The sequence below is a fragment of the Puntigrus tetrazona genome, chromosome 18, assembly GCF_018831695.1.
Source record: "Puntigrus tetrazona isolate hp1 chromosome 18, ASM1883169v1, whole genome shotgun sequence".
NCBI lineage: Eukaryota > Metazoa > Chordata > Actinopteri > Cypriniformes > Cyprinidae > Puntigrus > Puntigrus tetrazona.
In genome coordinates this window covers 1,418,882-1,490,970 of record NC_056716.1, presented here as the reverse complement: position 1 = coordinate 1,490,970, position 72,089 = coordinate 1,418,882, and the positions used below count along the sequence as shown (strand labels likewise).

The window sequence follows — 72,089 nt, the reverse complement described above, 5'->3', positions numbered from 1 at the left end:
TGGACGGAAAAAGGAGAACGGTGTCGAACTGAAACTAGCAGACACACTTGCACTGCCCCTAGCGTCGGGTGTAGGATGGTGCCCACTAGGTCAAAACTTTGCGATAAAAACTCTAAACCATAGCATTCAGTCACAATCATAACATAAGTCACAATTTAGTTAGAATTACGAGACTTCTCTCATAATTTCAACTTTATTAAAAAAAAAATTTAAAGTGAATTTCGACAAAAGTCTGAATTATGAGATGATAAAACATTAATGATGATGAAATATAGGAAATGTTAATCTTATGACTTTATATTTCTTAATTTCAACTTTTTGTCGTGATTTTTTATAAAAACATATACAAAAGTCGTAATTATAAGATGAAAAAAGTTTACATTCTTACATTCATACATGTTCCTGTCAAAAAAAATAATTATGAATAAAAAGAGATAAACAAATCATGTTATTAAAATGTTATTATTATTATTATTATTATTATTATTGATGTCATAATTTCGAGTTATGTCGAACTTTATCATTTTGACATCTCGTAATTGTGTTTTTTATGTTCAAAAGAACGATTTTCTAAATCATAATTTGAGATGCTTTTTTAAAACATCGAACTTACGGCAAATAGTGGCTCAGTTATCAATAGTAGTAAAAAATGACCTCAGAGGGCTTTAGTATTAATATTAATACTTATGCATTGTTTGTCTTCTTGTAAATGTTTTTTTTGTTGTTTTTTCTTAGTGGAAGCTTTGAGGTAACAAGATGAGATTGAGCTAAGATATAAATAAAAACAAAAACAAAACTTAAAATGAATGTGCCCTTGTATATATTTTGTTACAATGCATTCTTGTTCTTCTGTGTTTTGCTTCTGTGTATGTGAGTCTGTAACCTGTGCAGGGATTGGCTCTAAACTTTACGATTTTGTTAGGGGAGTTTTGTATAGCCACGTATTATTATAAAATATGAAGTGTTAGTAAAAGAAAAACTGAAAAAAGAAAGAAAAAGACTAGTACCATGAAATAATTGATTCTGATAATTATTGTTGTAAATGTGCCAAGGTCCCTGACTGTTTCTGAGGTCTCTGAGTGTACGTGTGTCACAGATGAGTGACAGCTAAACCCCAGCCAAATTTGGTTAGACGGACTTCTTATGCAGCGCTGTTGCCAAGCCAACAGCTTTTGTGGGTCAGGCTTAATTGGTGACCTAGACGAGAAAGACTGGATGAGTTGAGTGATGCCTCTCTGTGCGCGAGAGAGTTTTTAATCCTTGCCCTGATTCTTACTGAACTCCAGCACTATACGCATCTCTCAGCAAGCGTGTGTCTGTTTGCACACGTGTGTGTGTGTGTGTGTGTGTGTGTGTGTGTCTTTGCAGTTTTCCCAGCAAGCACGAACAGCCTTGCCCGGATGCTCCGCTCCTGCTGCTGTCTGGAAGGGGGTTCTGCGTGAGAAATGCGTTTTAACAGTTTTTCCACTTCTCTCTGTGCTGGAGGTGTCATGTTTAATAATGAATCGATTTCAGGTCTTCGTTAAGATCCCGTATCGCTCTCTGAGCCCTCTTTTTTTGTTTCTTACTATATGGATAGTTCTGCTCCTGTTTTTTTTCTCTCCGTATGGCCTGTGCTTTTTACACTTTTACAAGTTTATTCAAAAGTAATGCATCAAACGGAAATCTGACTTTTTGTGTTTAACTGCTGTAATCGGTCCCCGGTGCATGTGCCAACTCAGAAAAAGGTGGTTTCACGCCGCCATTGTGTTCCTGCAAACAACAGCAGTTTACCAGATCTAACACCATGGCCGAAGTTTAAACAAAGCGTGCTAACTGTTCTGTTTTTGGCACAGAACACCAGAGTCCCGGTCACGGAGGAGACAAGAGACAGAGGGGTTACTGATTTATTTACTGTATACAGTACTACACTGCTTCCACGCAGACCTGATATAAACATGCAATTACTTTCCCAGCTGTTTACCTTAACAGACATAACCGAATGTTTTTTAGCGTGTGTGTTTTTAACATAAACTAGACAGTTTAAGTGCAATGAGACATGAGTTTAGTGCTGCGCACATTGCGTTTGGTGTCTGCTCTCAGAAAGCTGTATATCAGGCGGTTAAACCAATACGGGTTAAAGCACATGATTTCAGAATGATAGAAATGATACTCAAAACCAAACACGTGTTTTTTTAGAAAGAGTATCTGAGGTATGAGCTACAGTATGAAGGTACAGCCTCATTCTGAAAAAATCGTTGCATTTTATAATACATGATAATTGATTTAAATATTTTTACAGCTTGATTTGAAGCAACGACTGTATCTCAGAGTCATAATATAAAATAATTATTGTACCATGATGTCACAAATGACAGCAAGATTTTTGTTTTATTGCATTTTTTTAAGAGCTAGTAGGGTAGAAGACGTTGCATGAGTAGCGAAAAATAAACAAATACATGAAAAATAAGAATAAAGAAATGTAAGCTTTTGCAATAACGTTTATTGTGGCCTTCAGATAAAACTGATAGCTTTCTTCCACTGGGTCATAAAAATACACAGAAGCTGTTACTCTTCATTCTTAACTAATATTTATCACTAATTGTCTTATTTCTCCTTACTTCTCTTACAGGTTGACATCCCTTCCTATTTAATTAAGTATGAATGAAGCTGTTTAAGCCTCACTGAGTGTGAATGTGCGTAAAAACAGCAAGATTTCAGCTTTTAAATCCTCTCATTATTGTGCTCTCAGTGCCTGGTGCTGATTTCCTCTTTGCTGTCACTCAAAAAGGAGGTGCGTGAAAGAGGCGGAAAAACCTTTTAATTAGCGGAGAGTCATGTGCAGGAAAGGGAGAGCTGGCCTGGAAGTCTTCATTTAGTAGAAAATAAGCAAATACGTCGCTTTGATGAAGATTGTGAGCGTGGAAAAAATGAAATAATCGAGTCTTTTTAATTGGTCTCCTCTGTCTTTTCTTGCATGAAAGTGGTTATCCTCTTCCTGCAGTCTGCCGTGGTGTTTGAGAAATGGATTTCTATCAGAGCGGGCTTTCGTAATTGTCACTGTCTAGAGTAACTCAGCTGACTTCTCCTGAACGGAGCTATGCTGTGCTACCAGTCATTAATAATACTCAACGCTTGTCCTCGGGCATCTTGTCTTCCCCCACTCTCTCTCTCTCTCTCTCTCTCTCTCTCTCTCTCTCTTCCCTTTGCTCTTTTTCTTTTTCCTTCTTGCTTTTACCATCTCCCCTTGGGAAATGTCAAAAGCAAAGAGAAATCATGTTTCTGCTCAAAAATGTCAGTACTGGCAGCCTTATCTCAGCATGCAATCACTCTGTGTGGATATGTGTGTGTGTGTGTGTGTGTTTACATGCCTGCTTGTCAAAATCTTTTCATCTCTACATGTTTGACAAAAGTAAATATGCCACATATAGTTTTTAAAAATCCAGCAACAACCAAATATGTTTTACCTTTTGCCTTTTGATGCAGTAATATATACTATCTCTCTCTCCATACATATATATATATATATATGTGTGTGTGTGTGTGTTTGTGTGTGTGTGTGTGTGTGGCGTGTGCATGTGTGCTCGCGTGTATGTGTGTCAAACACTTAATTACATCCAAAATAAAATAAGTTTTGGTGTTATTTTGGATTGGGTATATTTATACACACACACACAATATACAGTTTTATATTATTATTATTATTACATAATATACATGGCCACTTAAGTGTACCTTTATGACACTCTGGTGTGTTATTAGATGCTACATTTAAAGTTAAAAAAAATTGAAATGGCATTATTTTTTCAGTTTGACAGTACACTTTCAAAGTGTTCGAAAACATTCTAAAATTACATGTAATTGTAGAAAAGATAATATGTTAAAAATGCACCTTTAATTTCATTAAATTATTGTATTTAGTTATTATAGTAATATGTACTATTACATACTAATATATATATATATATTAGTATATAGCAAGACACTTCATGCTACATGGTACTCCTGACTGATCTCCTAATAAAGCTCACATTGCATGTGTTCTGTGTCAGTTTTTGTATATTTTATCATTAATATGCATGCCTTGTGCATGTTTGGTCAGATACACATTGATGGTATGGAATTTTTGCTTCCTTTGTTAGCAGAAAGCTCTGCGTCAGGAGCCATATAGCCCTGCTCTGGCTCTCAACTCTCTGTTGTCATGGCGACAAAGACAAAGTATCATGTATACCTCTTTAACACGAGCTCACAGTATCTTTATGAGTACAGGAAGCGTGACTATAAATATTAATATGGTTTTCAAAGCTGATATCATTTTGTTTTTATCTGCACTTAAAGTATTTCTACACGTATGGATGCATAAATGAAGCATGTCTGCATATTTTGAAGAGATTGTAAACCCCTTTTATATTTCTCAAGTCTTCCAGAAACACCCACTCTAGTGGATAAACCATTGTCACTTTGAATGCACTGATGATTTTCTGCGTATTGAATCGCTAGTCTGCAATCCAGAACACATGATTAGACTGAAACCTCTTTAGCCTTTTCTGTTTTCTGGGTTCAGTCTTTATCTGCTCACCGCAGAGCGGTAAACAAAAGTCGTGATATTTCAATTCAACAATCCTGACCTAATATCAAGCGTTTCCAGACATACTTATATCCGGCATGTAAAAACACTTGTACATTTAGTCTTTTTCCTCTACAGGCCTGTCTCAGAAATCTGTATTTTCTTTTCATTTTTGTTTGCTGTCCTTCTTCATTTATTCCTCCCTCAATGCTTAAAAGTGTGTCGCAATATTTAAGGCTTTTCCTCAGATCCAAATAGACTCTTATTAATTTAAATAGGAGAAAATAATGTTTTTAGAAGAGTGCGTTAAGCGGTGTGTCTTTCCATTTTAAGTAATTGCTATTTTAAGTGGACTTGATCTTCTATAACTTGTGAAATACATTAGTTACATTGTCATGAGCTCACAAGATGTTCACAGCAGATAGCAGAATATGTCATTCCTGGGCTAAAATGATGTTAAAATGGTAAAAATGTTTGATTCAGTTATTAATTTCGTATGAAATGTTTGATTATGAATGTCATGGGATAACAATGCGAGTGAAATATTAGTGTAAAAACAAACAAACAAAAAAAAAAGTTTTTAATTGATCCATTAAATCAAAATAGGCAGTATAACATTTATCATGGTTTTCAGAATAAATGAATGAATTAATTAAGCAACACCTGAACTGTTTTCAACTAGTGTTTGAGCGGCGAATAATCATATTAAAATGATTTCTAAACGATCATATTACACTGAAGACTGAAGTAATTTCTGCTGAATATTCAGCTTTGCCATCACAGAAAAGAGTTACAACTAAAAAGCTATTAAAACCGAAAGGTTGTTTTAAATTGTGTTAATATTCATACGTACAGTTGGTTTCGCTCCCACAAGAACAAGTATGTATCAAACCTTGTGATCATATTCTCCAGCGTGATTTAAGATGATCCGAAGAGCATCAGGCTTCACTGGAAGAAGAACATCTAAATGCTCTTACAAATGAGCCAAACACACGTCAAACGGCTCTCATTATTTTCTTCTGCTTCCTCCCTGTTGCTCACTACCTGCTGTCACTTATGTATCAGAGCTAAGAAGAAATATACCACGATCGGTTCGTGTTTTAAACCTTGCGTGTTGTCACATAATCACCAAGAGAGCGGGGTATGCGCCTCAATTATTAAGCAGGGCCCTGTGGCAGTATAGCGACCGTTAGTGCTGGCATTAATTAACGGTGGGTTTTCTTCGGTGTAAACAGCTTAATAAGAGGAAGGAAGCCTCAACGGGAGCGTCACGTTAGAGGTGTGAGGTACGAGCTCATTTACAGATGCCCTCTTCACAAATCAGTTGAAATGAGTTCAGTCTTTTAGGGACCTGCCGCCTGCAGTTCTCTCCTTCTCTTTCTACTTTCATAAGTGACTCTTTTGCATTGCTTTATCAGACTGAGCTCAGCGTGGAAACAACCGATCTCAGTAGAGTTTAATTTTGAGCTAAAAACATTTGGTCACGCTTTATTTTAAGGTCATATTAACAAACCATTTACTACGATTAGGGATGTAGAATATGGTAATGCAGAATACGTTCTTTGTAAGTACTATAATAGGCATGCCAATAAGCAACTAGTTAATCATGGGAATTGATTTTACTTTAATAAGCGTAGGATACAGAAATGATTAATTGACCCACAAATTGCGGTGTAATACATTTGCATAACACATTTTTGCAGTATTAAATATTTGGTCCCACTTTATATTCTTATATAAACTGTACTTACACTTAAATGAATAATTTGGTACAATGCACTTATTATGTACATGCATGTTTTTATGTTACATCTGTAATTAATTTATGCAATTACGTTTCTGATTGCACTGTTAACCCGTTCCTTACACCTTAAACCTACCCATACCACCAAACCTGTCCCAAACCTTACAAGTATCCTCAATAGCAGCTAAACTGTTTTGCATTTTTTAAATTTAATTACATTTTATTGTGCAAAAAACACTTCTGACTCCACATGTTTAAACAGTACAGTTTTTTACTGTTGTTGAATGGTAAAAAAAACAAAGGCAGCTTTCAAGCGCAAGCGTTCGGTGACCCACCCACTCATTTCAAAAGTCAATATATCTGTTGTCTCGAAAAATATTATTTGTTAGACACGGGCTCCAAACTATTGATCGTTGTCTTTGCAATTTACCGTAAGTCTGAGTCGTCTATGTAGATAAGCGGGAGTCTAGAGACCTGAAATGTCTGTCTCTTTCTCTCACTAACACACTCACACATTCATCCCCCACACACAGGAGCTGCCATAATGAATCATATTACAGAAATTTCGCAATTTTATTTTGGCTCGGTGCATGACAAATGTTGTTGGGCATTTCCCTTAGAGGCTGTTATTATTATAATGACTCGTATCAGTTTCAGCCTGCCAAAGAAGGGTTGAGCTAAAACTCAGTCCAACAATGCTGGAGCTGTGTCTGAACAGGAAAGAAGAAACATGTCCAAGTGCTCGTCTGGCTCAATAAGGCAAGCGTTATCTCCAAAAGAAGAACGTGTGTTCATGTACTTTTGTGGATCGTTTTTTTCTGTCACTATTGTGTGTAGTTGATGTTAAATGCTGCTATTGTCCTGTGTTTTCCAGGTTGCTTGTACTAATATCTTTAGAGATGTTCCTAATAGCCTTCCCAGAGAAAAAAGCGACGTACCAAAATATGAACCTATTATGTATTATGAAAGATTAATATTTTGGTTTTGGGAGTATTGTTTTTTGGGTTTTGAGAACCGTTTACTGACAGATTTTTGAGGGAACCCAAAATGGCATTGCTGTGAAAACCTTCTTTTGGGACCTTACAAATGTATATGGCCAAAAGGCCACTATAAAAAAGATTTTGAAAAAGAAGTTTATTTTGAAAATTCTGTCATTAATTACACACCATTACTCGTGTTGTTTCAGACACGTTAGACCTCTGTTTATCTTTGGAACAAAATATTAAGATATTTTTGATGAAATCCGAGAGCTTTCTGACCCCTCAGAGACCACTTTGAAGGCACGTAAAGGCAGTAAGGACATTGTTAAAATAGTTAATGTGGCATCAGTGGATCAACCATAATTTTGGATGATGCAATACTTTTTGTCTGCAAAAAAATAATACACACAAAAAACTAAATAACAACTTTATTTAAAAAAAAAAATAAGAAAATAACTTTATTCAACAAATCTGATACGCTCATGACACTGCTGCTCTGCAGTTTTGGCCAATTTTACACAATTTTTTAAATGATTATTTCAGTTTATATGTGCTTGTTGCACATTTAATGTTAATAAAATGAGCATTAATGCAGAGTTGGTTCTCTGCAGTAACAGCTTTTACCCTGTGAAGGTTTTCAAATAGATATTTGAAAATGGTTGTAGGAATTTGTTTCCATTCAACCGCAAAATCATTAAAAGTCCGATGCTGGCTTTCTAATTCTGGCCAAGATTTTGAGTGGGATTCAGGACACTTTTTGGTATTACTTTCTCTACTGAAAAAGTTATACTAATGAGATTGTACGGCAGTAGGCTTAATTTCCTCTAAAACTTACCTGCTCAATTAAAATGCAAATATTTTCGGCCATATGGCAGGATGTTTTCTCTCTGTGCTTGATTGACTGATGGCACAGACAGGTAGTTCATTCCAGATGAGCTCAGGAGTGCAGAGTTGAATTGACTGCTAGCAGTAATGAAAAGTCAGATAGCGCTCATCCGCTGACAGCTGTAGCCAACTGTGCACACCTCTGCCAGATGTAGCCGTTGGCGATGTTGTTGCTAAGGTAGTGCTAGTATCCAAGCATTAAATATTTTGCTCCTGAAAATAAAGACATATCCAGGTGTTCTGCTTAAGTATTCATAGTCAAAATTGATGAGATGGTGCATTTAAAAAAATACTTTGAATATATATATATATATATATATATATATATATATATATATATATATATATATATATATATATATATATATATATATATATATATATATATATATACTAAAAGTACAAAAAAAGTTGTCATTCAGTTTTGTTATTTTGTGTTAAACAACATGTTTGACTTGAATAAAGCCAGTTAACTGTTACCATAGGGAACATATATTTTATTTATCTGGCAAAAACAGATACAGAAGACGAGAATGAAAAAAATGTCTTCTTGCTACTTAAAAAGTGATATTATAAAAATGCTTTATAAGGTCAGAAAACTAGTGCTTTTTATTGGAGTAGCCCTAGATGCAAACTTCAGGGTGCAAATCAGAGTTAAAGAAGGAATTGCTCCTATTCTCATTACATCTGGCAACACTGAGCAGTAAACCACACATAAAAGTCTGGAAAGTTCATTTAATTGAACTTCAAATCTATGACGAATGGATTAAAAATAGAAATGCAATGCAAGCATAGAAACGAAGCAAGCAAAATGAATTCGCTCTGACAGAAATAATTGATAGTTGCCTTGGAGTGAATCAGCGGACTTGCCCTTAAGAAGGGGATGTGCCATGCTAGTCGTGCCCTACTTTTCTCCTATCACCATCCAGACAGCCCTTGTGAACTGAACACTGGAGGTATATAGAGGCTTTCTGGCATGCTTGAACTGTCACAGACGGTGAAGCACAATACAGACATCCGAAAAGGGGGGAGGGGAGGTAACGTTGTTAAATGAGATGCTTTTCTTATTCAGTTCCCCTTCACACTGTCCCTCACTGTCCTGCGCCCATCATGGCTCTGTAACTGTCATCATTGTCTGTCACAAGTTGTCACTTGTCTATCTAAAAGTGCCTTTGTCAGCAACCGACTGCGAAGTGTGAGAATTCGGATGATGAGCTAAAGGCAAGTTCCCGAAAGTGCTGAGATGAGGTATTTTCTCACAGAGGTGTACTGTAGCCAGTGTAAGAGCACGCATTGTAGTAAGGCGGATTTAAGTGTTTGTCAAGAATTTGTTGCTTTGAATCGTGATTTGCCCTCCCTATGAAACTTTTCCTGTCTCGCGAGCTGCTCATATATCCTAAAGTTAACAAAGAAAGTGTTTTCATAAATGTCTCAATGTGTTTTTCTCAATACAGTTGTCATTGGTGCTGTTTTGGACCCCACTTACGTTTATTATGGACATACGGACCTATATTATGTTTTTATGGATTTTTGAGTTGTGGGATGTACTGTTTATTCTATGATGTTCCTTCTTGAAATTTTTAGAGTCACGAACATGTCTGCAAAGTGTTGATTATGGAGCTGTTGCTCATTTTTGATGTGTTTCATTACGAAACTTTCTCAGCAATCCTCTGAGGTATTTCCATTTAGTATGTATTTGGCAAATGCTGATCCAAAGGAACTTGTTACGAAGGTGCATGTCTCATGAAAATGTGTATAGATCGTATGCCAAATAAAAACAAAAACTTGTTGTGTTGATACACAGGAATGGCGTATACATGACACGCGCGTGTTTGGTGTGCATACAATATACACAGTTTTCACATGCATATGATATGAAATTTGATGGGTGCATACACTCTGGTAAATACGATACACATCTATCCCTCACAACCCTAATCCTGCCTATTGTGTAACATATACATACTAAACTTTTGCACGTGTACAAAAAAAAATGTTTTTACTACAAAAAAAGCAATTCAACACTTATCTCTTCATTCTTCTTGATGCCTAGAAGATGCTGTACACGCTGTGTTGAAGATCTGTTCATCGTGGTGCAAACTGTTAGCAGGCAGTAGTTATAAGTCATAAGTTCCAGTATGCTGAAGTCTATTGTCCTGTGGGTATTCTGCTGTCTGCTCCCTATGGGACTCTCAGATCCCTGCGCAGTCAATTATGATGTGTCCGCAGGCTCTGGTCTGCATCCAACTGATATGCAGCCTGGCTCATTCAATCCCACTTTGTCTCAAACTGCCATTACTCACCCAAATAGTGGGCTGGTAGACAGTGAGAACAGATGAAATTAATAGCATGAGACGTGTTAGAAGCTTTATTGTCAAATCAATCTTATCCATCAGTGCTAATAAGCCGATGAATCATAGGTTAAAAACGCAGGATGAAGCAAAGTTAGCCCAGGAAATGTAGGCATACACTATAGAGATCTGTTTCTATTAAAAACGCATTTAGAATAGATTTCCTGCCATATGGAATCAGACATTTTATACAGAAGGTCAAGTTGCAGGTTACACTAAATGTACTTTTTTTTTTTTGACTGAAAATAATGGCATAGAAAAACTTCTCCTGCAGTGTTATTATCTATCTGTATATATGTATACCAAATAATATCCAATGTGTCATATATAAAGAAAATACTACTGATACCACTACGACTAATAAATATAATTCTTTCCAAAGCCAGGTTTATCCCTCCTACTGTTCTGAACACAGTTGCTAAGTAACAGGTAAACATAAGTACTCAGCTCCAAAAGAAGAGTAGTTATTTGTAGGGCTCTTCAAGCAGCAATCATCAACAGTGGGCACATCCATCTCAACCAGATGAGCAAAACTAGCTCTTCTATTAAACAGAGTGTAGGATACAGACATTTGAGAGCATTAGTGGTATTCTGTAAGAGGTGCAATTTAGATTGCCTCGAAATAATCACATTCAACCAACAGAAATCTGTACGTTTAATGTCTGTTAGCTGTTCCTTGTATATCGATAAAGCCACTCTCTTGCTGCCTTCACAATTTCAGCATACCTCGGTCACCATACGCTCTAAAGACCTGTTCTAGTAATATGCTCCCATGCAGATATGAAATGCTGTTCGCAACCATAATGTGAAGTATTTTCAAGAAGAATATGTAGAGTGGGACTAAACAGAAATATTTATGTAGACCTGTAGGCTATAGTTTTCACTAAGATGTTATTATGCACAAAAAAACCTTGTTTCCTCAAATGCTTTGGAAGCATTCAAGAAAAAGATCTTTACAACTGCAACCTCTCCAACATTCTTTTTTCTTCAAAGTGCAAGAATTCTAAGAAAAAGAAGTGCACGAGGAGCTATTTAAATTTTGATGAAAGAACCTGAATGTCTTTTATTTGAAATAACACGGACCAGTGAAGAGTTCACAGTAAGGCCCAAAAGTTGAATCATACTTTTGTAAAAACACACACAAATGTTATGTATTTCATCGGCAGAACAGCTGAAGAGAGCATGACAGCTCTCTGATAAGAAGAAATTCCTAAACGCTTTGCAAACATTTTGTTGTTGTTTAAAAAAAAATCTTTTTTTTGTACTGTAAATCCATTTTAGGCAGTTTGAGACAACAAAGCATGATGCATGCTCTGTGCTTGTCCTTGTACTCTCTGTGATGGCCCCTGACAGAATGAGGCTGCCTGGAACGAGCAGAGAGTATGGAGTATGGGGGTGTGCTAGCGAGGGGGGTCTAGTTTCCTGTCATGTCACGAGCATGTTGGACATTGTTTTTTGTTAGTGTGCGATGTAATGGGCGGCGACAGATGGGATCTTTTAGCTGTGAATAATAATTTTGCATAAAACGCACTAAACGGCTTCAAGTGGTTAAGTGCATGTGGGTCCGGCTCTTAAATTGTTCACTTTGTCTTCTGTTCCAAAACAAAAGGAGGATTTTTAATTGTGTACTGGTTGGAGCTTTTTAGACCCTTACAATTACAATTATCAGTGTAGACCAATACGATGCGCACAGACTGTTTTATGAACTGGATCGACCGATTCACTGAAAATATAGAACTTGAAGATTCTATTTGTTCTTTCTCATGAACAAATTAAAAAACCACTGCAGATATCAAGGTTTTTTTTATGTATAAAATTTTTTTTTCTCCAGCCCCACTCTTAAAGATTCTTTATTTAATGAAGAACATGTAACCTTTCCATTACACTAAAGGTTCTTCATAAAGAAAGTTCATTTAACTATTGAGTGAAAGGTTCTTTGAAGGACCTAAAAATCTTTTGGTGCGTTTCTGAAAAGAGACCTGTATATTATATAAAATATATATAATACATGTGGTACCTGTTTTGAATACCATGAAGATCTGTTGAGATGAATTATTCCTTTTTATGGACTGTTGGTTTGGTGGAGTGTCTTTTCTTAAGAAAGCGCAAACGACCCTGAAGTACCCTTACTTCCCACCCCCACCAGCCACGCTAGACACCCTCCCTACTCGAGCCGCTCAAATCACCACACCGAGCCACAGAGCTGACATTTCAATAACATATAGACGACACATGCACACACACACCGAGACGTCTCTTAACACTTACAGACGTCTCAGAGATGAACTGTCACATGTCACAAGTCTAATATAGTTAAACAACGCGGTGTGGTTTATTTAAAAAAGGGGTCCAAAAGTTGTTTTTTTGCAGAAGCAGCGGTGTCATTGAAGACCAATTTTGGGTTCCCCGTATAACCTTTCAAAATCTGTTCACACCAAGAATGAACTGTAAAAAGAATTATATTAGCATACACAGGAATGCACACTTCAAAAAAACATGCCTTTTTAAATGCTTCATCTCTTTAAAGTTTGGAGAACACTCACTGGATGTCGATGTTTTTGTTGCTCATCAGCTAGAAAAAAAAAATTCCAACAATAGTTCCTCACATTGTGTGATGTGGATATCCCTAGCTATTCTCACGGAATTAGAGTAGTAATTACAACTTCATTATCGTTATCATTAATTATTATTACTCCGTGTGGCCTTTAAAATCGGCATGAAATGGAAATTCTCTCCATATAGAACCAACTTCTGCCCTACATTTTCCTCCAATAATCCATAACGCTCGGATGTAGCCTTACATCACAATTCAGAAGGAAAAAACTGTTGCTACTTCTGTTACATTTCCATTAGCAAGAACCTTTTGCGGAATGGAAACCTTTATTTTCAGGTGCACTGGGAAAAAATCTGATTATTTAACACATGTTCACCTCATTTGACAACATGATGCTATAGGGTGTCAAATCATCACAGCAGAAAATGCTTTAGCAACTTTTAAACCGTGCAATAATTACCAAAAGCAATTCATTAAATAGAAAAATAAAGGTTTTGGTCAACAAATTCTAACATTTAAAACATCTCCCCCGATAACAATCTGCACCCAAGCATCAAAATGGACTATATATACTACCTCCTTGTGAGCCTTCCCTTAATGCATTTGTGCTGTACTGGGTTAAGTTATGACTGAGGTTGTGGTCTAGATGTGAACCGCGGTGGGATATCATGTATGCCACAGGGAATGTCAGTGTCACGACCTTTGCGGGCATGTAGACAAAGGGATCGTGATACTTTTCTTATCTGACTCGCCATCTGTGGTGGTGTTGAGGGGGGCCAGGGTAGTGAAAACAATTTGACCATTAAATCTCCGCCCACGAGTTGAAAGAGCAAAGAGCTAAATTGGTGCTCAGGGAGGAGTCAGAGAGAGTCCCCGAATGTACCAACACCACTGATATATCATTTCTAATAGCATATCTATTGATTAACAGCGGCAGAACGCGAACAGAGTGAAAGAAGTAAACTGGGCGTTGAAGTTGTAGCAGAGAGTGTCCCTCCCTCCAGGCTGAACTGTAGAAAGCGTCTGGTCCGCGCTTGCAGAGAGAGGGACGCGAGATTAGGGCAGCAGTTTGGGGGTCTCTGGAATTTATTAGCTGACGCTTGAAGCTCGGTGTTTTTTTTTTCTTCTTCTGGATTCGGAGCGGATCTACAGGTCCGCCAGTTTTTCGGTCGGCATTCATCCACGCTGAACTACGACCGTCGTCGCGTCTCACCTCGTTTCATCTCCGGAACTCGGGACAGCGAAGACGGGCGCGCGTTGTTTGGGTTTTGAGGTGAGATTCTCGCTGAACTGAACTCCGCTGGTGTTTACGTGAATGCAAACTTCTGATATCTGCTCGGCTCTCTTTATTTATCCACTTAAGTCAAATCGGCCAGAAAAGCAGCTTGTTTCTTCGCAACTCTGCCATGTGTGGCTATCTCTTAAACAGTGTAGAACTAAACCGATGTGCGCTCAATGTGTGTATTGTTTTGATACATTACAGCGCGATGGTTCGCTCGCATTTAACGCGCAAATTTAAGTTTAGTGTAGCCTAACAACTGTTTTGAGAAGCTTGAAGACAGAAACCGCTCTGAAGTAAAAACGGTCGTTTGTGTATTCGGCTAACATTGCGCTTCTCTCGCTCCCAAACGAACAAATTCCCCACGTTACACTCGCTCGTATTTCACCGACGACGGCGCGTGTCACCATCCGGCGGTTTCTGTTAAATCTAATTAGTTGAGTAAAGCTCGGGGAAAGTCTGGGTGGGATGAGGAGACATCAAGCTGGCGGTTTTCCCACGGGGCGTGACAGCAGGCAGCGTGTGTTGTCCAGGAGGTCCCGTCATAACTGGAGTTTATCCCCTCAGACGCACAGGTCAGCAGATGGAGGAGGCAGCCCTGCCGACGGGCGTGAGTTCAGTGCCAGTTTAAATCAATCAAACCGCCGTCCATGAGTGTGTGAAAGAGTCTATCTATCTATCTATCTATCTATCTATCTATCTATCTATCTATCTATCTATCTATCTATCAGTTTAGCAACTCAGATACGCCTAATCGTTTAACCCTTGGCATTCCCTTTAACAAAGAGCGAAATTCTCCAGGCTTTGAAACAATGGTGCACCATTAGACGTGATTTACGGGGGTTTTCCTTTAAACTAAAACCATGTACCGGTTATCTTTGGCTACATTCCAGAAGCAACAAAAACAGTGCCGGGTTAGGTTAACGTGTCCTGTCCAATATTTCTGAAATCTTCTAATCTTCGTATGCACTTAAACCAGCTGTGTTAATTGTTAGCCTACCGCGCGTTCAGAAGATCGTTTTTCCAGCCTACGTGATGTTCACAGACTGTCAAACTGCATCAAACATGGTGGTAGTGTAACTAGATGTGCCATGCAATCAAATCTCATGTAATCAGGTGTTATTGAGAAAAACCTGCAAACCTTTGAATTATGTTGTTGTTCTTGAAACTGTCTAATTTGTGAAGTCTCTCTTTGAGACAGAGGGCATTATTTCAAACAAAGCCATGCCATATATTCTCAAGTGGTTATTGAAAGATTTGCAAGTACACGGTCTTTAAATCTTACATTCGAGCTGTCTAACTTCATGTGCGCTGTAACTCTATCCATTAGAGGGTTTTGGTAAATTTGTCCACCTATTTCTGGACCTTATTTTTGTAGTCTGACATAAAGGTTTGCTGCACTTGTTCCACAAAGCATAGTCAGACCAGTTTTCAATTAGTCAGGCACTTGTGCGTGAAGATATTGGCTCTGAGGGATCCATTAATGCCGGCCTCTGGTGGCTTTGTAGTTTAGCTAAATGCTGATGTCAGAAGCACTCAAAGACTTCACTCACAAAGCTCAACAAGAGCTCAAAGGTAAGACTAGAGCCTTAACCTTTACATTCCTCCGAGCTATTGCAAAGTATTCGAGAAGAACCGACACAATCCCATGGCGGTTTAAAACTGTACGTTTTGGTGAATTGAGCTAATTTGCATAAATCTCATTTGCATGTTTTCAAACAACCTGCTTATGGAACAGTTATGTTTGAGGGCGGGGTCATGGTGGACCTTCATAGTTACATTTAAAAAAATGGAAAAAGCCAGATCAATGGAACACCTCATTAGCCCAATTTTTTAATGCTATTTGTTGCATTTTTTTCACACGGATAAAGAAATGAATCATGACAATTATTTTTAGATTTAACAGTCGTTATTGTTTGTATTGGTTGGTAATTATCCATTCAAAAATTCTCTTTACAGACATGGAAATGAACCGATTGATTATTTAGAGGTGTATCTAACTAACTTAAGAACTGAAGTGGGGGACTAATGCGTTTTGGAAGAGGGAGTCAGTGTTGTTCTGCTCAAGCAGACACGGAATCGTTCAGTCACTATAGGATTGAGCTACTGGAAATGAATCTTTGGTTCTTCGATGGTGGGAAGTCCCTATTGAGAGCAAGAGGCCCGTCTCCAGGCTGTAATATTAATATCAGTTGACATGGCGGCAAATGAACTGGTCGTCAGGGCTGGTTTGATCTCCACTGCAGTTCCCAGATCTCTAATCGGCGCAGGTGATTCATTCCACTCTGAGCTCTTATCCCGCCTCCAGTGAAATGCCCTTATTGACAGCGGAGCGAAGGCCCTGGGAGAAAAGGAGGTCAAGTCATCACTTTCTTCCAAGTTTCAGGCATCAGAGCTACACGAGCTGGCAGTTTGTAGTCTGCAGAGGATCTGGAATGAGATAGAGTATCTATTGCCTTGAAAAGAAAATTGCTTTCCCCCCCATTTGCTGGAGGACTCTCATCTAATGCGTGTGACATGGGGCGCTTCACCCGGTAATGGGTTTTGGGGCCTCGTTGCCTCTGAGACATATGAAATTTGCAAAGGAGCTGTGTAGATTAATTACCATGAAGAATATGTGTTCTTTGGTCATAGATTCTTCAAAAATTAAGAGGCTTGTCAAATATGACACTGTAGAACTTAAATTGTGAAAGTATAATTTTTTTAAAAGCCAGATGCCTTTGTCCTAGAAGTCTTTGAGAAACTTTAGAGGATGCAGCTGAGGGCTCCAAAGTTCATTCAAGACAGGGATGTTCACTGACCCTGGTAAATAACAGGACCTCTTTATCAAGAGGAAACAGACTGCTTGTTTGTGTTAGGCATAATGCTTATCTATTATTCAGGCAATTTCCTTCAATATTAGTGTGCCAGGGATATAATGAGGTGAAAGCATGCATATAACAAGCTGGCTTCTACAGATAGCTGAGTGTCTCATTATTTAATCTTTACCCGAAACGAAACACAAATTTTAGATGCATTATGAACTTGATTTTTCCACACTCCAGTTTAAAGTACAGGTTTTATATGGCAGGAACCTAGTTGGTGTGCCCATCAAAAATGTTATTTCCCTAAATATCTGCATTTCAGTTATAGATATAAATCTTGCTATATGTACAGTGATTAAGCAGGAGGAGAATAATAGAAAAGTCTGGAGTCAAGGTTTCTTTAAGCTGTTTTTTAAATTCAGTGATTAGGATGACTTTTTCATTCGAAAAGTCAAAGCAATAGACTTTGGTACTGGGCTTATTTGTTTTTATTATCTTCATTTATTTCTTTTTTTGAGAGGAATAGATTGACTTTTTTTAAGCTTGCAAAGAATAACTTCCTCGCTGTTAATGCCTGCTGATAATCCAGTAAAAAGCTGGTTAGTCAGAGTTTTACTGCCTCTAGTGTTCATTTCTTTTGGAAACTGCAGAAATATGTACTTGTTGGTACGTTTTTTGCATCTCGCTAAAAAGTGCACCATGGTACATTTATGCCATGAGATCAGATAGAAAAATAAGGGACGTTTTTCAAACCATGGGCTTTTTTATGATAGCGGCACACACAGTGTATCCCCAGCTATTGAGTAAAAGAGCTCTGTTGATCCGAGTTGCTCTCTTTATGGCATTTGTACGGCCTCAACACAGGCAGTTGTTTCTTTCTGCATAGGCTCACATTATAGTAAAGGCCTGTTTCTCCCTTTGACACAGTTAAACTCCCCACTACTCCTGACTCAGGCATATTTGCGTGCTTCTGATCTTTCTCTTTTTTTCTTTCTCATTCCAGTAGAAGTTTATTCCCCTGTACTCCCCACCGCCGTTTCTCCCCTCCTCTGGGTTTTTGGTTTGGGTAACAGTCCTGCGGTCGCTCCTGTGTATTCAAGTGCACATAGCAAACTCAAAAGCCATTACTCTACAGACAGACATTCCTTTGTGGAAAGCGTTTGGTAGGTTTTAGTCGCCTTCGGTCTTCGGTGGTGTTAAGATGCTCGCTACTGTTACCAGCTCTTTTGAGATGATCAAGAAACACGTTGTTCTGTCTTTGAATACCACCCACACATACAAGGACATTAGCATGCATTCACACAAACACACACTCACAGCAGAGTGAATTGAGCACGGCTGGCTTAGGTCCATTAGCTTTGTGTGTTTAAGGTCTTTGCTCTCTGATACAATATTAATTAAAAAGGCTGTTCTGTTTAGGATCATGTCTTGGATTCTGGACATTGCACTGATGTCCCGTAATTTATACAGCCGAAGCTGAATGAAGCTCAGGAGTACAGTGTTTTCCTGAAGTGAGACTATATTTTCAATAATAGCAGAACTTGCACCGTACTTTGGGCCAAAGCACTAAAAATCGAACACTTTCTTTTTTTTTCCAATGTGCTGAGATAAGCTTTCCTTACAGTACAAACACGATGAGTATTATAGTATGAACCATTTGGACATAAATGGGTTATGTGTTGTTTTCCCCTAGATTTTATCACCATTATGCACTTTATGCATTATGCATTAGTGCATCATATTAATATGCTTCTGCAGAGAAGAGATGTTTCTACATTAGAATTTATTCATGTTTTTATTCATTTCGTGTGTAATTTCACAACACATTAGGCTGGGGAAAAAAAGTTGAAATGCTAAGTATATTTTATACACATACATTTTACGAATCAAATGTTTGGACACAGTCATTTTTTCTCATGACTATTTCACACAGTCAAAACTACACTACAGTTAAAAAAGCAAATGGTAAACAGAAACACAGCACATTTGACAGCAATATTGTAAATATATTAATGTTTTCTATTTTAATATATTTTGACATTTTATTTACTTCTTTGACAGCAAAGCTGAACTCCCAGCAGCCATTACTCCAGTCTTCAGTGTCACATGTTCCTTCAGAAATCATTCTAAAATGCTGATATTTTTTTTTATTATTATCACAGTTGAGAAGAGTTGTGCTGTTTAATGTTTGTGACATTTAACTGAAAAAGAAAATCTTATGTAACGTTATGCATGTCTTTACTGACACCTTTGATAATGCAATAGATCACTATTGAATAAAAAAAATAAAAAGTTAAAAGCAGAAGTGAAGTATGGGAATTATTGACCAAACAATGTTAAACAGGATTTCAGCTCCATACATTCTGTACATTCTCATGTCTAACTTCATGAAGTGCGTTCTGGGAAGATTTGTAAACAGTATTGAAGGGGTTCACATGTAAGTTGGAGAATTGTTGAATGCTTTCCCTTCGCAATCTGGCCAGATATTTCTTATAGGTATAATTTCAGTTGTCTATATTATATATTTTTAAGCATTTTAGCTTATCTTTTATTAGACAAAAAAAGGTATTCACATTCGGATAAATTCAGCATATTCTGTCCCATCTTTGGACTGATACTGTGTTTAAATAAGCAACCCCGTCAGCTAGACTAAAAACCACAATGCTTTCAATTAAAGTGACATAACCACAACTGAACTGACAAAAGCATTTGTATGTCAGAGTTCACGTCAGGTACAATTCATGTCTGAATCTCCAGAACATTTCCCCAGTCTCCTCATAATGTATTTGACAACTTCCTCCTACAAGTCTGCCACATCAGATGCCACTATATGCCCGGCGTTTAATAGTAGATTAAGTTGACATGTTCTGTACTTTTTAGTTTTACTCCTCATGATTTTTTTATGAGATGCTATAAATGTTTCAGCCAGGCTTCTTTACCCATATGTGGCTTTCAACAGATTTGTTGGGTCACTAAAGTTAAAGTAATCTTGTGGCTTTTAGGGCCTCGTTTTGAAGCCCCAGGCCTCATTCTGCAAGACGGCGATTGTCAGTCAGCTTTCTCGGTTCAATGCAGGGCCATGAAGAAAACTGCCTTCTTTAATCATGAGATAACGTGATCACAGGAAGGTGGTGTATTGTCACATTGTGTGGTCATTAATGAGGAAACTACACGCTTCTCCATTCAAGCTGCTGAGGAAATATTTAGGGCAGTGATATCATTCCCCACTGATTAGGCTGGAGAATGGATGAAATAGACCATGAAGTCTAATCTCTTCCTTTTCTAATCTCTGCTCGTATTTGGAAACTGCCGGAGGAAAAGACTGAGCACCCTTCAAAGGTAGTAAATGCTTTGTGTGAGCATCATTTGCATGTTACTGATTATTTTAACATAAATTGAATGTGCCAGCTTGCGTTTTTTGTTGATGGAGAGAACAGGATCGCTCGAGACTGAAGGTTACAAGGTGCTTATTCTGATTTGGTGCCACATTTTTGGGCTGTGATTGGCAACTTAAATCCTCAGTGCAGGTCAAAGAAGGAGAGCTTCAGGAAATGATAAACCTGGGCTTGTGTCCCAATAATTAGTCACATGTTCTTTTGCCAGCTAGTGGCTGTATTACACTGACTTAATTACAACCACCTGCTTGAGACGGTAAGACTGAAAACATCAGGCCCAGCAGTTGAGGCAAGTCTCCAGCTGTTTGCTCTTTCGGGATAATCTTATGATTGGCAAGTTGTAATGTTTTTCTTGGGTCCTGAGAGGCCGTGGCATCTGAGATGGTGTAAATCAACCGAAAAAGGATATTTCAGTGCTGCGCTTCTTTGCCTGCCAACATGTCTTAGAGTAGAATATGAGATGCGCCCTCAGCAGTGCACAGACCTAATATAGTCCAATAAAACTCCATTAACATAGAACAATAGAAATGCAACTCACTGGCTTCATTGTTTGTCTAACATTTGGAAGAATGAACAGGAAATAAACAGAGTTGTAATTAATAATTGGGAAAGTAAATGATTTCTGGTTGCCGTATGCTAAATGCTTAATTTTTTGTTCTTGTGGAAAAATGTGCGTCATCCATCACTAGTCTTGAAGAAATGTCAACTTGTTTAGTTGTTAATAACGAAAAAAGAATACGTTTTTTCAATGGAAGCCAAAACATTTGTATTAAATTTATAGAATGGTAACACTTTAGTAAAGGGACCAGGTCTCACTATTATCTAGTTATTAGCATGCCTATTATGAACTTATGGGCTGTTTTTAGCACATATTCTACATGAACATATTCTATATCCCTAACTCCACCCAATACCTGAACATAACAACTAACTTACTAAATATTAATACGCATCAAATTAGGATTATGATTAATGGTTTGTTAATAGTGATCCATAGAATGTAGTGTAAAAGTGTTTTTTTCCATATTAGTGCCTTATAATAACCTTGTATGACACTAATAATCAAAGGCAGCAATCATAAATTCATTTTGACTATTCATTTATTGATTGACTGATTGATTTATGTGGGTGATAGACACTGTAATACTGAGCATGCATGAAATGGTTCAGTCATGTCTCATTATTCACTCATATCTTTCTCACAGCACACTGATCAAAGCTTAATTTTATAGTTTGAAGTCAATAGAATGATAAAGACCCTTTTCAGCTCTGTTCCATAAGCTCTTAAATATTGTGCCTGAATAACTTACCTGGCCTTTGAAGTTTGAAAAGATTCTGTGTTCTTTTAAAATGCCTAGTGAAATGTGATTTGAAGCATTTAAAAGCACAGTTAACCCAAAAATGAAAATCCTGTCATCTTTTACGCCTGCTCAACCTCATTTTAAAGACTATCCTGCTGTGATGTGTGTGGCAGGTCGCATTTGAGAGCTACATCAAGAAGGCAAGATTTTAATTTGAATATTTTTGATTTGAAGTATTCGGTATAGCATGAGTTGTATGCACCACTGACTACAGTTCACTGACTTTCTTCCACGTCCCAAAAGTTTGAGATTTGCACACATCATAGGTTTTATACAACTTGCATAATTATGTGAAATATGGTGAAAAGGATAGATTTATTGTTCTTTCTGCTTTCTTCCCAAGAAGAACATCATTGAGCTCCATGAAAAGTGTCAGTCAGCAGAATGCAGTCCAAAAAGTGATCTGAACTGAGTCAAAATGAGTCAGATAATCTGTGTGGCCCTGTTTACGCTTGTTTTGGAGAGCAGAAACTAAATTTCGAGAATTGGATGGAGGCTTTCAGAAGCAATTGAAGACATATGGAACAAGCATCAGCCTACAATATCAGCTGCAAATGGCATGTTTTATCTTTCATCAAATGAACAACTGTAGAGTTATGCTACAGTATCAGCTCGAAAGGAAATCCATGTGCAATTTTGCATATTAAAATACAGATATTCGCTGTTGGTTTTAGGAAAAATCTCTGGAAATCCAGCTTTTTTTAGACCTGTTTTATCTATATAAAGTTTCACTAATTTGACAATGGTCCAAAGACCCTTCCAGACAATGGAACCTTTTTTCCCACTTATGTGCATTGAGATACAGTATGTGTGAGCCTGAGATGTTCTTTTATTAACTTTCTCAGCACATTCATTTGTTGTCCCACTGCTGTTCCATCATCTTCTGTGGTGGAAACCAATTGACTTGTGTTCCTATTGAGACCTTTTCTTGGATGCCCTCCAAATGATCTCATGTTCCATAGTTTCTCTGACTCCTCCTTATGTGCCATAAATCATCGTGATGTAATCTTTCACACTGCCGTTCCCACAGCTGGTGAACTAAAGCGCTTGTTCTTCTAGAGAGCGCTTCGTAGTGACCAGTTAACCTCAGGTTTTACATCCCAGAGCAGAAACGACCGGAATGACCTCTCGTATTCCTCCGATACACATTCACTGTCTTTATTTCTGAAATTTCCATTTATTCCTCCCGGAGCCTTTAAGGTTATGGACTGTTTTTGCAATGTTTATCCATACAAATAAGACATTTTGAGAATCTTAAAGCCTCTCAGAATGTTTATGTCTGGTATTTGCATTTGGACCGGAAGACTGCATCTGATTTTCTGGGAGTATTTGTGTGTTTGTGTTGAGCGTGATTCCTTTTGACGTCTCGGCGCTTGTGCTCCCATGACCAGGGGGAGGAATGTTTCTAAAAGCACTGAGAGATTTTTACGAGACCTTACTGTGGAAAAATGTCTGGTCGTTTTGCCACCTACCCCTCCCGGATAGTCTCCTCCTGAGATCCTGTAAAAAGCAGGATATCTACCCTAGGATGTCTTGTTCTTTACTTCCTGAGGGTAATGGGATTTTGGGAAATTTTAAAGCAGAAACATTTTATGAACTGATTATAGGCAAAATACAAGCCTTATTGATGTTTAAAGGACCCCGGTGAATCCCATTTAGCCTTTAATTCATGATCTTGTATCAAAGGCTTTGCTTTGAACTGCTAACAATGTCCTTTTTTGGCAAATTGGACAGAAATGCTAACAATGCTTTCAGACACAGCCAGAGCTTTTGCAAACCACACAGAGGTGTAGGGGTTAAACAAAAACGTTGCAGTTTACGAGGAGATCCCACTGTTGAGCTTCTGCCTGATGAGGCAAATGATTCTGTTCTAAGGCTCGATGTGCTTATACCCCAGCATGACTTCTGCTCTCTTTGCTCCTCCGGTCGTGCCTGTGAAATCGGCGGAGTGCAGCATTACCATTCAAGCCTCTAGCTATGTCAAATCTCAGTCTAGATCAATTATAGCATCCAGCTTCTCTTCCGAATCTCTGTCTGACAGATGCTGTATCATTTATATGCATGTATCAAAATCTCATATTCATGCACGTGAAATCCACTGATTAGGTGTCTTGAGAGGAGGATGTGGGCGGAGAGGGGATAGCAGTCTGGTGTTTTTGTCATTTTGGGGATATGCTGAGGTGAACAGATAGATAAATTTTAGTTTTGAGATTTGTAGTTGTTTTTGTTTTTTCGAAAGAAATCAATTTTCTTCAGTAAGGATGCATTCAGTTTTACCAAATGTGAAAAGACTTTTACATTATTAAATAAAAAATTAAAAAATGCTATTCTTGAGAAAGTTCATTTCTGAGTTACGGATCATGAGACACTAAAGACTGCAGTAATGGTAATTCAGCCTAGCCCTTGCATGGATAAATTACATACTAAATATATTTTAAATTGTAATAATATTAATAATATTTTGAAATTTTTTCTCAATTGAATACAGTCTTATTGAGCACAACATTTTTGAATAGTATATTTACTGTCATATACTGCGTCTATGATTTACCAGGCAGTTTACGGCTTTCCAGTTTTTCTATATCCAGAGATAATGCTTAAGAAAATATTTTTTAATAAAAATGGGTGCCAACTTATAATTTACATCGAGAAAAAAAACATAAAAAGAGGTTAATTAAATGTAATCTTTACCAGAACTCAACAGGAATGAAGGTCTACTTTTTTAAAATTATAATTACATTATAATTTCTGTGCCAAAGTTCATCCGTACCTTTTAACTTGAACTAAAATCAGTCGATTTGGAATCAAGTTACAAAGGGAACCTTCAACCCATGATTTCATTTGAGATCCAGTTGCCCCTTTTTGGCCAATATGTCCCACTCTCATTCTGTTGTGGTTGAAGTACCGTGCTGTTTTCCCATGGTGAATGGGATTACACTGACAGCAGAGAATGTTTGGTGTTGACACAGCATGCAGCTTGGTTAGTCCTCCAAATCCCCTGCTGTTCCTGAGACCAAACAGCAAAATCTGCTCATTTTTCAAACCAATTGCTTTGGGAATATGAACTGGCTAGAGGAAAGTCCTGTGTTTGTGTAAGGGACTAAATAGTTCTTCCTCTGGTTTTAATTAAGAAAGACGCAGGGAACAAAGTGCTTCCTGTCCGACAGATTGTGCTTTGAATTTTTACGACAGGTTGTGTCAGCAGAACTAAATAAACAATGTGCACGCTATGGATAAAATAAGAGAAGGATGAACATCTTACAAAAGACGCGTACTGCTGCTTTTTACTGTGAACGTGTATTGTTTTGACTTTTTATGAAAAAACACGTAATGAAAGTACAGTAGACACGACAGCTATGATGTTTGGCACCTCTTTTAACAAGAACCTGAAACTGACAACAGATGTCGGCACGTACTTAAGAAACTTGTGGAGCTCAGAGCTGAATAAATTCAGGGGACAGGAATAAAAAAAGTTGTAAAAATGATGACATGTTTCTGGTAGTACAAGATGTATGCATATATAACTGTATCACTGTATATAACTGTATGTTACATGAATTCCCAAATCTGCTTTGTACCATAAAATATCCTGATAACCGTTGTAAGTTTACAGTCAACAAATACACCCATAGAAAAAACAGGTACAATGTTTCACTGTTTTTCATCAAAAGATGCTAAATTTTTCTATTTAGGTATTATAATACAGGGAAATTACTAATTTTGTGGTTGCCCCATTTTTGATTTATCTTTAATCCAGCTATAATTTTCATTTTATAACAACTGGTGCAGCAAAACAAAAAATGTCTTTATGGTAAATTTACACCATTTTAATCTAAACCACTCTCTGTTGACAGGAAGAGAGATTTATATTAATCAAACATCTTTCGTCGTAATGAATCAGTGTAGTCAATCATTAGCTATTTATTGACAAGATCAGATCCTTTATCCTGTCTGTTGTTTGCATAACCCTTTCTGAGGGAAAACAGTGGCCGCTTGGTTTGCATGTTAAAACTTTTCTAGTGCCTAATTGGAGAAGCTGACTCCTCCACACCTTTAAGCCTTTTTGGTCCATTCCAACAGGTTTAATCGCTCGGCTTCAAAGGCTTGTTTTGACGCCCTGAACTTTGTCTCTCCCCAGAGACTGCGGCCTGTTCGGCCTTGGGGCCTGAAAAAGGAGAGAGGGAGGATTTAATGAAAGACAAGAACAGACTGCGTAGAGAAAACACTAAGCAAGTGTGTACAGAGCTGGTCGCTATCACAGCACTGAGTGTTGTGCCAGGAGCTGTACCACATGACTCTTTCAACGCTTTGACAGCCTACTTTTTCTCAAGGGATTGCACTTAAAGCCCCTGTCAGACACCTGCCACAGGGTCAGAGGACACCTGGACAGCTTCTGCCACGTTTCAATCAGACGTATCGATCAAGTGTCTGAAGCAGCGATGTTGTTAAATATGTGCTGAGGTTATGTGTTTTATCAATATAGCTCAGAGACGAAGTCAGGGAGTATTCGGGGCTCAGTCCAGACATCTGAGAATGCCTATTCTTTGAAAAATATTGGAACATGAGACACTTGAAGAATGAAGTACTGATACATTACATCTGTGGTGTGTCACTGTTTATGAAGTAAATCTCTCAATATTATGCTGGAGCTAAACGTAAAAAGACCCTACTGAACCTATAGCCTCAGCCCGAGGCACGGCCAAAACAATCAAAAATCGTTTTTTACCCTTTTAGCTTTCCTGAGTCCAATCAGTGCTTTCCACTTATTATAGTTTTGTCTTTCACTCCTCATGTGTTTTTTAAGGTTCTTTAAATAAGTACGTCTTAGAAGAATTAGTAAATTCTGAAAATAACAGTTAGATGTTTTATGCTTTACTTATCTTAATCATTGAACATAATTACAAGAATTGATTTGCTAGCTACGGAACGCACTGACAGGCATGAAAACAATTAATATATTAATATTTAATTCATTTATTTATTAATTTTTTTGAATGAGTTAGACACACATAATCAGTTAGAGGAAGCACTAGAGTAAAACTGTCATAATGACTAGATAGTTGGCCAGCCTGGGCCTTACTTCCTTCCAGAGGGACAGACGTCCTGTAGGATGTGTCACTCATCGTGAATGTGAACAGCATAGCATGATTATAAACAGAGAGGGTAAGAGGTAGGGCAGTGAAAGTGTATAATGACAAATAGCAACAAGCACATCCTTTAGTGCCCATCCTCTGAGGTAATCTATTAGCACTGAACTTTAAGTCATCCCGCATTGTTCAAATGTTCCGCAGAATAAAAAGGGACCATTAACATAGACGCAGATAAACATAATGCAGATGCCCTTTGAGTTCTTTTGTTCAAACCCCTTGTTGATTCTAGATGGAGAAAACAATGTTTGCAAGTGTAGAGAACACAATTAAAGAGCGCACGGTCCCCTCAGACTGTAAGGTCAGAAGAAACAAATCAATTTACCAGGGAATGACCAATCAGTGTACGGGTTGGTCGATCTTAAATGCCATAGTATGCCATTGATTTGGGAGGGAAAGAGGTTCGTAAAAGAGATTTGAGGAAAGGAAGCCTTGAGATAGCAACATGTATATATTTTTCCAAATGTAGAGAATGTTGTCTTTGTAAATGTAATCTTGCTGCCCAATTGAAGGTTTTGTATTTCGCTGGAAAACCATTAAATGGAAATGGACTGTTGTACTCTTTTGCAGTCTTATTTTCTCCTCCTGTGCGTCGCTATAGAAACAATAGTTATATAAACTAATGATATTCTGTACGTGTGTTTTTGTAGGGAGCGTGGCGTGCTTGGAGAACAAGGGGATTCTGGCCTGCCAGGTCATAGCTGAAGATTTTGTCCACAAAACACTGCTCAAATTTTTTTTCATCATGCTCACTTAAGTTAAAACATGAGCTTCCTGGATTTTATTATACCTTTTTTTATGTTATCCTTCTCCTTATATTAATTTAGGAAAAATCTGCTGCAGTTTTCACAAAGCTTTTAGTGCTTTTATAAATAATGCTTTTGTGGCCACATTCCTAAAAATAAAGGTTCCAAAATGCATTTTTAAAGCAATGCCATAAGAACCATTTGGGGTTCCACAAAGAACTTTTCAATGTGCAGTTCTTCAAAGAGCCGTTTTTTCAAAAAGAGCCCTATTCCACTTTTGTGCACCAGAATGTTTCATGGATGTGAAAGGATCTTCATGGAACAACCAAAGAAAAGAAAGACCCTTTATTTTTAAGAGTGTGCCGGGAACATCTAAATTTTAATTGGCTAATAGCACATTGCAGCTATAGGAGACTCTTGTGGCAAAACAATGCAAATGGCAGAAAGTTAAAGCATTTAGGCTTTAGGTTTGGTGATCCTCTCCAACAGTGAGAATCAGCTACAGGTAATTAGCTAGGAATGCTGTTTCTAATAAATTATTCATGACCTCCGACACTAATCAAGATTAGTAGCACCGAGCATAACAGGCAAAATGCAATCAGTTTGGCGTCGAACAATAAAGAGCAATTAACCAAGCAACAGATCTGATAAGCAACGGCAGCCATTAATATTTCACCTCCTTCAGTCGTGGGTTTAGATTGATTAAAGCTAGTATGATGCTCATTCTGTCCCAGTTCATTTCTTTACTCAAGCTGCAAAGTGAAAAATTCACGCGCATGCTGTTTCAGAGTAGTGCACCACAGGGAATGTCATCAATAATGAATCCTCAATCTCGTCGCACTCCAAGATTCATACTTACTACCTGCCCTGTGCCAAGCTTTCCTTTCAGTCTTCAGTGTAGAGGAGTGCTGTTGTTTCATTCGTGCTGCATGTTTTATTGTGCTTTTGTGGATATGAATTTGCTTTGCTGTTTGCTTGGTGTGATTAAATATGTGCCGTGACCTGTGGTTGTGTTTCTTTTCACAGCTAATAAGAACAGACGGAAAGAGAGAGCAGAGGCTCTGCATTTTTGACCTGAATCCTGAACTACATCAAAGAACTCATGGTAGGTGATTTTGCTTATTATCATAAACAGAGCATCTGAGTGTCCTTAAAGCAGTAGTTCAGCTGAAATCGACCCTCATTCTGATCAAGTTCAGTTCCAAACATGGATGTTGTTACTTTTTCTTTTCATGTGTCTGTTACACTAATTTCGAGTAACCAGCTTTGTTTATATTTCTTTAGCACCGCAGAGAATGTAGAATTTATTAAGCAGTTTTGTCTATTGTCAGTAGCGTAACGCTGTATGAATACACTTCCAAACAAAGCAGCTTTCTGTTGGTCAGTGGCACAAGTTCACGCGAGCAACTTGGACCTGGTTTCAAAATCTGCATCTTGAAATCTTTCACCATAACGAGAAACTCCTGGTCACGTGGATTCTTGACACTCCAATAAATAAAAGAAAATGTAACTGCGCTTTAACACAAAGCTGTTGAGTTTTCCGAGTCTTCACACTGCTCTTTGCCATTCAGTGTAAAAAATGCTCCAAAAGAACATTCTTTATATAACTTGTGCAATAGTTTCAAAGTCTTTTGAAATCACCCCATAGTTCTGTGTGAAGAAGAGATTCAAATTACTCTGCAGCACAGATTTCTTTCTCCATTCTGTATATTCAAAACTCGGTTGTCACGTTCAGCTGCAACACAATGGCATTTGGTGTCAAGTACGTCAAACCTGGTGCATTTTTTAATCTGAATGCAAATTGACATAAGAATTCAGAGCTTTGGCGGAAGATTTTCTGTGAAAAACAACTCTTACACAAAGATGACATATGACTCGTTTCATATGAGCTTGTTTCATATAAAATCACTTATGGCGGCATTATATAATCATTTTTACACTTTGAAAGACATAGAAAAACATAATAATTCCTTCTATTGTGCTATACATTCATCCTTTCTGTGCCTTGTCTTTCTCTTCACAGCTACGATAATCACAATCAATACCTTTTTTCGTTTCACCAGTGCAGATGACATTTGCTCAATTCAGGGCAATGATTTTGCTATACATATTAATTGCTTTGTAAATTCACCAATCAATACAACATTAATCCAGCCCATGCAAGCAATATCTGCCTCTTCCACAAGCACAGCGCACTCTTCATGCACCATATGCAGCAGATAGCTTCATTAAAAAAGGAAATACTGCACAAAAATGAACTGATTGGAAATGCAGTGAAATCATTGTGTTGACAGTGTTGTTTGGCTGGTGGAGGGCTGTTGGTGCACAAAGCCATTGTGACACTGTCAACAGCAGGGAGGTGATTGTCTTATACTGAAGCAGCATCTATTATTTCTCTGTCATGGCTGGGATCCGGTCTTTGTGGGGAACTGATTTGCATTAAAACTCGGTGCATTAATATTCAACGCACATACCAGCAATACACATACGTGGCGCGCAAAGTTAAAGGTCCCGCTGACAGAGATGCATCAACCAGTCCATTCACCCTCTAAAGTCGACCCTCAAATGCCATATAAGCAAAATGCTATGTTGATGAAGATTTGTGGTTTGACTTTTATTTTTGCCCTTTGTGCATTTTAGGTTGCTTTGGTAAAGAAAGCAACTGCAAAGATGGAAATGAAAATCAGCCATCCTGTATTTACTGTGGAAGCTGACATGCCGCAGTCAGTTTCTAAAGTTAAACTGACGGCGCTTTATAACAGATGGTAACTCTATATAATAATCATCTCCACGCCATCCATCTATAACAATTCTGGAGATTGGAGCTCTCAAGTGGCCACTTCAAAAAGAGAGTCTGATGCTGTGTAATGGCATCTGTAATTTCTGAATTTTCACATCAATATTCAACATTATTCATGTGGGACTCGTTCACACTGTACCTTAGAATGAAGGTCAACAAACATTTAATTCTGTTCATTTCAACTTCATTTATGATTCTCTCAGATCCATGTATGGTGAAATGCAAGGGGAAGCTAAGATGTCTCCTTAAGAACAATGTACAGTTAAAGATAAATTGTAGCATGTTTTGATCAATTTTACATGCATGATGAATTTCACATGCTTGATGCATTATTGCACTTTATATGCACTTTTTAAGAGAGATAAATGGAAACAATTACGAGTTGTTATAAATCATTGAAAAGCGTGTCATGTTTCCCCCTTATTTGAACCACTTCCTGTGGAAATATCCTACCTGTTCCAGCTGTCATAAATTACTAAGAAAATGAGTTATTAGTTATTATTCTATGATTCTTTGTGAATGTGCATGATCAAGAGGAAAGTTTAATGTGGGGGCAGCATCTTACCTCATATTGTTTAGATGCGGTTCAGTGGATTAAAAACCAAATAAGACATTTTTACCCTTTTTGTTGTATAATGGGTGTACCCTGGAGATTCCTGGAGCTTTTTCCTATTAAGGCCATCTTTCAACATAAGGCTGTTAGAAAAAAAAACCAACAGTCTGTTCTGTGAGCTCTTTGTCACTGGAGAAGCACATGATATGAGTTAATATGTTTATTGTGGAGTAAAATCTTCAGAAATGTAATGTTGCTTGAAGGAACGCATCTTTCCATAATGCATACCAAGATTAAAATTCCCATGCGTTTTCTAATAACTATATCACTGTCATCTTCTGTCTGCATTTATGTTTACGACTGTCATCACCAAACATATGCACTAAAGGACTGATTCAATACAGAGCGTCAACAAACTCCATATTTCACGGTAGACCAGAGGTCCTCCTCCAGATGGCATGTTTGACAGGCCTGTGAGTGATCACTCATTAGACAAACGCTAGTCCAAGCTGTGCTCCATCTGCAGAAGGCTGCTGCTTTGCGTGTTTGCTCTGACAGGAACTGGTGTTAAGTGGATACACCAGACACCCGTCTAGAAACAAAAGGCTGTCCACCTATTCCAACCCCCACCATTTTAGCTTAGACTGTGGAAGCCAAGCCGTCATAAAAATATGTTGAAATCCCTCCCTTTTGCTTTGCGGTTCCATACTTATCTTCTTGGCAAAAATAAATTTTCCCTGTTTCCAACATCAGCCAAGACGTAAGGCATGAACTTCAGAGCTCAAATGTGGGGGAGTGGACTGTTTGAACTTCATCTTCTTGAGTTTGTGTGATGTTTGGAAACCTGTAGGACTTGTGGACTTTTGATTATTTTGCGTTGACATGCCGAACACAGTGTTTGTGGTCCAACAGTCCATGTTTGTTTCTTCCTTAGCATAACAATTCAGAACGAATGCAGACCTCACTCTTTAGGTCAGGTCAGTTTGACCACAAATGTTTGTAGGAAATAAACCGACCTACACTAAATAACTAGGACCCATTCACACTGACAAGGAATAAATAGCTTCAAGTCAACAAGTTCATACTGTTGATTGCTGTATCAGTAGTTCATGTCATTAAAGGGACAGTCGCAAACAGACATTGAATATTCCTGTGCTGTTAATCAGTGGTGTATCTTTATGAGGACAGAGATCCCTTGTCATTGTGGAAAATGTTTTTTGTTTTTTTTTCATTTTATTTGCCGTTTTGAGGTTCCTGGGAACATTCCCTAAATGGAAATTCATTCACTTTTGGACTAGCTTATATTAGATTCTTGTGCAGTGTGGGATGTTTTTGATTTACCAAGCAAATGATTGTGCAACTGCCTTTTCAAGACCAAAAATATTACATTATCCTTAAAGGCTAACATGTGTAAGAACACAAAATTGTTTTATAGGTACGTCATTTGGCGGATTTAATAATTTGGAGAAATGCTAAGAAAGTGTTGGCTAAATAACCAATTACATGGTACAAGTGACTTAAAGTTTAATTTAATAAAAAGGGAAAGTCCAGTGCCATGGGAAATCCCTATTGTACTAATGAACTAGTGTTTATGTGATCACACTCACTGTGGGATGAAAAATCTGCACTGTTGAAAGACAGAAAGAGGTTGTGAAGACAAAAGAGAAAGACTTCAACCGATCAATGTTTTATCGATCTTGCTGAGCTAGTGATCTTCTCCATCTGGAATTGATAACTTCACCAGAGCAGCAGATACAAGTGTATGGATCTCAGAAGCATTTAAACTGTGTTTTTATATCTAACAACAAAGAATGTTTCTCAGTTGTGAAGTTATTAGGTTTTGTATTGACCTCATTCAGCATTTCAGTAGTAAATTCATTATATCGAATAGCTTGGCAGTCATAAATCATACAGGAAGCTGCAGGTTGACAATTTTCTATAGATTTCCTCTTTAATTTTCTTCACTCCACCAGCACTGGCCATTTCCCCAAGCCCACTTGGTTTCTCTCCTCTGTGAATGCAGCATTCATTGACCTACTGACAAAGATAAAGTGGCTTTATTCATCTAAAACCTGCACCTGCATCTTAACGATGATCTCTGTAATGAACTCTATTTCTCACTATAGAACATTTTAGAAAGCTTATTACACACAATTTCAGATCAGATGTTCAATAACCGTGCGATTATAAATGTAGTTCACTGGAATGCTAATTATTATAGTTTCTCAACAGCAGTGACCAAGTCCTACAGCACTGGGCCTATTCACATTTGCATTGCCCTACTTGATTGTGTTTGCATGTTCCAGAGCGATTGCCAGTCTAGCGGCAGGGATTTTTCAGTGATTCTTTTTGAATTTTACTTTAATGTGCCAATAAGTGACAGTAGTTAAGTGATTGTGTTTATGAGAAAGCTACTTGAGTCAAGCATTAATTTGATGTGCTCAAAAACGCTGATTTATTTAGAAATTAAACAAGTCTTTATTAGTGAGTCATTGAATCATTCTTTCAGCCAACTAGTTCCAGTCAAAACTGCTGCCTTACTTAAGAAATAATCAGCGTTTTTGAGTGAGCCAATGATTCATTCATTCAACCGTTTTGTTCAAAAGTGTTGCGGTATTGTGAACCCTGTTGAAAAAACATGGTGTGTACTGAAGCTTGGCAGCTGGTTTAAGCTAGTCCTGAGCAGGAGCTAGTTGTAGGACCAGCACATGACCACCGTAAACTAGTTTATAACCAGCTCAAGAGCAGCTTAAACTATCAAATGAACAACTACTAAGGACCAGCTTAAACCATCTCAAACTAGTTTCCATGCTTCAAAACATACCTAACCAGCAGATGCTGTTTTTCTTTCAATGGGAGTGAAACTGTGAAAAAGTAGGCACCACTGCTTCTGCCAAGCTTCTAAAGTGCGTATACAGTGCATGTATGCTCCATGGGGCCACAGGAGAGGGTTTGTGAATGGCAGTACAGCAAAATAACTACCACTGAATGACATTAAATAGAATACACTCTTTAAATGGTCATGAAGTACTTATTCAAAGGAAGTATATAGTATACACTTTCGGATGCAGCCTCAGTCATTGAATCATTCATTCAACCAGTTCATTCATAGATGCCTATTCATTCAGAAACTGTAAAAGTTGCTCAGAGGTGCTTTATTTGTGTTGAATGTGCAAAACCTAACTAGCAGTAACCAGCAATATTTTTGCTTACATTTTTTATATAAAAGTAACATTATACTCGCGATCACCCATTTTTTTGGTCTGAATAAAATCAAGTCATGTTTCTGGTATCACTGGAGGCTTTCTCTAAATATCTAAATCAGGTCATTGTTCTTGAGTCAGCTGGTCTAATGAATGAGCATTGGCACTGCAGGCCTTTTGTGTCCAATTCAACATTTAAATTCTTCTTCAAAGGATAAGAAATCCATCGGTTCTTATGACTTGTTTCATCCAAATGGTCACTGATGAACCACTAAAAGCTTTAGGCTCATTATAGACTGAAGTTTTCATTAATTATACAGCCAAAAATGGCAGTTAGTCATTACCGTGTTCCCTGATACATGTGAGGTACCTGCCCTCTTCATGAACATGCTGTAGCTGCTTTAACTTATGCAGACTTCAAAGCTGAGAATCATGTGACTTATTCTGCCCTAATTGGCGGTTCATTAAAGGACTATATATGCCTGCTGGGTTAGACCGTGCTGTCATGGCCCTTTCCCTAACACAGCTAGAATGTTTTCCAATTTCATGTGTATTAAAAAAAATTCTACACAAAAATTTGATTTGCTGAATTTTCTTGTATGGAGCACTACTGATGTACACACACACTCACACAGACACAGCGTCTTTGTCGCTAGCTCTTCAAGCTGTGCATTGAAAAGAACAATTAGGAGTCATCTGATTCACCCGAGGGTGAAGTTCAGTGCTCTTGTGAGTCCTGTGTTTCATTCTATATTGGTCTTTATGTATGCAAGCTCATGGCTCATGGGGGAAGGATGACCAGCACACAGTGTCCTTGTCCTTCAGCTAATGATCCTGTCCCAGTTAGTAGGGTAAGAATGACTAAACCAGACAGTGGATTAATCAAGTTAAAAGTGTCAACTTCAAGGAGAGTCTCTTCAGCGTATTTATTTTTAAAAAGTGAGGTTTTCTGAAGGAAGACCTCAGGGAGGTCCGAGAAGTATGTAATAGCCTTTGGCAAATGCACCCTACTGTCTAAGAATGAATTAGCATTTTCATTTTGCCATTCTTACATTTGAAATATTAAATACATGATTTGTAATTTTGTCTTTTCCCTTCTCTCGTCCTAAAAATATTAAGGCTGAATTACGAGGTATATAATATTTTCTAAAGCAATGCTTTTGTTACAACAGCATTTATAGAACTAGAATTTTTAGTTTTTTTCATCAGTTTACATGTGTTGTTTTACTGTAATATCAGAAATTTAAAAAATGATTTGATCAGATTTTTTAGAAAGACTATTATTTGTATAATATTATTTTGTATTTTAATAGTTAAGCTACCCCTCCTTCTCATAACCTGCTTTAGCACAAAAACAGTCCAACAAAACAGGCAAAAAAGTAACTGTGTAAGAAAATAATAGCACATCTCTTTCAATGTTTCCAATGAATAGCGCATATATTGCATAGATATTCAAATGCGTGAGCTCAAAATGACTGTAATATGCCATTGTTTTATTATAGAAAATATTCCTATAAGAAATAAAAGATGTCATTTGCATAAGTATTCAATCTCTGTATTGCAGGAGTGCGAAGTTTACACAGGCAAAAAAAACCCTCCAAAACAATAGCACTAATGAGCGCCGCACAATTGACCTCTGCTTGTGAGTCATTACAGTAACTACCGCATTTCCTGGATAGAAACCCCGCAGTGTAGGGATCATTATTGAAGTTGTGAATCTAAAACACATTTAGGAGAATCATCCCCATCCAAATGTAAAGTTCTTATCTACGTTTTTTGCTGCTAATTTGAGATGGTACGTCTGCGGTTTTTCACAGTCGCTGGTATGCTAACAAAGAAATATTACTTTTGCTCTAGATTGTGTGTCAGTAAAAGAAAAATAGATTTTGTGACGTTACAGCAGTGAATGTATCACATGAAGTTTAGTTTTATTTGACAGTGGGGGTAGGGTGTGTGTGTTTCTTTCTGTGGGTCCTGACTGTGTTCGTGTCAGCTAATGTCTGCGAGAGAACAAGCAGCAGTCTCTTTCATATTCACACATGCTGTTGTTCTGGGCTCACTTTTGCTTTGCTTCAGATATTTCTGCACTTTCGATGAATGCATTGCTTTTTTCATTGTGTACAAGACTACAAAGACAATTGTTGGAAGTATAAAACTCAGTTCTTTTGGTCTTATAATCAGAGACCCCAGGATTTGGAATAATGAGCTGAACAAAATCAGTTTTGATCGCGTTGTTGGATTAGCTGAAGCTCTTTGGACTGCGTAGATGTGCTGCAACGAGCATGTAGTTTCACTGCAGACCTTCCTGTTACATGTAGCTATGTGTGTTTGATTGATGATGACTGCAGTGCTGTGGGAGTCTTGGGAAAAATACCCTGTTTATTCTGCACTTTCTCCAGAGCCAGCTCCGATCCGCAGGCAGTTTGATTTATACTGGGATCCAAGATGCTTTACACCAGTGCGTTCCAACTGGGAGTGTGCGTGTTGCTTTCCTGCACTCAGCAAGCTAAGCATCATGTTGAAGTTTTTACACAAAACCAAAGAAAGGCCTTCTCAGATGTGGATCCAAATATTGCAGGCCTACTTTTTTAAAGCTTTTACGGCGTTCTCGGCCCACGCGTCCACATCCAGGTGCAAATGGCTTCGCCGACCTGCAAAGAACATATCAAATTATACAAGAGAGGTCATCAGATGCTGCTAATGAAAGCTTTAATCTATGCAACCCTAATTAAAACCCCCTGGTTTGGCCTTTATTAAGAATGAGGGTAATTAAAACACTAATTGACCTGAGGGTGCTATAAGCACTTTGCAGACACTTTTGATACTAGGGCCCTCTGTTAAATTGAAAAGATCCATTAAACACAGGCTGCGTCTCTATCTATTTCTTAGGGCAGTGAAGGATTGTTTCCCAGAAACATTATTCTGCGTAAGATCAGAACTTTTCATTATAAAGACCACAAAATATGACAGTTTCCTTGTGAGGTACAATTCGTACCACCTCTAACCCTCAATGACGATAGGTTTAGGTCATTTATAAAAATTCATATGAATTGTGCAACTCGTAAAATATGTACGATTTAGCAAAATAAATTTAACAAGTGTACAAGTGAAGTCTTACAAATGACTATGAATTAGCCACCTTGGAAAATATGTGAGATGGGGCTGGTCAACCTTTCTGGTTGCTCTTTTGCACATTTTCTGGTTTGTAAGATGTTCTGATTATAGCACTTGAAGACATAAAAAGTCTGAGTTTCATGAAATGTCATCTTAAAAAAGAAAAATAATAATGTATGAAGTTAAAGTTAAAGAAACAACACTAGGTGAGCCAAAAACCTCTTTTTAGAAAGTTCTGCCAGAGCGTAATGGGATTGCATCTGACAAGATAGGAAAATACAAAGAAAACAAGAAGAAAGGTCATGGTTAGTCTACTTGTCATCAAGCCACATTCTATTTCTGGCTCCAAATAAACACACAAGTGATTTTCTTGGCCTCTCTCTCACAGAGTTGGTATGATTACTATATCTATAATAATGTTTGCTATCCATCATGCATTGTTGTTTGCAACAAGACTTGTGGTATTAGCACTGCACAGGGAGATAAGGTTGCGCTCAAACATGTATTTAAGGATGACACCCTCATGTAATACACCCTCTGTGTGCTGTCTGAGTAATAGTAGGATAGCTCTGCCAGTGCTGGCTGTTAGCGCTCTCCTAGAACTAATGAAAAAGGCCCCATTTCATTTAAGGAAAGTGCCGGCGTAATAGGCCTTCATCCCAGAGAGTGCTTTTTCAGGTAGAAGGATGGTCTGCTGAAACACAAGAGCCTCTCATCATTAATTACACTAAAAGGGAGGCTGTGTCTTTAAAAAAAAATAGCATGGCCGTTTTAGTATGCACATGGGAACCCTGAATTCACCTTGTTTGAATGCACTTTGAATACAAGATTTTGCCGAAAAGCTTCTTTGATGCTAGCGTTCAGTGTTGCGCAAACTGTGTGAACCTTTTAATTTTTTAGACAGCTCTTTAGTACGAATGTTTTTGTGCGGAGTGTCAATATGTAGATGAAAGGCTGAATTGTGAGTGTTTCTGATTAAGTTCAGAGATGACGCAATGTTTGTTTTTCTTCCAAGGGGCTCGGGGAGGCTTCAGCGAGGGGGACGAGCATGGAAGGAGACTGCCTCAGCTGCATCAAGTACCTCATGTTTGTCTTCAACTTCCTAATCTTTGTGAGTATTTATGTGTCCGATGTTGACACATTTCGCTCGAGCAGAGCAGTAGAGGGCTACCAATTTGAAAGATATGGACTACATAGAGAAATGAACGTGAGAAATCGCACGGTTATAATGTGTTTATAATAAAAGTTAGTTTACTCTAGAATGTGCATTAGCTGGACCAATAATTGCTTTTGAGTGCTACCAACATGGCCGTTACCTTAGACCACGGATGGGCAACTTTGATAGTGATGAGGGCCAGTGTTTTTTTGGAGAGATGAGTCAAAAGTATCAATTAATTATTTAGTAGCATTATATCTAGTCTCTCCTAATTGTTTTGATTTTTGTAATGCGTTAGCTTTTTGTCGATTCACTGGTTCACATTTAAAAACATGTAGCAACACCAGCTGAAGGGCTTATTGTAAAAGCTAATTTGTTCGCTTCCCTCAGGTTTCACTTTCAGAACTGTAGAAATATAGTGGTTTTCCAACAATGGCTGGACACAAAGATTGCAGCTCCCAAGTAAAATCGAAGCCTTTTTAAAAAGAATCGCCATATTAATCCAAATAGCAATTCTTGTCTTTTTATCTTCGAATTGAAGACCTCTTCTAATTGGTAAATAATGCATTTCAGAGTTGATCTGCTAGCTGTTTTTTTTCAGTGGTGTGATGGCAATTTAAATAAAATACAGATTTCAAAACAATCCAAAAATATGGGTAATCCCCTTATAGGTGGTAAAAAATAATCTATATACCATTGATTGGAAAATAAATTTCATGTTCAGTTTTTAATTTGTTATTTGCTAATGTTAGCGAACATTTACGTCCAACTGCGCTGAAATAAACGCAAAGCTTCTTTGCGCGACTTGCTTTTTAAATGTTTTAAAATAGATCATCCGAGTCTGCTTTGCTTGAGCGGGCTTTACTAAAAGACGCCGCGGCCGCTGGTTGCCCACCTCTGCCTTACACTACCTGAGATTATCTGATATTTGACCTTTGACCTCATCATTTTTTTGAAAGACTTTCATTATTTTGTTAAGTAAATAATACTTACGAAATTAAAATGTAAACTTAGAGGCTTAGTTCAACCCAAAATTAATTAATTACTCTCACGTCGTTGCAAACCTGTACAACCTTTGTTCATCTTCGGAACACAAATTAAGGTATTTACAAAAATAACATTATTTAACGATTCTTCTTCCATATGCTGCGGCATGCCGCCGTTATGTTACATTCAACAGGTACGTGCTTTCTTCTGAATGTAAACAGCACTGATTATGTTGATTGCGTTCAGGTACACATTCTTGGAGGTACTCTCCAAATACAGTAACTCAGGGAGAATTATTGTTAAATGAATTGTATTTTTGTTTTCTTTGCGCACAAATAGAAATCTTGTAGTTTTGCAAAATTTGAGCCACTGATGTTACATGGGCTGTTTTACTATTGTCCTTGCTGTGTATGCAGGGTTTGAGAGTTCACAAATTTCATCAAAAATATCTTAATTCCGACGATGAACAAAAGTTTTAATGCATGAGCAATTAATGACAGAATTTTCATTTTTGGATGAACGAACCCTTTAAGTATATTGTTTTTGTAATAAGTCCTCTTTTTAAAAGTGCGGTTAAGTGTACAAATTTTTACACAAAGATTTTTTGACTCTATATTTCCCACAAAATTCAGCCTGTGGACTGCGTTAAGACTCACAGATTTGTAACAGAACAGCTACTTGTTTAAACATTTCAAAGCAAAAGAGGGGAAGATACAGGGAAAGAAGGAGGGAAGAGACAGAAAGTGTTTCTTTGATCATATCTAGGTTGACAACATAAATGGCCACTGTGGAATTGGCATAGACGGAGAAAGATTTGGACTCATTTCATTCGACTGAATTAATTATCTCCCAACAGCGAGAATAATGTGATGTACACAAGTGCAACGCTAACAATAAAATAGCTCGTTTTTTGTTCCAGAAATGCTAATATAATTCTCCGAAACGCGTTTAATAAGCCGAAAACAGCTGCTCATATTTATTCAACCCTAAAAACTATTAAAACACCAATTTAGTGATACAGTCAAGCTGTTTATGGAATCTGTTTTTGACAAAAATAGCTGCTGTGACAGGACTCCGCTTGACAGACACATTGCTAATGCCATCCATGAAAAGAATTCCAGGTTTGGCTCACAGGAGAGGGAGACTGAGGAACATGTTTTTGTGTGAGGCTCTTATCTCAAAAACCACCACACAAACCCATACACACACACACACACACACACACACACACACTCATCTTGAGCTGCTTAATCACCAGTCTGGTGTCTGCTCAAAGTGTGTGTGTGTGTGTGTGTGTGTGTGTGTGTACGATTGTATGGAGGAAGGGTATCACTTTGACAGGTAGAGGATTGTGGGAAGCTGCAAAAGAAACAGCAGCGTTTCCCAGCCCCCACTCGACTGTCTTTGACTCGCCTGTTAAAACTCCTCAAGCTCCTCTATCCATTCACCTTCCCCCTCCTCTCTGGAAGCGTTCACTTTCAGTAGCCGTTTACTCAAAAATGATTTATTTTCAGCAGCAGAGCCCATTAGTATTCTCTCTCTGCTCGGCAGCACGTTAACCTTTGTGTTCACCAAGTAATGTGCGCACAACTCAGCAGTTTGTGGCGCATGATCATTTTTATTTATCACAACCATTAATCCTGCACTTGGAAAATAATCAGCAATCATTTTCTTTTTTATTTTAAAAAAGCGTTATTTTATTAGAGGATGTCAAGTGGATATCACTGCATGTTGCTTTCATAGAATGTGTTTTTTGTTAGAATGAAATTTTGTGCCATTAGCAGAATTTCGAAATGATGTAAATACTATTGTATGTGCATATGGGTATAACAAGGGAAAAAAATTGACCTTTTGTATCATAAAACATTAAATTCCACAAAAAATATTAATATGGATATTGTAAAAAAAACTAATGAAATTGACTAAAGTTGTTACTGAAAATCCATGATTTTTTTTCTCTTTTTTTTTACCTTCTGAAAATTTGAATTCACTGCTGCTTAAGTAAAAATATATTTTCCATAAAAACAAAAATGTTCCTTTGTCGAAAGTCTTAAGCCCTCATTAAAATGTTGTTCCCAAAAAAGTTTTTCAGTATTTTTCGAATTTCAATATTCTGCATACTCGCTCGTGGTTATATTTCATTTTGTTTCAAGTTATTTAAAAACGGGATTGGAACATTTTATGTTTGTTAAATTAAAGTTTTCGATTTTTTTATAAATATGCCTACCAAGTGACCAGCGCAAGACAGTGAGTTAATTTTCATCGACTTAGCCTTCTCACACAAAACATGATTTGAGACATAAATAGCTGCATTGTAAAAAAAAAAAGAAAAATGTAATAAATGTTTGATAAATATCCAAGAGAAGAGTGGAAACTGAAGCATGTTTGTATGGCATGGAGGCGCTAGTGCGATCATTTTTTTCGCAACTTAAAACACCCTCACTTTCTTCTACATCATTCGGAACTGAAAAACAGTTTTATTTCTGTCCATTCGTAATAGTGCTAAAGAATACTATAAAATACAAATTAAATAATTCAAATGAAAATCAAATAAAACATTATCAACTTTTTCATTAAGTGCAAGGCACGCGTCCAGGATTGTCAACTTCATATTTTTGTTTTGTACATTTTTGTTGGGCCGCTGTGCTTATATTGAGTTTGCATGCAGTATTATAGCTAGGTCATGCTGTAGCCTACTAAATAAATACGATTAATGTCATACTATTTGAAGAATAGAGTCAAAATTACAATAATAAAATCATATTATATTGCGTGGAGTTTATGTAAAAAAATCAAAGAAGAAAGTCTGTGGCATCCAGCTTGTCATTCTTAACACGAAATGCAGCAACAGGAGATAGGCTTGAAACTCTAATTGATAGATTTCATGAGACGTTGGTTTGTATTCAGTTCTTCTGCTTTTATTTCATTTTAAAGGTGCATTCAAATATTTACTCGTGTTTATTATTAAGCGAGAATCTCCAGTCATCCGTTATATTTTCTCCGGCACGCATAGGAAAAGCACGCAAGTCATTTTGAAACATCAAGACAAATACAACCAAGGCACAGAACACACTTTCATCTCTGTGGTTAATATATCCGTTCGGTGACAGTCAGACTGTATTATTAGGCTTAGAATGCGTGCAAAGAGCGCACCATCTATAGCCTAAAAGCTGTCGCACTTCAATTCATCGCGATCTCTGACTTTTACCTTATCCGTTGGTAAGTCAACCTGAGTTCACCTCATGGATAATTGTTTTTAGTTATGTGTTCCTAAAAAAAAAATGTATTTTTAGCTTTTTTTTTTTTTATTTGTAATTTTCCAAAAAATCTACATAATCAACCTGTTCAAAATGTATAGCCTGCAAATCTATACCTAGATGAGTGAATGTATGTCTGTACTTGTTGACCCAACTGGAAGCATTTAAAATAAAGTAGTAGATCAAGCCACTTTTTCTAATGACAAAAGAACAGCAAACATGCTTTATCTGTCCATTCGTTGGGTGCATTGAGGTGGGTCGTGGGTGGGCCCTGGCACCCCTCTTGCGATGGCCCTGTACAGAAGGACATAAGGGTTTTCATTTTTGGGTGAACTATGCCTTTAAATGTTTTCTGCCCTAGGTAAACCTCCCTTATTTTACTGTAGACACTGCATACGTTTAAATCAATATTGTTGCATTTCAGCCAAATTACAAGAAGTTTACACAAAAACGCAAACATAATGTAGTAACTTTTTTTTTTCTTTGTCTCTCCATCTCCACAGCTGGGTGGCTCCTTCCTCCTTGGCGTTGGGGTGTGGGTGGTGGTGGACCCCACCGGTTTTAGGGAGATAGTGGCGGCCAACCCCCTTCTCTTCACGGGCGTCTACATCATACTGGCCATGGGGGGCATGCTTTTCCTGCTGGGTTTCCTGGGATGCTGCGGAGCCATACGAGAAAACAAGTGCTTGCTGCTTTTTGTGAGTCACGGTATATCGAAGAGGACACTAAGTTTAAATCTGCTGACCCACAGGTTACTGACATCTGCGGTTGCATAAAGAACCTGAAAACCTTTCTATTGTACTTAAGGTTCTATGCAGTGGAAAAATGTCATTGATTGAATGTAATGTTTCTTCCACTAACAACTCACAAAACACAGAATGATTCCTTTATGGCACTGTTGTGCAATATCATTTAAGAAACCACTGTTTTTTAGAGTGTAGCAAAACACAGTCATAGCAGTTATTCATACAGACAGGATTTAGTGTGTTAGTCTGACCCAAGCACAGACTGTGTGACAAAATCCTCCTTTTTTTTTTTTTTGCAGTTCTTCATGCTGATCCTCATTATATTTCTGGCAGAGCTGGCGGCAGCCATTCTCGCCTTCATCTTCCGGGAACACGTGAGTGACCTTGTCCGAAACGTTGAGGCAGCTTCATGTTTTCAGTGTTGGCGTGCCGCTAATACCACTAATATTTTAATTTGTGCATGTGTGCGTACAGCTGACCAGAGAATACTTCACTAAGGAACTGAAGAGGCACTACCAAGGCTACAACAACACCGACGTCTTCACATCAACATGGAACGCTATTATGAATACAGTAGGTCAACTAATCAATGCGTGCCCCTCGAGAATGAGCTTATTTTAACTAATATTTGCCCGTCTCTGTATCGCTCTAGTTTGACTGCTGTGGAGTCAACAGTCCAGAAGACTTTGAGGAAAGCATCTTCAGGTTCATAAACCCCGGTGAAGTGGTTCCAGAGGCCTGCTGCCGTAGGAACAGTCCTCTTGGAGAAGCAGGCTTCAGTAACAGGGAGGAATGTCTGTCAGGCAGCATGCTGTACCGGAATAACAAGGTGGGCTCTCGTATACGTCATATCCCCTATCTCTGCTCAAAAGCTCAAAGCTCACATTTAACTAGAGCAGAAAAACAGGAAAAGAGGAATAGAGTTACCACTCCGCTTCGGCTCTCCCAATGCTGACTAGTGCTTTTCCATGTTCTCAGTGTCTGGGGAATGTGAGCGCGTGTGAGAGTTTCTGTGAAAGCGAGCAGGGGCAGTAAAACTTAAGTAAGGGTCCGTGTGGGTTTTTAGACAGATGTCCTCTAGTCATGCATACTTGTATTAAAAAGTTACAAGTCGACTCACCCTCTAAACCCTCATGAGTGTATCTGTAAAAGAGAGAATTTGTCATTTTGAATCATGTTTACACACTTCACAGAAAAAAGCACTGCGAAATAGTCCTTGTGACTTGTGTGCTGCATCCGAAGTCATCTGGAGTTATCAGGATAGCTTCATGTGAAGAAAAGTCTGTTTATTCTTGATCAAATTGTTCAGTACATTTCAACTTCAAGTCACATTTTTACAAAACTGCTATGACAAAAATCATATTTGTGTGTCTAATGCCTTAGCGATCCTCTAGATTTAGATGTAACTATAGTTAAGATGGCACCATATTTCATTTTTGGAATGATAATGAGGATAAAAGTGCAGCCTGTTCAATGGATTGTACAACTTGTTCTTGTATAAGAGATAAGTCAGAGTAAGCAATTGTTCGAATGTATAAATAAAAGTATGACAAGTTGCTTAAAAATTGAAATGAACTAAAAAAACGAATGGACGGATCAAAACAATGATTCATTGAACAGAATCGTAGGCACTTTTTATTAGATTTAGAAACATGTATAAAATTGTTTAGCTGTTTCACAAAATTGTACAACTATATTTTGTTTCTTTCTGTTTGGAACGGCAGGGCTGCTATTCAGCGGTCGTGGACTACTTTGAGATGTACATCTATGTTGCTGGTGCCCTGGCTATCGTTGTACTTACAATTGAGGTATGGCTTTTCATATCGACTGTATTTGCATCATCTCAGAGAGTTATATAAAACTGTTGAGGATAGGACAGATTTGAAAAGAAAGCCCACGGACACCAGATTAGATTTAACAGAAGAGAGACTGTAAACTGAATCTCTGGTGCCCTCATGTGGTAATGTGCTGGAGGCAGACAGAAGAAGTGAGTGACTTCTGGGAATCATCTTGCTGTACAATACAAATTAAAGGGATAGTTCATTCAAAAATAAAAACTCTGTAAGTAATAAGTCACCTTCATGTCATTCCAAACCTGTACGAATTTCATTCATCTTCAAAATACAAATTAAGACATTTCTGATGAAATCCAAGAGCTTTCTGATCCTCCGTGGACAGCAATGAAGGTAGTAAGCCCAAAAAAGTTAGTAAGGACATCATTAAAATAGTCCATGTGACGTAAGTGGGTCAATTGTAATATTATGAAGCTACAAGAATACTAGTAGGTTCAATGAAAACAAATATAATTATTTTAGTTTTTAAGTTTTACGGGTTTGGAACGATTAATGACAGAAAAATCAGGGTGAGTAATTGATGAAAGAATACTTTTTTGGGAACTGTCCCTTTAAAACGATTAACAGAACAGTTTCGATTTAGAAGGGAAGGCGAATGAAGCTCTTTTAAAAGAGTCAGGGGCCCTTAAGATTGAATTTGTCTTAACTAAATCAAGCAAAACTATTTGAACGATTCATAATGGTTTGTTGACTTTCATATGTTTGTTTCTTTTCTCAACAGCTTTTTGCAATGGTGTTTGCCATGTGTCTGTTCAGGGGAATCCAATAGATCACGTTCACCGAAAGACTTTTTCAAAAAGGAAAACACCACAAAAGAAAACTCAACCACTTGTCAAAGAATGTTTTCTCCATTTTATATCTCTAAAATTATTAAGGGAAAAAAAAAAAAGAATAATTGACCTGTACTTCACAGCTGGACCTTTGAGGTACAAGGTAATAAAATAAAACATTAACAAAAAAACAAAAAAAAGAACATTCTTTGAATACTGCGAAGATTTAATGGGCTTTTTGTCACAAAGCCCATGCGTAATTCCGACCAGGTGTTAAATAGACCAGATAAAGCCTGAGAAACAGATGAAGAAGGTGCTGCACTGATTTTGGATGAAGAATATTTATACTGAGTAATGCTGGCTTGTTTGTATAGGCATTTGTGCTTTTAGTAAAATAAGAAAATGTTGAAAAAAATTAGAACAAACCACTCTCTTGTCACCAAGACATCACCACAGTCCTTGAATGCAAGCTTTCACAAGCACATTATATTAGTGTTGTATAGTCATGTGAATTTCCATTTTTATCTATTCCTGTGTGAATGCTGGAGATCTGTGTGTGTGTGTGTGTGTGTGTGTGTAGGGTGAATGTACCTCCTCCCTGCTTGAAGACCAGCATTTTTTTTTTCGTATTGTGATGTTTATTGCAATAGTAATTCTATGTGATTTTAGCTGAAATTGATGTGTATGCGTTTGTATTGAAGATAAGACTAACATTAAAGGAAACTCTGATGAACCATTTGCTCAGAATCTTCAATGTCATTATAAACCTGACCTTTGGGAGTCTAATGATACACGGGGAGCTTTTTTGAACAAGGATTCTTGGGCACTTTTCACACTGACAATGGAAGATGCCCCGTGTCCCAAAGTCTAGGTCCGCATGGATTGTTTTTTTGGACGTGATACAGCAGAGCAATACGACATGAACTCTTTGTTTCTCTCTCCTTCAAATATATGCATTATGTTTTTTACTCTTTTTAATTAGCTTAATAGGAAATTACAAAAATAGCAGTGTATGAGGACAATAAATTCCCTTCACCTCACAGAGGTATTCACGTTATGATAATGTTCCAGTAATGGTTTGACAACCAGAATGTGGCCAAAAACTTCTTTTAACTTTCAAAAACTTTTCTTTTAGTAATGTTTTATTATCATCTTTTTTTTGTGAAATGTTTTACTTGGCAAGTGTATTTAAGTCCATTTAGACCAAGATAACTATAAGGATAACTAGAGATATAGTTATATAGTATATTATAGTTATTTTTAAACAGTTTTTTACTTTAAAGGTGAAAGGTGAAAATTTACGGCGGTCTGCCCATATCTGTCAATCATTCCAGCTCAACCAATAGAAATAGTTTGGGGGAGTGGCTACATTAGCGGGCTAAACCAGAGGGTGTTTATCAGGGCTAGCGGGTAGTTCAGCTTTGATGGAACTGTAATGTAATGGTTGAGTTTTGAATCGAGGAGCAGATTTTGCAGCGTTTCTCCTCGAAAGGTAAGTTAAAGTGAAGTTTTTGCAACACATGTTAATTCTGTCAAACACTATATAAAGTAGTAATACACTGTAAAGCTTAGCACGGTTGTAAAGACGAGGTTCAGGTCAAGACAGCAGTCCAAAAAATGCGGCTTTTTTTACTTTTTACAGTTTTTTTAGAGCAAAAATCCAAAACAGCAAAAATCCAAATATCAAACACAGTAAAAACAGGACTAGGCTTTGAAACATAAACTTTGAAAAACGAGACTACACGTTAACGAGGGGGAGGAGCTAATCAGTTACTAAGGAAACTAACAACGTGGACAAGGAAAGAGGGAACACAGAAACAATTTAAAATAAAGAGTCCACAAACACCAAGACAGGGGAAAATAGACTGAACACATAGACACTGTGAGTTAGCACTAAGAGGAAGTCACGCCCACACAGTGGAATGGGCCAATGGGGTACTGATATTAACGTTACCATAACCCAAAGTTAACACAGTCAAATCTGTAAATACTATCATAGTACAGCACCGCTAGTAAAGTGGTAAAAATATCTTTTTCTTATCGAAGAGGTGGCAGATCTTCATAACGGTGACTCTGAAGACCTCCCCGTTGGCCACCCTGAGGATGATGATAATGTTCACCATGTTCCAGTCTGCTCTGAACGCGATTGGAGCAACATTATCGCCACTTCAGACCGCTCTGCATCTGAATGGTCGCCAACATCCAATCCGTTCGACGCACCTTTGAAGCAGCGATGGCCTTCCAGCTCCTGTTGGTTTCCTATTCGATTGAATCACTGAAATGTGCTCCACTCTGTGCCAGACTGGAGAGCCAGCATCCTCCTCTCTCTCTCTCTCTCTCTCTCGTCTGCTCTGCATCTGACTGCGGCGCTGAAGTCCTTCTCGTTCCAGTCTGCTCGGACTCTGATTGGAGCTTCAATATTCTCCAGACTCCAGAAGCTACTACACTCGATTGTAGTGTCAACATCCCATCTCAAAAACCCCATCTCTTTTAGCCCCTTGGTCACAGAGCTCCAATCCCAAAGAAACTTGAAAGTGCCCTTGAAATCTGCCCTCCCTAGATATTAATTCCACTGCCGTATATTTGAACATCTAAGGTAACGTCAGAGTACTTTATCATGGTTTAATGGTCCCTAAGTTGCCGTCTCAGAGTTCCCGGTCAGCTGAGGTTTCTTACTACTGAACATCCTTTACAACCCTAGCCTAAGAGGTCTCTCTCTCGGGTCTTTTTATTTTTTTTTTGTAGAGTTGCTTTCCTGGCTGTCCCAGTTCCAAGGCTCCATGTCTCTGCCACCTCAAGCCTGTGCTGGTCTCCTTTTTACATAATTGATATTTCATAAGTTTGTTCAAATAATCAAGTAATTCAGCACAGGTGGACCATGAAAATCTGCTTAGTTAGCATGACTGTAAATATTAATAAAAGTTTTTGCTTGCATAATATATGTGTGTGTGTGTGTGCTGTGTATTTATCATGTGTATATACAAATACACACACATTCAATATATGGAAATATTGACAGATATTTACGTGTATATATTTATATTAGAAAACATAGCATATTTTACTTAAATATATACATGCATGTACATTTAGATATACATAATAAACATTCACAGTACATAAAAATATATAAACTAAAATATTTATTTTGGATAAAATAAGTTGCAATTAATTGTTTGAATGTATTTACTTATTTTTTTATTTGCAATTGTGAAGTGGGATTTCAACGTAGATTTGAAGCATTTATGCACACCTCTATTATTAAATATTACATGTCCTGAATTGAATGTCTTTGTTGATTAAAAAGAATTTGGCAAAAACCCAGGCCTTTTCCAGTGAAGTGAACAAGCCACACGGAGACACTGTTTAAATCTCCCAACAATCATTTATTTATTTGCCACTGATTTCAGATGTAACCATTTGAAACAAATTAGTTTCAAAAGTCATGTTTTTATTAGCACCCCAAGCAAGGGCAAAGACAAACAATATTTTCTGTGCTTGGCTGAACACTAAATTAGTTGTAGTAGATAACTGCTTTTGTGAACTCCTTTGTTTTTCAGATTGAACCAGCAAAGATTTCAAAAGATATCTGGCGCCCCCGTGTGGCTGGGAACTGAAACAGATCAGGTATGTTTAAATAACGGTGAACAAATTCTAATCAGAAAGCAAAGAAACAAAGCAGAGAAACTAATCTGTAGGCCTGTAATGTGAATACAGAAGATCGTCAGCATCTGAATTCTTCTGATGACCCCAAAAAGATTAATCACTGAGTGGATCAGAAACGTATGACTACATCGCAGCGTTTGTCACATTCATATAGCTTCAGTAGAAAAAAACTAATTCAGCTCCAGCATTTACACAACCTGTATTATAAAAAATACTATACAAAATAGGCGACCTCTGCCATTTCCAATTAAACACACCATAAAGTCCTCATTAATATTAAGAGTATTAAAAAAAATTATATAGAAAATAAAGAAAAACAGATTTGTTGTGACTTTTGCAACATCTTGAAAAGTGTGAAATGACCAGCATTGAATGAACTAACGGAAGATGTGACTGAACGCAAAGCAGATTTAAATCATGTGATGTGGTAGATTAAGGTGCAAGCATTTTACAGCTATAGAACCAACCTGCCGTATTTTACCTGCCGAGGTTTTTTTTTTTTTTTGATGCAATTTCAATTTTTCTCCCGTTCTCTGCGTTGTATCACCCTACGCTTTTTCCTTCGGTCACAAACTCCTTTATCTTTGTCTCCTGATTTGCGTTTGGTTTTCTGTTTGTGCGTGTGAGATGGAGAGAGTTCAGCGAAGCCCAAGGGACCCGAAACTCTGCCAGAAATGTAAGAAGAGTGAAGGGATCGGAGCGTTCACAGAGTGAGAAAGTAAAAATGGGTTGTGTGAGTGCCAGACATCTTCCCCGATGGATTCATTTGGGAGAGCTCCAGCCTCATCTGGAAGGCTGTCAGGTCCCAGCGGAGGTTTTATTGGGTGACAAGCATTGTGTTGGCTGTCTCCTTACGGCTCTGGATGCAGACCAAAACTGTTGCTCAACGCAGAAGAAGACAAAGTTTGCTCCTTAGTCCTGTGAAATATGTTGAACTCTGGCACTCGGTCCGTGAAATGCTCGTTTTATGTACGGTGCGTCCGTTTTATCTTAAAAGTTTTTCCAACGGCTTTTCGGAACGGATCGGGGGCCCCTTTTCATGCTTTAAACGTGACAAATAAACAGAATTACAATCTATCAAAATGTTGGCTGTCAGTTTCAAGAAGCGTCCTTGCCAGTGCGTGACCTACGTGACACGCAGGTGCGAATTTTCATATGCAGCGTGTTGAAATCCTCTTCGGCCGCTGTGTGTTATTAATAAAATGAATTAAGAATAGTATTGCAAAGCAGTTCAAACTGTTTGGAATAAAGGCCAGTTCTTAGTTGCTGGGAACTTTTTTTGCTGAGGAGAAATGTTCACGTAAATCACTCCCTTCTTCGTCCCACACGCTTTCTCTGGTTAGCTGACTAACGCAGGGTTTTCTTTTATAGAAAAGTCTGTATATTGGAATTCATGCATTCAAATTATTTACAATTATTTTTGTATTTTTAGCCCAAAACAGACTTGATAAGAATAATCTCGTCATGGCCCGATAAGACTGCTGTCTACTCAAGCAGAATAAAAGTTTGCAACTCGTGCTTGAATGTGTTTAGTTGGTTGTAAGTATTCCCACAATCATTTTAATTTAACGCACACCAGGATTCTGTTATACAGCAACAATAAACAAACGGATGAAACGCTTTGTATTTCACACGGACTTGTTAATGTCTGAATATCAAGATACATCATACTGTACAAACGTACTATATTTTCAGGATGGAATTTAATGATCATTTTGCAAAAGAAAATTAGTTATGTTATCGAGAATAACAACACACGCCAGGAAAACTATACCGTTCGTTAATTTCAAACACACATAAGAAACAAATCATTGTATTATCCAAAGTGCATGCTGTACAAACACAAATAACTGATGGTAATATTTCATTGAACGTCTCAGTAGTATTTAAACTGAGGAACTAATAAAGGAACAATGGAGCCACATTGTAGAAAAACAACAGTTATGCCCTCTCTGAATACAGACCAGTGACTTCTCTCTGTTACATTGTCTTCATTATTTAGAAATGGAAAGACCAATTAAGTCTTGGCCCTGAAATTCAGCTTCAGCAAATCTCAATCGGCACAGAATTTACAAAATGAACTATTTTTTAAAGCTATAATGTGTAACTTTTGACCCCTTTTTTGAAGCTAAAAAGCATAAAAGCTACTTGAGGAGGAACCAGGTTTTGTAATTATTAGGAGCCAACAGATTATTCTGCCGATATTAAGCATTTTTATGTTTATCGGTATAAGTGATCTTCAAAATCTTTCTTTTTTTAATGTTTTGGTTAGCCTTGTTATCCTCAATTTTGACCTAAATTCTTATTTTTACACAAGACATATCGGTTCAAAACATCAGTTATCGGCCTACTTGATCTGTTATAATCAGTATCACCATGGCTCCAAAAAAAACCCCATAGCATCTACTCCTAGTAATTTTGCGAATATATAGTTAATTTGCAATTACTTCAAATGACGAATATCATTCATGAAGTAAACAATCACGGACAAGTGATGCCATTTCCTCTTTACTCCATCCCAACAGCTCTAATAATATAAATTTATTTTAAGATTTGAATTATAAGTAAATAAATAATCATTCATGATTTGAATTAGGTTCATTTCAAGCAAAAAGTTACATAGTGTAGCTTTAAATATAATCTGTTTAATGTCTTCTGTTTACTCCCCTGCTGCATTGTCTTTTCAAGCCAACTGTCAGCCTTTAAACAGCCTCATAAATCGTGACTGAGAGGGATCAGCTGGATCAATTAATCACAAATGCAAAAGAAAAGTTCAATTTACTTCTGTCAGCATCATTTTGCAGCACATTATTGTTAATGAACCCTAATGGCGCCAAAACTAGTGTTTCTTTTCACACTTAGAGAGCGTGAAAGATAGCCAGAATGCTTTTGGGTGGTGACCCACACTGCGGAGGGAGAAACTAGACCTATGCGAGGGCCGAATGCTGCATGGAGCCAGGAAATGAACGAAGTTAGGCTTATGTTCCAGCTGATGCAGTCGTGTCCCTCTAACACAAAACAAACATAACATTCCAGCATTTGTCTGGAAACAATGTCCTATTACCTCTGGTTTAGAGAATGTGGCTGTGATTAAAGGGAGTATTTTGGGGGGCTTGAGCTGGATGGAATCTGAATGTTCGGTATATCAAGAATGAAGAGAACAAAACCTGATGCTTTATTGGCTTACAAGAGTAGCTGTAATGCCGTCTAGATCTATTAGGTGTACTCTTTAGCTGGTACGGAATTCTGCTCTCTGCAGAATGTCTTGAATGGGAAGCATTTGTTCTCGTTTTATTTTGCCTCTATAGTCTGGCCCATGTTTAGTGCACAAGAACTGATGCAAGAGGCATCTTCTTAAGCCTTACTAAAACCCAGCAGCGACAACATGTCCTGCTCAGTTATCCTATTCAGATAATTCAGATAAAATTTAGTTTTGATCCAGCAAACGTTCATGAAGTGTAAATTTGCTATTGTATTTGGTTATTTACTACTTATTTAAAAGGCTTAAAGGGATAATTGACCCAAAAGATTGACCCTCTAAGATTCTGCTGGCACTGTTTATTTCATTTTTTTTCTACACTACTGTAAAGTTTGGGGTCAGTAAAATATTGTTTTTACAAATACTTTTAGTCATCACGGATCCATTAAATGTATCAAAAGTGACAGTAAAGAGCTTTGTAATGTCACAAAAAACCTTTCTATTCATCAAAGAATCCTGAAAAAAAGTGTATCAGTTTTTGATCTTGCATGCATGCATGTCAACTTGTTGTTTTGTACTCCCAAAACCAAAAAGTGAACCTTTCATAACCCATAATATAGGAATTTAATATAGAAAATTTAATTTAAATTATATTTCGCAACATCCCTATTTTGAAGATCATTTGTTTAAAAAACAAAACAAGAAAAAAAGAAAGAATTCGTGACGACCCCAAACATTTCAACAGTAGTGTATATGGCTGGTAATTAAGGCATATATATATATATATATATATATATATATATATATATATATATATATATATATATATATATATATATATATATTTAAAAGAAAAATAGTGCATTCAGATTTTTTTTTTCTCAATGGTAATACATTCTTAAAAACAGTCTCCATTTTGAAACTGGCTCTTTGTTTTCAACACATTCAAGCTCAAAGTCCCACTGCACAAATCACATCCTCTAAAAAACTTCAATATTAAGTGTTTCAAAGCTTCTAGCCTCCATTTCTCGTGTTCATATTGGCTCCAGATGGCATAAACGTTCACCTCATTAGTGCTGACAGCTTAGGGCTGAGGTTGTCTGGTCTTCTGTGTCCCAGATGAAGGCATCATGTGGCCCATGTGATTGCAGCGCTGTGCTCCTTCGCTTTCATTCGCAGGCTGGCGATGCTTGAGGATTTGCGATCTGGTTCGATGCTGAGATCGAATCCATTAATGGTTCCACCCACTCCAGAGTTGCCAAAAAGACTGCCCATGTGTGTCTGTCCCATGTTCCCACCTGGACTCGGCATACCAAGGAAATCAGACACACCACTAGCAGAGTGAGGGTGAGGGGTCATGCAGGAAGCTACAGTATCGCAAGGTACCACGCAGCCAGGCACTGGTGAGGCTGCACTGCTGCCACTTAACCATGATGGGTTCTGAATCTAAAAAATAAACAAAAACATATTTAAAAATTCTGTCACCCTAATGTCCTTCCCAACCCACAAGACCTTCATTTATCTCCGTAACACCAAAAAATCTTAATTTATGAAATCGGAGAGCTGTCTGACCCTCCATAAACCGAAACACAACTGAAATGATCCAGCTCCAGAAACGTAGTAAATACGTAGTTACATCTTCTGCCATTTTGGAGAATAGAATTTAACATATTTGACGTAATCGGCATCGTTTACACTAGGGGGGAAAGCATGTGCATGAACGTAAACTACGGTTTTGATACTCTCTAAAATGGTGGAAGATGTAACTTTGGGGAGAATAATGGTTGAGTAAAATTATTTTTGTTTTATTTGCACCAAAAAATGCATTCTCAAAGCGTCACAAAAGTTGAAATTTGGAATGGGTTTGGAGCCATGTGAGGGACAGTACTTAATGAAATAACCCTATAAGCATTTGAAAACATATTTAAAAGTATGAGTGACACATTCGAACCATTCACTCAAATGATTCATTCATAATGCTGATTCATTCAAAAATGTCTGGCTGCATCCTAATGTCCATACTTCCGTAGGCTACTATTTATCGTGTGTAAAACAGTTTGTGGAATGACTAGTATCCACAATATTCATAAAACAGTATGACCAAATTTACAGTAGTTTATAGTATCTGGATTTCATTGATACACTATAAACATTCATACTACTGTGTATAGAACAAACTTTTTTAACAGTTGCAGTGTAAAAATAACTTACCCTGATGTAACAAGTAGTACCCTACTCCTAGAACTGAACTATTCACTACACTGTTTCATACAAAAACGTGAATTCATTCAGGAATAAAACAACAGTCTTTATAAGTGACTCACTGAATCATTCACTCAAACGACTCAAATGAAGTATGCTGCTGTACTGTAAATGTTGTGGATAAAACATAAGGTGTAAATATAAAGTTCTTGATTATATAAATATCACTATTGCCGCACAAAAGTTGGTTGCACCTTTTTAAGGTCTAAGCATCAGAAGCATTTTTTTTATTTAACCAACTACATTTGTATAGAAATATACTTGTAGGATTGGTAATACAAAATGTCCTTTTACCTGTGCATAATTTTCTGGTCGTGTAAGAAGAGGAAGCTCATATGCTGTTGAGAAGTGTGTCCGAACCTGCTGCATCTGACCAAAGCGTTCTCTTTTTCTCCATTTGGCCCGGCGATTCTGAAACCACACCTGCAGGAAATAGGCCAAATATCTGATTATTTAAAATATCTGTCTACAAAAGCCCAAGATTCGAAATGAACACATTGTGTATTCTTCATGCTGCTTCTGTTTCGATACTGAATAACTGATGCAGCTTAAAATGGTGAATATTATTACTAAAGTCTATCTACTGGGAACTGGATTCTCCTTCTAGTGACTTGTAGTGAAAAACTGAGCACATGCAAAGCCATAAATCGTAAGGCACATGAAAGCCATGCCACGGCTCCTCAGCTGACGTCTTTAATGTGCTGTCCACACTGCGCTATTTATGTATGGATTTGAACTCTCCCCTGCCAGCGCAGGTTGGATCTCTGCTCTTTGATAGCTGTTCTTCTGTCTCGCCTCAGCCAGTGAGTCCAGCCTCGCTTATGTCTGGAACAGGTCCACCTCATCAATCACAATGAGGCCAGTTCGGATCCGCTGTTAGTGCTCCGTGACACAAACCAACAACCCCAAACCACAGCTGAGCGCTATCAGACCGTAGACATATGCTTCTGGCATGTTACATTAAGTGACTAAAATCCAGAAATAAAGATATTGGCGTGCATATATTGGATAGTTCACCCAAAAATGACATAATAAAGTCACCCTCATGTCTTTCCAAACCTATATGCATTTCTTTTGAAAATGTAAAGCAAATTGTTTTGGTTCCAATTGACTTCCAGTGCATGGACACAAAATACCAACATTTAGTTACCAACCAAATATAGAATTTGTATTTTTATGTGGACTATCCCTTTAACTTTGCAGAAATTAAATGCAATTTCAGCCTGATGGTTTCCACTCTAAAAATCCATTATATACGGTGCCTTACTGGCCATAACTACATCAGTGTAAATTTAAGACACAATACAATGCATTATGATTGGATGATTAGATTAGAGTTCAGTTTTCTGTTATGTTACAATAGAATTAAGTCATTTTCTGACATTTACATGATCTCATTCATTATTTACTTGCTCATTATTGACTTGTAAACATACATGCATCTGTGTGTGCGGATGAGACATTCCATGAATTCATATTACAAATGTTTGTTTTTCCAATAAGATCTTGTAAGGTTTCTCCTTCAACCATTCCTGTCACGTCACACTATGATAGAGAAGGTTTGTTTCTGTTTTTCTACCCAAATGAAACACACACACACACACACACACACACAGATGTGAGTAAAACAAAAGGCCTTGAGATGTTCAGTTTGTTGGTTTAGAAAAACTGGTCTCCAAAATGACCACTGGACCAAACTGTTATGTACTCATTTATGGAAGATGACTGCCGTATTTAAGTAGTTATCCATTGATGCACGAGTATGCTTTCATGGACTGTTTTAAAAGGCAGCGGCAATCTCTCCATACCACTGACCTTAAACTCAGATTGTGGGATGTATCTGTCCAATCGCCCTATCGTTTCCAAAAGCTCCCAAGAACCCTAGTAAGGGTAACAGACTATGGCGCACTGCGGATGCTAGAATGGTGGAACCATACAAATACAAAAGATACAATGCATTTTTCAATTTTCTTTAATTGAGCTACAAAATATATTGCTCGAATTAGCTTGTCCTCTAGGAGCCATTTGTATATGAAGTAATTTAATCTTTCAGGCCAGTGTCATGGCCTGCTCCTGACATCCAAGTGCCATTATGATCATGTCATCTGTTTTGGGAATCTTTGTAATTTAATCCCTGTCTCTTTGGACATTTATATTGTTTTCCTTGGTCGCCGAAATTTAGAGCAATCAGAGATAATGACCAAAGATCAGTGACCCGAGCAGTATCTGTATACTTTCTGTATTTATGTTGTTCGTCTTTCCTCTATAAGGTTGGAAATGTGCTGAAGATGAATTGAAGGACATTGTAGAATGTAAATCTTTTTTACATTAAACATTCGGTTTAATGGCTAAACTAAACCAGCTGAGCAGACCGTAAGGAATTATGTGAAATAGAAAGAAGCCACTTTTTTGTACAATAAAAAAGTAAAAAGGTGATTGTGACTTTTATTTAACAATTCCGACTTATTTCTCACAGTTCCAAATAAATACTTTTTCACGATAATGGACGTTTTTAATAATTATGAAATTATATCTTGCAATTTTAAAATTGAGTTAACATTCAAAATTATGACTTTTTCTCTAAAATGCAAGTTTATAACAATTCAGACTTTATTTTTTCGAATTGTAATTTTGTATTTGGTCATTTTTGTCATTTGTAGTTTTTGGTAATTTTGTACTTATTCAAAATGATTACTTGAGTTTATATTTTGTGAGCTAACACCTGGGGTTGGGGTTAGTTATTTTCACAATTGCGAGTTTTTAACTTGTAATTTTGCAGTTCGCAATTTCAGCTTTTTACAATTTTGACTATTTCTCTCAAATGCGATTATATATCTTGCAGTTTTGAGTTAATCTCACAATTCAGATCTTTTGTCAAAATTACAAATTTAGAACAATTGTAATTACTGCAACTGCGATTTTATATCTTGAAAGTTAACATCTTGATATTCTGCACCGATATTCTCACTACTTCTTCCAATTTTCAGGTAAAAACCCACAATTTTGTCTTTTTCTCAGCGCTGAAATTTAACATCGCAATTATTTCTCAATTTTAATTTTTTTGCTTGCTTTTTTTTTTTGTCATCCTCAGATGCAGTCTTTCGCCCCTTCTTTTCTTCAAACTGAAAATCCGAAGGGAAATAAGGATGTTAGAAAGTGAAAGAGGAGAATGTTCAGGCTGGAGTTTGTTTACATTTCATGTTTAATTTCCTGACGCCTAAGCCCCTGGCTTTCCAGAGCTGCCCCCTCTGACCTCTCGGAGACCCACAGACCGAAGCGGCGCACCTTTTGTGCGGATCCACAGACACACGTGTACATTGTACGCTGCAACATTATATGTTTGCGTTACTACACACGTGCGCTCGCATCTCAATATGCATGTTTGGAAAATAAAAAGATACCAAATTACATTTCACAATGTTCCAAGTATGTCCCGAGGACAAAAACGATGATATCATCCAAAACATCCTCTTTTATAGAGTGTTGAGGAGGAAAAGTCCTGTCTGATGGAGAGAGCGAGCGAGACAGAGCAACAGCCAACAGCGCTCAGGAGGAAAACAGGAGGGGCTCATCTCAATTACGTACGTCTGTAGGTATGTTTTTGAAATACGGGTCAAACCCTGTAGTCACTCAGCAGAGTCTGCACTGTGTTGTCAGCCTACAGAGGTAATTAGAGTCATGTGTGTGTGATAGTTGGTTCTGTTTGGAATGAATGCAGTTACTGCACCGTACCTTCAAAACATGGCCAGGTTCCTGACAATGCCTCTCTCTCTGCATGGAAATTGATTATGGCATCTCAAACTGTGTTTTCTTCCCCTGCCAGAGAACGTGTGTGTTTTTTTTTTTTTTTCCTCCCTAACACTTCTTAGCATCCCTAAACACTGTGGTGTAGAGAGGTACATTAAACAGGGACTAGAAGTCTGGAAAAGAATATTTGGGTCCAACTTCTCTGTCATGATGTGAGAATTAAGATCTGAGTCTTGCACAATAAAGTCCTGTTTTCTGAGCGAAGCAGAAACTACACACTTTGTCGGCTGAATTTAAAATTGTTTTTAAAATTAGTTGTTGAATTAAATGGAGCTCCTAGAAAATGCATTCTTATTTAGAGTATTCTTAGAGTATTGCCAAATAATAATAATGATGATGATGATGATGATTATTATTATTATATAAAAACGTAAAATATAATCAATCCATGCATTCTCCAAACTGCTCCTCCTCAGTAGGGTCACTATGAATATTATTTAAAAAATAATTAAATATTATTTTTGTATATTATTGTATTAATTTGTATAATATCATACATTAAAAAGTGGTCAAATTTAGTAAAAGTAATAATAGTAATATATATAAATACTTAATTATTATTTTATTAAAAGTGTGGAAATGTTTTATATTGTTATATATAATATTATACGTCAGTGTAATAGTAAAAAATAAATATAGCTGCTTTTTACAGCTTTAGGGTCTAGGTCAACCTGGATGTACGGCTGACAGTGAAGCACATCGAAAACGGACAATAGGCTCATAGACACACGCAGAAATGAAATGGTTAAACTGTTATATTAATGCTCAGTAAGCATGCTTACACACACACACACACACACACACCTACACATACATACATGTGTTGCCATTTTAGATATTTGAAATAAATGCTAGGTGACAGTTATTGCAAGTCTTCTCTTTTAAAGAGTTTATATGTCAGTTTCAGGGTCCACTTAACTTTTACAGCTATTATAGTGTTATTTTTTTGACTGACACAATTAGTCCCAGAGGCAAAGTTGCTCAGAATGAGGAGATCTCTCATATATGTAGATATACTGTAAATCTGAATATATGAGCAGCTTTTAGTTCATTTACTAGGTAATTTACTATAGAAATATTATGTTTTGAGGACTTTTTTATGTTTATAGCGGCACCTATTTCGCAAGGTTTTGAGTTTTCATTTCCGTTTTATAGTCTTATGGGCGTATTAGGCCTCTTTTCTAAATTACCCCGTTAAAGCTAACCAAAAAACTACATTTTTGTTGATCATGAATCATTGATCTAGACAGTCCAGACAACATCTCTGCAGTGGTTTGATTGAGATACCATTGTCCGTTTTTAACCTAATTTTCCTAATAATTAATGAACAATTTGATTGACAGCAATAGTTCTTGATACAAAGTTGCTCCTTATGAGAAGATGATATGCACATTGTGTTTGGAACTCGTTAGCGCCAGCTAATAGCCAATTTCTTTCAAAGTTCATACAGACCATTAGGTCTATGAGTCTAACATGCTCGCCGAGTTTTGTTCCAATCGACCTCTGTTAAGGCCATGTTTTTTTAGATACAGCAATGTCCTCATATACGCTTGGGCCAGTTTGGACCAACATGCTGCATACCAGATCGGACCAAAGGTTGCCTAGTTATAGCTGATAATAATGTTTTTTTCAGTCTTATATTTCTGCAGTGACGAAAAAACTAGGGCTGACCCAAGGATCACAACAATGCAAAGTTTTTGAGTCTTTGACAAACGGTGTATGGTCTATACCCAAAAATGTCTGACATTTTAGTTTTTTGTGATATAGCACCCCAGTTAGGCCGACTGGGCTGAGACTTTGTTAAATTGTTCCCATACTGAGGTCTATCTTTTCACCAAGTTTCAAGTCTTTAGGCCTTACATTACATTACATTACAATAATTATAATAAAAAAGTCTTACAATTACAATAGGGTTACAGCACTTTGTGTTCGGACCCCTAATAATATTGTTGTTTTATAAACTGAAGAACATGTCACTGTTTTGAAATTACTGACACTGCATAGAAATAAAAATAAAGCTCACTATTCATTTCTAAAGTACCTCAGCTCTTCTGAAGTGTATATCAATTTAAAACATATTTTAATGTACTTTACACATCAGATATATCACATTCTTACAAGGACGGGCTGACCAGGCCTACCTGCACCCTTGCTTCTGTGAGGTCAGTCCTGAGTGCTAGTTGTTCTCGAGCGTAGACATCTGGGTAATGTGTCTTCTGAAAAACCTTCTCCAGCTCCTCCAGCTGATAGCTGGTGAAAGTGGTCCGGTTCCGTCTCTTCTTGCCCTTGTTACTCTCAGCTTCACTTTTGTCCAGAGGACCGCCAAGCTCAGAGACAGGCCGTTCTGCTTGACCTTTGACCCCAGAGTCTTTCACACTGATGTAACTACCATCAATACCTGTGGGATCAGCAGACTGAGGCATCTCTGTGTCTGTCAGTCCAGTGCCATCTTTACCTGGAAATAGACATTATTTCAATTCATTAATTGTGAATTTAGTTTACTATTTCTCAACACATGACCATTCTTTCAGAAAAGCAACTTAATTAACTAAAGCGGTGTTGATGAAGTGTGAAGACAGGTTAACATTGAACCACATTCACAAAAACCTCATCTACTCCTACACAGAAATTTTAACATAAAGGGGCATCTGTTGTCACCTTAAATTTCAAGGGCCTCTACTGCATAACAAGCCTTTCTTTGACTTGGTTGAAAGTATGTTGAATGCCTGATGAAAGTACAAACATGCCAGAATTTTAAGTAAACTAACAAAACATGCTCTACTGAGGCTCTTAGTTCCAGTGTATCTGGGTCTTATAGTCCCAGTCTGAACCTTTTTCTCTCATGCGATTCGTTCATTTAGCAATTCGACCAAACCGTTGCTTACTTTGCATTTCATGTGTGTCTTTAACTATTATGTACTGCTTCGTATTGTATATTTTAATAAAATACTGTTACTACATTACAATACAGACCCTTTTCTGAACCCTTAAACCTAACATTACCATGAACGCTGTCCATAATCTTATCCATATCCCATATTAACAACAATACAATGTTTTGTAATACATCGTGAACCCAATATGTAGCCTACATTATGTTCATACGTACCAAAATGAATTGCATAGTAGTTAAAGACAACTGCATGTTTGCTATGCTTTTTTTCATCTCAAATGCTTCATATTTTATCTTGTGCTCTTTAATGGCACTGTTTGCTCCTTATCAACTGGAACTATTTATAGCTTTGGTAAAACTTTGTTAAAAGCATTTGAAAATTAGCTTTTTACATTTTATTATTGTAAGTGACAATACAGTTAGATTGAAATTCTATGGCAATAAAAGGCAAAAATGCCAGAAAAGTACATTATTAAAAATAATAATAATATATATATATATATATATATATATGATAAGTGAAGATATGCCTCCTCAATGGCATACATTTTCCTCTTTTGTTATGGCATAGCGGATCAGAATTATGGGCCAACTTTATCCTCCAGGCCCCAGTTTGAGCACCTCTGGTTTAGAATATCAGTTCTTTGTCATAACATTTTGTGATAATATAGTTTCTCGGTCTCTCCGTGTTTGGCAGAGAACTCATCATAATTGCTGTGGTGAGCACTTTCAGTCCCACCCTGCTTTCTTTCCTTGGCTTTGTAGCCCATGTTATGCTGAATCTGCGTACCACCAAAGTTTTTAAACAGTGCCATTGCATGTTTTGCATTTCAGAGCCAAAGCTCCTCGGTTTTGGCAGCCATTTTGCATCGACAGCAATAGTCTGGGTTTGATAACTGTCCAAATGTTTGGGGATTTTAGAGATGCTCTGTGTTGTTGTTGTTTGCTTGCTACAGCATATAGAATCTACAGATGCTACAGCATACACAGATACACAGTTCATCAGATACTGGAAAAAAAAGCTGCAAAAAGCGCTATTCGAAACTTTGCAGAAAGCCTGCATTGGCATTACATAGTCTGCGCCTGGCATTTACACTTGATATATAACAGCACTCGTTGACACAATGCCTCAGCACTTCAACAGAATTCAACAGTGCCTTGACTTAGCTTCATTGCGCAAACGTTACTCGTGGCTCTTTAGCCACAGTGACTTACAGCTCATTTATTTCAGAGCCAGTTCCCTCGTAGTAACCTGGGATTAAATATTTTGCTCAAGGTGAATGGGAATACAGTATCAACTCTATAACCTGAGGATATAACCTGTTACCCTCTGGCAGCCAGCACATTTAACATTAGCTTACGTTCATGGATTTGTCAGATGCTTTTATCCTAAGCGAATTGCATTGCAAGATATACATTTAATCAAGTTAATCTATTCCAAACCTATGATCTTGGCTTTGTTAGTACGATGGTATACTACTTGAGATACAAGAATACACAACTAGCACAAAATGCCAGCTCAACAAGCTCACATCTCTACTATACGAAAATATTTAAAATGAATAAATGTCCTATAGAGCAAATTTCCCCTTTGGAAACAAATCTAATAATCAAAAAAAAACATGCTTTGCTGGTAGACTTCAGCATCGCAACGATGGTATTGCAAAAGTCCTCCAGCCTCGAACATATTCTTGTATTTTCGTTTCAGTGAACCGGTCGGTGGTTACGCTGATACTTTAAATAATGAATTCACACCCAGGCAGACTGTTTAATTGAAGCACATGCTCGTAGCATTCACTCCTCTGAGAACACTAACTCCGTCCTGATGGACTCGACTGCGTCTTTGAATTAGTAGAGGTCAGATGTTTACTATGAATGGCTATTTAATCACGGCAAGAAACAAGGAGAAAAACATCAAAGTGTGATTTAACTAGCTGTAAAGCAGCAGGGCACTCATTAGATTTCATAGAACGTGAAGGTCTAGGTCAGCTCTCGATATAAGACACCCTGTAAATCACAAAAACAGTTTATGGAATTTTAGGTTGAGTAATGCCATTCTGTGGATTTAAAATACATTGTTATGGATTCCTCGTGGAACTGTAGATGTCAATAAAGAACTATTATTTTGAATAAGGTTCAAATTTTTTACTAATCTAAATTACCTAATCCGGACAAATATGACCTCCAACTGAAAAACTCATTAACTGTGAGGTTAATTCACACTGTTGTAGATTGCAGGTATCTGTGCAGAGGCAAAACTTCCAGATGTTCCTGTGAGAAGATCAATGCTCGCGAGCCGCACAGGAATGTGGATTCTGTGGGAAACCAGGACAGTGTTTCCGTTAAATCTGAGCTTCTGATAAATGACCTCACACATGACTCCCATATACCGCAGAACAGTGCCAGCTTTCTGTCTCTAAGACTTCACTCCCAGATGCGCACTATAACTTAAAATAGCTCATGAAGAGGATGTAAATGCTGTAATCATGGACTGTGGGGTGAAGTCTTTTGCCTATGGCTCAATATGTATACAGTACAGATATGTGTGTGTGTGTGTGTGTGTGTGTGTGTGTGTGTGTGTACACACATATGGTTAAATTTCATTTTAAGGTCCAATTCTCACTGTTAACTAACTATTAACTGTTAATCCTAATTACTGCTTCTTAATAGTTGGTAAGTTTAGTTATTGGGTAAGATCAGTGTTGGGGTAATGTAATGTGAGTTATAATCAGGTCACTATTTTTCAAGTAACTGGTAAAGCAATGTATTTCTTTTTTCATTTACAAGAACATATTTTTCTTTTTTCTAAATGGGTAACGCAACGTAAGTGCAGAGTGCAGTGGTTTCTTCTAGAGTGTAGCATTGTAAACACCAACACTTACATCTTCATCTTTGGAAAAAAATAAGATATTTTTATGATATAAAAATATTTTTTGACCACAGATAAACAGCAGTGCAACCGAAATGTTCCCAGAAATGTTGCAAGGACATCAGGACATCAGACACAGCCCATCTTGAATCAACACCGAGTTACTGTCTTCCACCGTTTTGTAGACGCTTTCTTCTTCTAAAGCTGATAACATTGCGTTCAGCAGAAAGATAGGAACCTGAGTGATTAATGACAGAATCACAATTTTGGGGTGAACTGTGCCTTTAATTTAATTTCAATATTTCGTTCATGATGTCACACGTCTAAAAACTGTTTTCAACACAATTAACCAACATTTAAGTTTCAAGCCCAGGAGATCAAGCTCGCTATACACAAGGTGTTTAATAGCCAACTTAATGACCCATCGATTGCTGAATGCTGGTTTATTTGCGTGTCATGTTGCATGTAAAGGTTACGTAAACCAGTTAGCGACTGTCGTTTTAGGCCTCCCAGCGGTGGGGGAATGAAAGCTTGAATGATATCTCTGGGAGTCAATACCACACATCTGCTTCTGAATAATGCCCTACTCCCTACTGCTGCAAGTCATGAATCACTCTGGTTTTGGAGAGGTTTCATGCTTTGGTGTGGCACTTCATTAATATTTCCAAAAATGCATCAAATCTTGCACTGATTTCGAAAAGCACTGTCAGATTACAGCGTTAGCTGGGGATTAACCCTGATATTCACTCTTTTGGAAGTAGCACTAATATAAAAACTGATGATTTCAAACTATTAATTCTCAAGTCAGTTCTCATGTGCAATTAGAAAAGAGTTTTGTCCATGTATTGTTGTTTTTAACGGTTTCAATCGATTATAGCATGCTGTGTTACTGTCACTGTAGCTTTCCAGGTCTCTGATTGGCTGGAAAGAGCTAAACACCCTCTCATATTTAGAATATAGGTGGCGTGATCACGTGACAGAGTCAGAGCACATCTTCCCCCTCTTTTCTGTGTTGATCAAACGTTTTTCTTGATTTTTAGCTTTTCGGTGTCCTGTGACTGGTCAAACAGGCTTTGCTTGATGCTTTGTCCTGCCCTTGACATCCACAGCACAAACCACAGATACTCTCCATGAATGGTGTGGGGACTACACAATGTTCATTTTCCTCAAACCGCAGACAGAAAAAAGGCTCTATAAGTACAGCACTGTCTGTGCATCATCTAACAATAATATCTTCATGAAAGGAATGCTTGGTGATAATCTCACATCTTCATGCCTGTGTACACCCAGGAATTTAATCTTAAAATATGTACTACATCCATGTCCATGTCCAGTTAGACTGCAAAAAGCTTTATATATATATATATATATATATATATATATATATATATATATATATATATATATATATATATATATATATATATACACAATTTATTCAAATACCCTGTGGTAATGGCCTCAAAATACATAACTATATGTCAAATAACTGTGTTTTAAAGTGTTTCAAAGTGTTTTAGCCTCTCCGATGTATATAACTGTTTCTTCAAATGTGATTATTATTGCAGAAGACAGAACAGTTGATGTACATAGAGCTAATGAAAAATATTATTTATTTTTCATTTATTTTCAAGTTTAATGAAAGAGCAATAAAAACTAATCAGTAGATAATTTGTAGCCCTTTTGTCTGTGTGTGTGTTTGTGACTCGTTTGCATGTTTGTTTGTTTTGCTTTAAATATAGGCATTTCTATTAAAAATATGGATGCAGTTTTTAATGTTAAGACGGTTTTCGTTATTATTAATCAGTGTAGACTAATTATTTTAAAGGTCCTGCGCAGACAAAATACAAACACACGATACAGTAGCCTGTTTCATTATGTGTTTAACTATTTTATTAACTTTTATTAAAAATCACATTTAAACTGTCTTAAATTGTCGTGATAAACACACTGCTACATGGTAAAAAAAAATCGAAATGGTATAATGGTAAAAAAAAATAATAAACCTTATACGTTGACGATACATTCGGTGTCTGTTTTCACCGACCTCGTGCAGTCAACACGTCGTAAATAGCCCAATGCCTGATTTACGGCCACAAAGATGGATTTTCATGCCACTGTTTGTAAGTAAGCAGAGGACGATAATCTGACCTTTACTCGCTGTATGCATTTAGTAACATCTGTGGCTCACGGCTTCTGCTCTGATTGTTTATGAGACCACCAGACGAATTGTTTATATGTATTTTTGGAGTAAACCCCCAGAACTTTCTGCAACGTCTAAGTGACCATAATAGATGTGACAAATAACAGACGAGAATGAATGTGGATTTGGATAATTGCAGCTTTAACTAAGTGCTTGAACGGTTTGTAGCCTAAACGTCCGTTAAATCATTCTGTGGCGAACGAAGTCTATTTTATAACGTAGCTACTTGTATGAATAAATGCATCAGGCCTAATTATGTTTAACATTTATTAGTAGCTCATCGCATTGGCCAGGAAAGTCATATTTCTTAAATCCTAACACACGACGCACACAGAGCTGCGAGCGAAGTAATGGCAATAAATAAGTAAACATTCGATCAGGCGAAATAAACGGGCTACAAAAATGTCGTGAAGTAAAATCTTGCACAGTTTTGCGATTATGTCGATTAAAGGGATTTTTAGATCTCGCGGATACATTTAGAAAGTATCCCATTAGATTAAAGAGAAGATAAAAACTTAAACGATTTGCCTTTTTAGTTTTTTCGGACTAAATAATATTTAAATCAAATATCTGCTCCGGTAATTTTTTTAAGGCATATTACAAAGTAAATAATATTCTTTACATTATTTTTTAAATTACTGTCCTTATCAATTGCTTAAAAAGTGGTAAAATTTTAAAAAAGGAAATAAATACAGCACCACTTTGACTGTATACCTGAACATTTAAGTCACGTAAAACGTAATTACTTGAGAGGTGAGCTGCGCAAGTTACGGAACAAATGTGCGGACGACTTTTTGTTTTTTTTAAGTTTCTACGTTAGCCTGCTCAAATTCTTCAAGGCCTTCTTTTACACGTTATGGCCTACAGAACAATTATCCATCCCACCGTTCCTAAGCATCAGGCGACCAAAATGTACGCTGTGTAATTTTAAAGATATACAAAAAAATCCGTAGAGCAGATGGCACTCACCGTAACAGGAGATGAGCGCGCCGTCCTCCAGTTTGCTGTCTTCAGGAGGGGTTTTGCACGCGGGTCTCTGCATGAAGAGATGGTACTTGCTGTAGGCGCTCTCGGGCGCGCTGTCATCCAGTGACGGACACTCTTGGTGGAAAGGACTCCGCGGCTTGTCCCCGTAAGTCTGACCTTTGACGGGGAGGAAAGTGGGGCTGTATTTAGAGTCGCTCGGCTGGAACGTCCTGTAAGGACTGGCCTGCTGGACCCTTCCCTGCCCTGATGATGGCGAATAATATGAATCCATGGAGGTCATGTCGCAGTACGAGACGCACGTATCTGCGTTCATACCGGCAAAAAAAGAGGCAAAATATCCTAACTTTTTTTTTTTTTTTTTGAATCTAAACGTCACCCTCGCTCGAGTCTCCTCTCATTCACAGACGGCCATGCGCTTTCTCACACACCCACAGCAGGGCGACAGCTGGAGTTGGTTAAAATGATTCAGATGTTTTCCAGAGACTAGGCAAAAGCAAATGCTAGAAAGCGTCTTGAAGGCTTGGAGGAGAGAGAGAGAAAGAGAGAGAGGGGGGATATTCTGGACTGAGGATGTTGTCCTGGTGTCTGCTGGAGTCGGGGTCAGGAGCTTTTCCCCTCTGACACGTGAGAAACACAACGCATGACAGTAACGCGATTAGGGACGTGACTGACAGAATATGAGCGTAATGTCCTGCGCAAACATTTGACACGAATATATTTGAAAAAAAACTTACATCAGTACTTAATCAAAAATGTTCAAAACTCTAAAATAGATTATGAGGCCCGTAAGCACAAAAGAAAGCTCTCTGGTGATCTTCATACTGCAGTTTTGCAATTCTAAAAGTTGACTGTTTTTAATTAAATCATCTTTCCTGGTTGTTGTTTAATTAGGGAAGAGTCTTGCAGGTTGAGATGTAAAGTCTTTATCTGATCACCACCTTTGTCGCATAAGTTATGAGACTACTTTTCACACTTGTACTTGTGCTTTTAATGTCACGTCTTGTTTTTTATTTTATCCGGCACGTTTTAATAGCATCACAAACGCCCAAATTACCGAAAATATCAGCATTTGCAGCTTTGACGGCTTTAACTGACCAACGTCGTCCATCTGCATCTCACAAACACAATGTGCTCAGCTGCTCCGTTTGCATATTTTTGCATTTTCAGTGACAATACAGATGTCCGTTTAAATTTTGATTTGTTTAAGGTAAAGGGTGATATGCGTGACATGGTTTTTTTTCCTCTAGTGAATCTGGATATTTTAGAAAAAGGGAGCTGTATAATACGTGATTTCTCCAAGACCATGTTCTTGATTTTTGCAATGCTTTTGGCATTTAATGGTTCGGCTATCGTGTTTAGTCTGCGATTTTTCTGCATTATTAGACATTTTCCATAATGCAAGTACACGAGCATTGTGTGAATGACAACAGCAACTTTAACCACCACGATGCTGCGGCACTGAAAGGCTTAAAGCGTATGGTATCCACATTTATTATGGAAAATCTCTTTCTAAATATTCTTATTATTGTCTGGCAAACGTATTTGACTGTTTTTAAAAGACACAGCGAGTCCCAAAACTATTTATAAGAACAAATCATTTTTCTGTAAAGTCACATGACAAAAAAAATCAATTAAAAATCAATAAAGCGATCCACATGAAATGGCCGCATTTCACAATACATGAAGCTAGCAACGACTAGGAGTATGGAAGCGTCCGAGAGGGAGACTCATAGGGATCTGTAATTGAATTCACATGAGATGGGTAGGAACTCTGTCATCTGATGAGCTGATTGAATCAGGACAAGTACTTCTACTGATCTCTAATTGAATAAGAACACCAAAAAGGACAAAAATGTGCACTATTCTCTCATTTTCTAAATGCTAACGCTCCCTCCGAACATCTCACCCCGAACCCTTTTCAGTGCAGTCACGTCAGATAATCAAATGTTTCTTTCAGCCCTCATTTCATTTGAAAGTTCATTTTAAATGTAAAGGTTTTTGGAGTAATGACGATTCGACTAGATGCTGCGTAAAAATAGCAAAGAACATTTATTGTAATCTAGCATCAAAATGAAAAAGAACAGAAAAATGTAATCCTTCCTCAATTTCATTATAAAGTGAATTTTTTTTAACGAATGACTGAATCAAATTATTATGGTCTCTCAAAAGGATGAGGGTTTCACATTTAAAAAATATATTGTCCGTTTCAGTTCACCTCAACATTTATGTTTAGCTAAAGGAAAGTTAATACAGTTTAAAGTTAAAACGCTTTAATGATGGATTTGTTTCTCTCATCTTTTTCACTATAAGGCATTCATTGATGAAGCTGGATTATTGTGATGTTTTCATCAGCCGTTTGGATTCTCATTGTGACGGCACCCATTCACTGCTGAGGATCCATTGGTGAGCAAATGATGTAATACTAAATTTTCTCCAAATCCGTTCTGATGACAAAACAAGCTCATCTACACCTTGGATATCCTCGGGGTGTAAGAGAGTGAAATGTTAGCAAATGTTTGGTTTTGGGTGAATTCTTCCTCTTACCATTCCTCTTCATTCTAATTTGTTCTTCGTCACTTAGGTCATTTCACCACAGACCGAGCGCCGAACACAAGCTAACCACAAGAGCTGATCAAAAAAGGTACACGAAGAACTGTAATTAGATCGCATGCACTGAGCTTCGGGGATCACAGAAAGATGAAGATCTGAATTATGACGCAGACAAGAAACACGGAATCAAACGTAGCGCTGACTGCGTCTGTCAGCAAGAATCGGTTAGTTAACTTTATCTTCAGGCTGAAGTGGACGTGATGACATCATGATGTGTGTTTCGAGAGGGCCTCTGATTGCTTTCTTTAGATTGACCGCAGTCTTTTCGAAGGGATTCCTCAGAGGAATCTCTGTTCATGTTATATGTGTATTAGGTTTCAGGGTTAAAAGTGGAATATAATAATTCTGAAAACAAACTGAGAACGACTGTGGGATTTAAGGAGAGTTTGCCAGAGGCCTGGGAACTTCTTCTTTTTTTTTTGTCTTTTAAGTGAGAAAACCCACCTTGATCAAAAACAGCATTTTCTTCTGCAGTTAATTGAATAAGGTATTCTACGTACGTCTGGTACACTGTGTCTTAAGATGATCTCACATGTAAATCTCTGGTGATGGACTCAAGTCATTACAAGCACAGTGAGGACACTAGGGAACAGGAAGATCATTTTCAAGAGTTAAAGTCAAATTCTTAATATGCATTTGAGTAACTTGAGGCCTGAAACGTTTCTGTTTTGCTGCAACATAGCTAAAAAAAACCTCCCCAGACTCCCCTGAGTTAGTCTTAAAACTTACTCATGTACTAATTCAATTGAAAATGTATTTCTTAAACTTTTGCCCCTATCAGATAGCGATAAAGCAACAGTGAACACCAACTTTCGCTACCGATCTCTTGAATGTGCGTATAAATAGTATAGCAAAAAAAACGATATATATGAAAAAATAGGGTTAGGGTTGTGGTGTATATGAGGATCATATGTACGCGAAAATTCTCTACAACAGCTTTACAAACACAACATCAGATTTCAAACACCAGTGCAATATTTCTGGTTTGTCGCTTGGATGCGATTTGACCCTGAGCATATTTTTTTTTTGATAGATCCATTTCATGCACGGTTTCTCACAGCACTTCTACAGGTGGTTCAGCAACACTGACCGCTGAGTCCGAGTTCATGCCGAAGCAGGAACAGAGGACCATCTCAAGCAGTAATTATCTGGAATGTCCTGACAGAGACGAGACTGAGGCTCTTTCATACTCTAATGAATGTCATACTCCCTGTCTTAACATGGAAAGGACACTTGTTAAGAAGTGTCATGTCTCGATTCGACTATTCGAAGATGTAGAGGTTAAGATAGCTGGGTTGACACATAGGCTTCAAAACGTCTCTCTGTTAATTAGCTGACATAAAAAAGATCAGCTTATTAATT

General features: G+C 37.5%; 2 protein-coding genes and 1 long non-coding RNA gene across 4 annotated transcripts; 2 read left to right on the top strand and 1 right to left on the bottom strand.

The window, feature by feature from the left end:
• Positions 1-13,918: 13,918 nt before the first annotated feature.
• On the top strand, positions 13,919-46,964 carry tspan18b (tetraspanin 18b). Of its 2 annotated transcripts, XM_043216749.1 has the most exons (10): positions 13,919-14,333; positions 14,907-14,949; positions 28,819-28,897; positions 38,478-38,573; positions 43,366-43,560; positions 43,908-43,982; positions 44,083-44,181; positions 44,261-44,437; positions 45,333-45,416; positions 46,183-46,964. In XM_043216749.1, exons 3-10 carry the CDS (start codon positions 28,895-28,897, stop codon positions 46,228-46,230), a joined length of 777 nt encoding a protein of 258 aa, XP_043072684.1. In that variant the 5' UTR covers positions 13,919-14,333; positions 14,907-14,949; positions 28,819-28,894; the 3' UTR covers positions 46,231-46,964. The 2 variants fall into 2 exon arrangements, with proteins under 2 accessions (XP_043072684.1, XP_043072683.1); XM_043216748.1 differs by lacking the exon at positions 14,907-14,949.
• Positions 46,965-53,967: 7,003 nt separating this feature from the next.
• alx4b (ALX homeobox 4b) lies at positions 53,968-68,430 on the bottom strand. Its single transcript, XM_043264181.1, has 4 exons — positions 68,100-68,430; positions 61,307-61,620; positions 55,653-55,781; positions 53,968-54,542 (listed from the first exon to the last, which is right to left on the bottom strand). Exons 1-4 carry the CDS (start codon positions 68,428-68,430, stop codon positions 54,225-54,227), a joined length of 1,092 nt encoding a protein of 363 aa, XP_043120116.1. The 3' UTR covers positions 53,968-54,224.
• Positions 68,431-68,645: 215 nt separating this feature from the next.
• LOC122362639 lies at positions 68,646-70,794 on the top strand. Its single transcript, XR_006253140.1, has 3 exons — positions 68,646-68,741; positions 70,428-70,520; positions 70,699-70,794. It is a non-coding gene; the product is annotated as an uncharacterized LOC122362639 (long non-coding RNA).
• Positions 70,795-72,089: the final 1,295 nt, after the last annotated feature.

Bases quoted from the DNA above. Each gene is read 5' to 3' on its own strand.
- tspan18b (XM_043216748.1), top strand. The intron at 44,438-45,332 runs GTGGGCTCTCGT...TTGGAACGGCAG, and splicing joins TGCTGTACCGGAATAACAAG to GGCTGCTATTCAGCGGTCGT. The intron at 45,417-46,182 runs GTATGGCTTTTC...TTTTCTCAACAG, and splicing joins TCGTTGTACTTACAATTGAG to CTTTTTGCAATGGTGTTTGC.
- alx4b (XM_043264181.1), bottom strand. From the start codon at position 68,430: ATGAACGCAGATACGTGCGTCTCGTACTGCGACATGACCTCCATGGAT. The intron at 61,621-68,099 runs GTGAGTGCCATC...GTCTATTTCCAG, and splicing joins CGCGCTCATCTCCTGTTACG to GTAAAGATGGCACTGGACTG. The intron at 55,782-61,306 runs GTAGGCCTGGTC...TATTTCCTGCAG, and splicing joins TCACAGAAGCAAGGGTGCAG to GTGTGGTTTCAGAATCGCCG.